Consider the following 72,089-nt stretch of genomic DNA (forward strand, 5'->3'; position numbering starts at 1 on the left):
GATGAGCTTCAAGAGGTAGTCACCTGAAATGGTCTTCCAACAGTCTTGAAGGAGTTCCCAGAGATGCTTAGCACTTGTTGGCCCTTTTGCCTTCACTCTGCGGTCCAGCTCACCCCAAACCATCTCGATTGGGTTCAGGTCCGGTGACTGTGGAGGCCAGGTCATCTGGCGCAGCACCCCATCACTCTCCTTCATGGTCAAATAGCCCTTACACAGCTTGGAGGTGTGTTTGGGATCATTGTCCTGTAGAAAAATAAATGATGATCCAACTAAACGCAAACCAGATGAAATAGCATGCCGCTGCAAGATGCTGTGGTAGCCATGCTGGTTCAGTATGCCTTCAATTTTGAATAAATCCCCAACAGTGTCACCAGCAAAGCACCCCCACACCATCACACCTCCTCCTCCATGCTTCACGGTGGGAACCAGGCATGTAGAGTCCATCCGTTCATTTTTTCTGCATCGCACAAAGACACGGTGGTTGGAACCAAAGATCTCAAATTTGGACTCAGACCAAAGCACAGATTTCCACTGGTCTAATGTTCATTCCTTGTGTTCTTTAGCCCAAACAAGTCTCTTCTGCTTGTTGCCTGTCCTTAGCAGTGGTTTCCTAGCAGATATTCTACCATGAAGGTCTAATTCACACAGTCTCCTCTTAACAGTTGTTCTAGAGATGTGTCTGCTGCTAGAACTCTGTGTGGCATTGACCTGGTCTCTAACCTGAGCTGCTGTTAACCTGCGATTTCTGAGGCTGGTGACTCGGATGAACTTATCCTCCGCAGCAGAGGTGACTCTTGGTCTTCCTTTCCTGGGGCGGTCCGCATGTGAGCCAGTTTCTTTGTAGCGCTTAATGGTTTTTGTGACTGTACTTGGGGACACTTTCAAAGTTTTCCCAATTTTTCAGACTGACTGACCTTCATTTCTTAAAGTAATGATGGCCACTCGTTTTTCTTTACTTAGCTGCTTTTTTCTTGCCATAATACAAATTCTAACAGTCTATTCAGTAGGACTATCAGCTGTGTATCCACCTGACTTCTCCACAACGCAACTGATGGTCCCAACCCCATTTTTAAGGCAAGAAATCCCACTTATTAAACCTGACAGGGCACACCTGTGAAGTGAAAACCATTTCAGGTGACTACCTCTTGAAGCTCATCAAGAGAATGCCAAGAGTGTGCAAAGCAGCAATCAAAGCAAAAGGTGGCTACTTTGAAGAACCTAGAATATGACATATTTTCAGTTGTTTCACACCTTTTTGTTATGTATATAATTCCACATGTGTTAATTCATAGTTTTGATGCCTTCAGTGTGAATCTACAATTTTCATAGTCATGAAAATAAAGAAAACTCTTTGAATGAGAAGGTGTGTCCAAACTTTTAGTCTGTACTGTACATACAGTCTGGTCCATAAATATTGGGACAGTTCTAACATTTTTGGCTCTATACACCACCACAATGGATTTGAAATGAAACAAACAAGATGTGCTTTAACTGCAGACTGTCAGCTTTAAATTGAGGGTATTTACCTCCAAATCAGGTGAACGGTGTAGGAATTACAACAGTTTGCATGTGTGCCTCCCACTTGTTAAGGGACCAAAAGTAATGGGACAGAATAATAATCATAAATCAAACTTTCACTTTTTAATACTTGGTTGCAAATCCTTTGCAGTCAATTACAGCCTGAAGTCTGGAACGAATAGACATCACCAGACGCTGGGTTTCATCCCTGGTGATGCTCTGCCAGGCATCTACTGCAACTGTCTTCAGTTCCGGCTTGTTCTTGGGGCATTTTCCCTTCAGTTTTGTCTTCAGCAAGTGAAATGCATGCTCAATTGGATTCAGGTCAGCTGATTGACTTGGTCATTGCATAACATTCCACTTCTTTCCCTTAAAGGGAACCTGTCGCCAGTTTTATGGTGTCCTAACTAAGGGCAACATAAATAAGTGACTGATTTGCTTAGCAAAATGCTGGGTCACTTTCTTTAATTGACCCAGTCAATCTGCCAACATCTTGTATTGAAAAGCTCCAGCTGATAATGATGAGTCCTGAATATTCATGAGCTCCTGACTCTTCCCACCTACCTGCTGCTGATTGACAGTTATTTTCCCTTATGAATCAGCAGCAGGTGGGCAGGGGAGTGGCTATAGCTCTGAATTAAAAAAAACGATGGACTCAATGACATCACGCTGAACTCAAATTAGCTCATTAGCATGCGGCATGTGGCATCTTTGTGTGTATATTATGAAGTAACCATCTGTCACACAAGTAAGTGAATACATCTAAGGCACTTTTTAGTAGTTAATGATTGTATATAATTAGTTAGATTATAATCAAATATCCACATGACAGGTTCCCTTTAAAAAAAACTCTTTGGTTGCTTTTGCAGTATGCTTTGGGTCCTTGTCCATCTGCACTGTGAAGCGCCGTCCAATGAGTTCTGAAGCATTTGGCTGAATATGAGCAGATAATATTGCCCGAAATAATTCAGAATTCATCCCTCTGTTTTTGTCACATCATCAATAAATACAAGAGAACCAGTTCCATTGGCAGCCATACATGCCCACGCCAGTGGCGTGCCCAGGGTGTTTGCCACCCGGGGCGGGTCATTTCTCTGGCACCCTCCCCCCCAATACTTGACCACATACTACTTCCAGGGACATCTCCGGTCATGTAGCAGTGCCCCCACACAATAGTGTCCCCCACATTGCCCATATAATTTTCCCTCCACATAGTAATCCCTCCCATAATAATTTGCGCCCACAGTATCCCACCCCCCCACGTCCTACTGTGTGCACCCCCATCATGTCCCCCAAAGTTGGCACATAAAAGAAAAGAAAAAAAAACCTAAAAGCTACTGGCACAGGCGCGCGCGATGACATCACGCGCACCTGCGCCAGGATTTCACTACCGCATAGGCTTCAGGCATACTAGGCCTGAAGCCTATGGCGGTGATCGGCGGCGGGGCAGGGAACTATGCGCTCCGCTCCCTGCCTTGCCGCAGTATGTGGGTGTCAGCGCTTCAGCAATGAGCGCTTCCACGGGCACGCCACTGGCCCACGCCATGACACTATCACCACCATGCTTCACTGATGAGGTGGTATGCTTAGGATCATGAGCAGTTATTTTCCTTCTCCATGCTCTTCTCTTCCCATCACTCTGGTACAACTTGATCTTGGTCTCATCTGTCCATAGGACAGGGAAGACAATTAGCATATATGAATGTATGTGATCTGCAGAAATGGATTCATACCCAAATCTGTTGAGAGTACCTTCCCCATGGATGAGTGGGCCCAGAGAATTACACAAAAACATTCCCCAGATCATAACACTGTGTTCCGCAGTTTCTATATCGCTTATTCACAATGGTGCCATTTGTCCACTCATGATACACTTTCACCACAGCAGCAGGAGAACAGTTCACAAACTGCGCAGTTTCAGGAATACTGCCACCCTTGTCCTGAAAACCAATCATCCCTTTCTGCAGCTCTGATAAATTGCCCCTTTTACCTATGACTATCGTATTGTCAACTCGTTCACCCTGCCAATACCCCCTTTCCAAATAAGACACAACACAAAAGGTGGATTTTATTGGCCACAGCAGCCATTTTATTAACATAAATATTAAATAACCCCGTACCCAAAGCCTTCCCATCTGAAGGTCTGCCTCCAGAACCTAAACCCAACCTAAAGCCTGTTACCAATCACAGGGGGAGTCCTTGGAGCCCCGCAAATCTTACGGGTAACTGCTCCGCCCCTCCTTTCAAATTACCTCTAGCCGTTAAACGCCAGCTCAGAGGCAGAATAGGTAACCCTGGGCAACAACGAGGGCAGATACCCGCCATACGCTACTCCATAAACCAATCCCTGGGGAGTCCAGAGCCTCCGCCCTGCTCGGCCAAATAAAACTCCACCCTCTTCATAGCCACACAACCCCCACCTGCACGAACACCCCGTTACTTTTCGGAATCCTGCAGCCCAAGGGTGGGTGGCGGCTGCTCGCTTCTCTGTCTCCCCAAAATGGTACCTTTTCCTGCCCCTATATAACACCTAAACCCCCTCCCCTAAAACGCCACCCCTTCCTGCCCCCCTATTAACCCTATGCTTGCCTACCCTCACTATTACTCCCTCTAAACGTAGTCATGCCTGGCCTTGCCCCAGGCTTTCAGCCCCAGGTCCGGCCAGCACTTGACAGCAATGAGGGATATGAGTGCAGACAGCCTATCACACACCGTATATACCCACCAAGCCAGCTCACAACACTTGAGTTCCTTCATAAGCTACGTCTGTTCACATCAAAACTAGGAAGTCATCATAATAATGTGACTTGACTGTGTAGTTAACCAAGTTATTAGAGCTGGTACAGATGGTGACGGTTTCATTGAGGTTTAGTTGGCAATATTGAACCTACTTTTTATCATAGAGGTCAAAGTTCCTTCGATAATCTGTCTTATTTTCCATGCTGACTGTTAAATTGGAGTTCTAGCTTGATCATCTGGCCATTACTATATTTATTCTTCTGTTTATTGCTATTTGAAGACTGTCTGTGAAGTTCCCTAACTCTGGAGAGTACACTAGAAAAAAAGTACCTTTTCCTAGTATTATTTTTATAAAAACAAAAAAAAACTGCTGTGCTAGTCTAGATGCATCTTCCTCAAATGTATTTTAACTTGTACAGTTATGTTTTAGACATTTATATTGTCCATCATGGCAGTTGGACTGTGGAGTGTAATTAGTCACAGGACTATTGAATGTGTTGCACTCAAATTTTCAGTCAAATATGTAAATCCAAAAAGTATATTGGTAAATCACTAATACATACCTCTCAACTTTTGAAAAGCCCAAGCAGGGACAATAGTAGTGGCACCCATAGCACATTGAAGCAAATTTTTACTCTAAGTCACACCTCCAACTCCGCCCAATGCCAATTGATACATGCTTAATCTGGCCCAGTCCTTTTTATGACCCCTTAGTGACTCCACACAGTAGTTATGCCACTTTAGTACCCCAACACAGTAGTTATGCCCCCTTAGTACCCCAATACAGTAATTATGCCCCCTTAGTACCCCAATACAGTAATTATGCTCCTTTAGTGTTCCCAGACAGTAACGATACCCCCTTAGTGTCTCCACACAGTAATTATGCCCCTTAGTACCCCCACACAGTAGTTATGCTCCTTCAGTGCCCCTACACAGCAGTCACGCCCCCCTTAGTGCCCCCAAACAGTAGGAATGCCCACTTAATGCCCCACACAATAGAATGCTCTCTTAGTTCCCAGTTACATTAAGGGCTCATTCACATAACCGTATGTTTGTGTCCGCATCCACTCCAAAAATTTTCAGACCCATTCGTACTTCCGTTCTGTGGCCCTGCAAAAAAGATGGGAAATGTCCTATTCTTGCCCACAATTGTGGAGGAGAAAAGGCATTTCTATCAAAGAGCTGGCTGTTCTGTTCCGCAAAATGTGGAAAGCACATTGATGGTTTCTATGTTTTGCGGATCAGCAATTTGCGGACCACAAAAATGGATACAGTCATCTGAATGAGCCCTAAGAATGCCCTGTTACTGCCTTCCCCAGTAAGTACCCCCACACAATAAGATGCCCTCTTATAAAAGTGCCCACACATTATCATTCCCATTTAGTACCCCCCTTACAATATTGTTGCTCCTCTATTGTTAATGGAATAAAACAAGTTATACTCACCTAGTCTCATTTCCCTGATTAAGGGAGCACATCATGCTGTCCCCAGCAGCAGGTGTGATGCAGCGAAGTGTCCTGCCTGCTGAGCAGGAGGGAGCACAGGCCGGGGGATGGTGGAGCAGGGAGCTGATGGTTTCCTGCTTCACCACTGCACTGAACTGTATGTGCGTCCTCTAGTAAATATAACCTGTAATGTTATTACTAGTGTTGAGCAAGCATGCTCGGCCGAACTGCTGTTCGGCTCGAGCATCGCTATGCTCGGCAGATCCAAGTGCTCGGCCAAATACTTTGGGTGCTGGGAAACCCGGGCATCAAACCAGGCAAATTCGCAATTAGAATATTCGTGATCTACATTAGGATGATATCTGACACTGGGAAAGCTGGGTAATAACTCAGTGTAGATCGTGAATATTCTAATCGCAAATTTTTATTGTGAATTTTCAATGCAAAAGGCTACACTAATAAGCTTGTCATAAGACTCATAGTCTAATATTCTTGTCAGAAGACTATGAAACCAATAGATGGTGCTATTGAGTTATGAACAGCACCATCTATTAGTTTCATAGACTTCAGACAAAACTATTAGTCTACTCTTGTCATAAGACTGAGTCAAACTCAATAGCGCCATCTTTTGGCTTTCATAGTCTTATGACAGCTGAAAAACAAGGCAGATTCTGCTTATTTGCATGTCTTTCCCATATGCCCATGTTTATGCAAATGAGTTTTTACATGATAAAATTGTATAGAAAGGTTATTGAATATTATGTTAGGACAATCAGAAAACTTTTTATCGCCTTAATGATATTGATCTAGATGTGCGGGTCCACCCAAGCCATCCAACAGATGCAAAATAACTTTGAGGTTTACTGGTTCTCAGTCAGATGAGAGCTGGTTTGGAATATCTCATAGTACACAAGGCTGCCATTGTAAGGCATGCTGGCTGTTATCTGTCTCATGGATAGATTGATAGCTTGCACATACCTGGCTTTTGGCATATAGCCTTTGTGTGGTTGTCTATTGTATGTTGTACATAATATGAGTCTAAGATGCATCCAGCTATCCTCTTAATGCTGTTTCCAAACCATTTTGATGGGTTTCCATCAATTTCTAACCTTTTTTTATGAACCAGACTCCGAGCAGGGGGTGCCTGGGGTTCTCCCATTGACTTCCATTGTGCTCGGGTGCTCGATAGAACACATGAGCATACCGATGTGTTTGGCCAGAGCACACGAGCACTTTGGTGCTCGCTCAACACTAGTTATTACACTCCAGAAATACCTCCAGCGCTTTGTGAGTTCACCATCACCACCTCCTCAGGCATAGAGTTTCATATTCTCACTGCTCTTACAGTAAATATTCCTCTTCTATGTTGATGGAGAAACCTTCTTTACTCTAGTCGTAGAGGATGTCCCCCTGTCACGGTCACAGTGCTCCAAGGACCACAGGATAGCTGCCAAAATCCGGGACTGTCCCACTGGGTCTGGGATGGTTGTGAGGTGTGCTAATATGTCAGGTGAAAGGCAAGTTATACAGGGTAGGCCACAAAAAAAATGCACCCCTATTTCCCCTTTTGTGGTTTGTACAGGATAATGCTTATCAGGCCCTCATTCATTTAAAGTTCCTTACAGTGAAACTGTCTTTATTGCCCACAACAACCAGAGTTAATTTAAGAAATGGTGTCCTTCCCTGCCAGAAAAACATGCTGTATTCGATTCAACAAAGAACTGTGATAGTGGAGGCCTACGTACACACAGGCTCAGTCACAGAAGCACGCCACTGTTGTGCTAATATATATCATGTTTTTATACACCCGTTATTGTTGCGCACAGCCAGGTGGGGTACAATGTGGGCAAATCTACATTTGGGGCACAATGTGGTCATATTTACAGCAGGGGCATAATGTAAGCATATCTACTGGGCGGGCACAGTGTGGCCATAACGACTGTGTGGGCACAATGTAGACATAACTTCTGTGTGGGGGTACGCATGCTATTGTCCCTCAGATTTTCAGCAGTTGGGAGGTATGTAATAACTTTCTCTACATGATAAATGCCATTTGCTGAGGTGAGACAACCCCTTTAAGGGATGGGTTTCAGTTAAGTTTATCCAATCAGTTGTTGGCAGTAAGTGAATTGTCAGGAGTATTATCTGACATTTTTTGGGAGTTAATAATACATGTATTTATTGGGTGCCTAGACAGCCAGCTAGTGTTAATGCCGTTTATGATTTTTGTAGCTATTAAATCGAACCAGTGAACCTGGCTACTCGCATTGCATTATAGACAAGCTTCTTCTATCCATTTCTTGGTTAAAAGAAATGTGGCAATTTGATGTAGCAGTGAACATTAGGGAGCACTCCAACATCCATCTGTTTCAGGCACATCTAGTTATGCCCTGCATGTCACACATAGTAGCATGGACTAGAAAATAAAAGATTTACGATATGTGACTACATCACAAAAGAGGAAATATTAGGTGAATTTAATTTAACCCCTTAAGGACTCAGACCTATTTCACCTTAAGGACTTGGCCATTTTTTGCAAATCTGACCAGTGTCACCTTAAGTGCTCATAACTTTAAAACACTTTGACTTATCCAGGCCATTCTGAGATTGTTTTTTCGTCACATATTGTACTTCATGACACTGGTAAAATGAAGTAAAAAAAAGTAATTTTTCTGCATAAAAAAAAAAACCTAATTTACCAAAAATTTGCAAATTTCAGTTTCTCTACTTCTGTAATACATAGTAATACCCCCAAAAATTGTGATGACTTTCCATTCCCCATATGTCTACTTTATGTTTGAATTATTTTAGGAATGATATTTTATTTTTTGGGGATGTTACAAGGCTTAGAAGTTTAGAAGCAAATCTAGAAATTTCAGAAATTTACAAAAACCCAATTTTTAGGGACCACTACAGGTCTGAAGTCACTTTGCGAGGCTTACATAATAGAAACCGCCCAAAAATGACCCCATTCTATAAACTACACCCCTCAAGGTATTCAAAACTGATTTTACAAACTTTGTTAACCCCTTAGGTGTTGCACAAGTTATTGGCAAATGGGGATGAAATTTGAGAATTTCATTTTTTTGCCTAATTTTCCATTTTAACCAATTTTTTCCACTAACAAACAAGACTGTATCTTTATTGCCCTGACTCTGCCGTTTACAGAAACACCCCATATGTGGCCGTAAACTACTGTACGGCCACACAGCGGGGCATAGAGTGAAAGGTGCACCGTATGGTTTTTGGAAGCCAGATTTTGCTGGACTGGTTTTTTGACACCATGTCCCATTTGAAGCCCCCTGATGCACCCCTAGAGTAGAAACTCCATAAAAGTGACCCCATCTAAGAAAGTACACCCCTCAAGGTATTAAAAACTGATTTTACAAACTTTGTTAACCCTTTAGGTGTTGCACAAGATTTAATGGAAAATAGAGATACAATTTCAAAATTTCACTTTTTTGGCAGATTTTCCATTTTAATATTTTTTTTTTCCAGTTACAAAGCAAGGGTTAACAGCCAAACAAAACTCATTATTTATGGCCCTAATTCTGTAGTTTACAGAAACACCCCATATGTGGTCGTAAACCGCTGTACGGGCACACGGCAGGGCGCAGAAGGAAAGGAATGCTATACGGTTTTTGAAGGCAGATTTTGCTGGACTGGTTTTTTTGACACCATGTCCCATTTGAAGCCCCCCTGATGCACCCCTAGAGTAGAAACTCCAAAAAAGTGACCCCATTTTAGAAACTACGGGATAGGGTGGCAGTTTTGTTGGTACTAGTTTAGGGTACATATGATTTTCGGTTGCTCTATATTACACTTTTAGTGCGGCAAGGTAACGTTTTAATTTTTATTTTTTATTTTTTTATTTACAACATTCATCTGACAGGTTAGATCATGTGGTAATTTTATAGAGCAGGTTGTCATGGACGCGGCGATACCTAATACATAAATAAAAAAAATTGTATACGTAAGTTTTATACAATGACTTCATTTTTAAAACCAAAAAAAATGTTTTAGTGTCTCCATAGTCTAAGAGCCATAGTTTTTTTTTCAGTTTGAATGATTATCTTAAGTAGGGTCTCATTTTTTGCGGGATGAGATGACGGTTTGATTGACACTATTGTGGGGTGCATATGACTTTTATATCGCTTGCTATTACACTTTTTTACGGTGGTATTACACTTTTTTACGGTGGTCACCTGAGGAGTTAGGTCATGTGATATTTTTATAGAGCCGGTCCATACGGACGCGGCGATACATAATATGCATACTTTATTTTTATTTATGCAAGTTTTACACAATGATTTCATTTTTGAAATCATTGTGTATGTTTCCATAGTCTAAGAACCATAGTTTTTTCTGTTTTTCGGCGATTATCTTGGGTAGGGTACGATTTTTGCAGGATGAGATGACGGTTTGATTGGTACTATTTTGGCGTACATGCGACTTTTTTGATCACTTGTATTACCTTTTTTGGGAAGTAAGGTGGGCAAAATTTCAATTTTCTCATCGTTTTTATTTTTTTATGGCGTTCACTGTGCGGGGAAAGTAACATGATCGTTTTATAGATCAGGTCGTTATGGACGCGGCGATACCTAATATGTGTAGTGTATTTTATTTTTTACATTTTTATTCAGTGATAAATGTTTTTTTTTTTTATTAACTTTTTTTTATTTATTTTTTACCTAGACCCACTTGGTTCTTGAAGATCCAGTGGGTCTGATGTCTGTATAATACAGTACACCATATAGGGTTCTGTACTGTATTTTACTTACACTGAACAGATCTATGCTTTAAGGGGAAGGGTGAGCACGGGGCTGCCGGGGGGCTCTCTCCCTCTCCATCGGGGGGCTGCAAAGGCACAGCAGCCCCCCAATGGGAGAGGGAGGGAGCTCCCTGACCGATGACAGTTAACCTTTTCCATACAGCGGTCCGTACGGACCGCGGTATGGAAAGGGTTAAACGGCTGACATCTGCACAGATGTCAGCCGTTTATACCAGGGTGTCAGCAATGTGCTGGCACCCTGGTATACCCACTAGACGCCAACAAATTTTCAAGCGGAGGCGGGAGGGGGATCCCGCACCGCCTGCGACACCTCCCCCTGCACCACCCACCCACATAAATCATGCAGGGGGGGGGTGCAAATCGGCATTTTGGGCATTTTAAAGTTTCTGATCCCCGCGGTCCCAACTGCAGAAATCGCCGCAAACCGCAGGTCTGAATTGACCTGCGGTTTGCGGCGATTGCCGATACGGGGGGGGTCACATTGTGGCATTGTGACAGGATGCCGGCTGAATGATTTCAGCCGCCATCCCGTTGTGATTAACCCCCGCGGCGCCGGAAAATCTATTTAAAGTTAGGACGTACCGGTACGTCCTGAGTCCTTAACGACTCGGAAATAGGGCGTACCTGTACGACCTACGTCCTTAAGGGATTAAAGGGCATCTGTCAGCAGATTTGTAGCTATGAAACTGGCTGACTTGTTACATGTGCGCTTGACAGCTGAAGGCATCTGTGTTGGTCCCATGTTCATATCTGTCCGCAGTGCTGAGAAAAATTATGTTTTACATTTTTAATATATGCAAATGAGCCTCTAGGAGCAACGGTTAACACTGAATATCTGTAGCCTAGCAAGGCCGGGACAAAGGGTTGGTGAGGGTTCCATAAGGACGGAGGGGGTGCAATCATGGCTGCATCTGTTCAGCCTCATAGGCCACCAGGCCTGATGCAGAGGTTGCACTAACACCTGTGGAAGCACCATAAACACTTGTACAGGCAGTTTTACTCTCTGAAAAAAGACCCATGCGTATTCTTACGCACAGTGTTTCTCTAGTGAGGAGAGTCAGTAAGGTCTGCCAGAACCCTCCATTCTAGTCTGAGGTGTACAAGGCTCCACCCTTTTCCTGAGAAGCTCTGCCGCTCACTGTTACATACCAGGAGCAGCTCCATAGTAAACTTATGGTTACAGGACCTGTGGTGCTGTCACAGTCATATTTACAAAGATCACAGCAGATAAATAGGATATTCTTTGTTTCTCTTTTTATTTTTTTGTTTCAAAAATAAAGTATAATAACATACTGGCAGTACGTGTGTAAACGTTTTCGGCTATGCAAAGCCTTCCTCAGACACTGTGCCGCAGTGTGATGTGGATATGATGGTGAAGAGAGGGTAATGGTTGTGCCAATGGAAATGGAGCTATGCTCCAAATACACCAAATTGGTGTACCCTCAGGATAAGTCATCAATATCAGATTATTTGGGGTTCGACACCGGACATCCCAATGATCAGCTGTTTAAGGCAGCCGCCAGCACAGTGGATTGAGCTGGAAGCAGAAGGCACCTTTCACTGTGTAGCGGTCATGCCGGGTACTGCACCTCAGCTCCCAGAGTAGACAGAGCCTTCCATCCACTGTATAGTGTCCAATGCCGGAGGTTGATCGAAACAGCTGATCGATGGCGGTGCCAAGATCGGATATTGATGACTAGAGAGGAGCAAACTTTGGATCCGATCATCAGATTAGAGATTCAGGTCTGAATAAATTTTATCCAAATCAAACGTGTCCCAATAGCCCGGAAAAGTTGTGTTTGACACTCTGTGCTCTCCTAGGACTGTATCCAAACCCTTTTAGGCTTCTTAAAGCTGAAGCCAGAATAGTAACGCCAAAGTGACAGTGACATATATGGCTGTGGGTAAAAGCATGGTAGCCGGTGGTAACCAACAGTCTGTATAAAACTCACTGCACTGTAAGAGTTTTATTTTTTAAGTTTTTTTGTTTTGCAAATTAGTTTGATTTGCAGCAATTCAATTCACTGGTCTCTTGATGACCTCTCCCGAGGAGAGGTCATCAATATCTAAGTCCTATAAAACCCCTATGAAGGGTTGCCCCATCTGGACATTATGGTATAGACACATATTGGACCACATCTAGGACCCACTCCTATCACAAGAATGGGGCCCTATTGTGCACTGCTGAGAATGGAGAGGAAGTCTTGCAATATGGAATGTAGAGCATATTAGCAACGCTGCCAAAGTCACATGCCATGAAGTGTGAAGGAGCTTTGCAGATGAGTGTATTATATTTGTGTGTTTTTTTCTAATCATATAAAGTTTTTTTTAGGGGTTTAAAAACCTATGTAATATTCATTGGGTTACATACATTCATTTACCTCATATGTATAGGTCATAAATGTGTTTGGTTCAATAACCACTTTAACTTCCAAAACACAACAGGGAATACATAAAGCACATGAACACATCATATAGTATTGCAAAAATATTCAAAAGAGAACTTAAAACTGCTGTGCAATCACCACTATTACTGTTTAGGAAAAAGCTGTTTCGTTCTAGGAAAAAAACAGTACAGCTAAGTTTAGAAACCAGGGTTCCCTTTAGTTAACCAGTTGCCTACCGCCGCAAGACTTTACAAGACGTGGCGGTAGGCTGTTAAGTGAAATCCCACTTATAAAAGCATTGGGTTACCTTACAATCTGCTAGTGCGCAACTACTACCATAGGCAAGACCAAAGAGCTGTCAAAAGACACCAGAGACAAAATTGTGGACCTCCACAAGCCTGGAAATTGCAATTGCCAAGCAGCTTGGTGAAAATAGATCAACTGTTGGAGCAATTGTTAGAAAATGGAAGAGGCTAAAGACGACTGTCAGTCTCCCTCGGGATGGGGCTCCATGCAAGATCTCACCTCGTGGGGTATCACTGATGATAAGAAAGGTGAGAAATCAGCCTAGAACTACAAGGGAGGAGATGGTCAATGACATGGAGAGCTGGGAGCACAGTTTCAAAGGTCACTGTCGGTAGAACACTACGCCGTCATGGATTCAAATCATGCATTGCACTGAAGGTTCCCCTGCTCAAGTCAACACATGTCCAGGCCCATCTGAAGTTTGCCAATGACCATCTGGATGATCCAAAGGAGGCATGGGAGATAGTCATGTGGTCAGATGAGAACAAAGTAGAACTTTTTGGTCTAAACTTCACTCGTCGTGTTTGGAGGAAAAAGAAGGAGTTGCATCCTAAGAGCACCATACCTACTGTGAAGCATGGGGGTGATAACATCATGCTTTGTGGGTGCTTTTCTGCAAAGGGGACAGGAACTGCATTAAGGAGAGAATGAATGGGGCCATTTATTGTGAGATTTTGAGCAACAACCTCCTTTCCTCGGTCAGAGCATTGAAGATGGGTCGTGGCTGGGTCTTTAAACATGACTACGAGCTGAAGCACACAGCCAGGATAACCAAGGAGTGGCTCCGTAAGAAGCCTATCAAGGTTCTGGAGTGGCCTAGCCAGTCTCCAGACCTAAATCAAATACAACATCTTTGGAGGGAGCTGAAACTCTGTGTTGCTCAGCGACAGCCCCGAAACCTGACAGATCAGGAGGAGATCTGTGTGGAGGAGTGGGCCAAAATCCCTGTTGCAGTGTGCGCAAACCTAGTCAAGAACTACAGGAAACGTTTGACCTCTGTGATTGCAAACAAAGGCTTCTGTACCAAATATTAACACTGATTTTCTCAGGTGTTCAAATACTTATGTTCAGCAGTGCAAGACAAATACATTCTTTAAAAATCATACAATGTGATTTCCTGATTTTTTATTTATTCTGTCTCAGAGTGGGAATGCACCTACAACAGTGAATTTTAGACCCCTCCATGATTTCTAAGTGGGAGAACTTGCAAAATCGCAGGGTGTTCATATACTTCTGTTCCTCGCCCATTCACAAGAAAGGTAGTAGGGAGGAATCAATAGTGGGGAAATTAATGGAAACCATACTTAGGCCTCTTTCACACTACAGTATGTCCATTTCAGTGTTTTGCGGTCCGTTTTTCACGGATCCGTTGTTCCGTTTTTTTGCTTCCGTTGTGGTTCCGTTTCGTTGTTCCGTTCTTCCGTATGGCATATACAGTAATTACATAGAAAGGATTGGGCTGGGCATAACATTTTCAATAGATGGTTCAGACAAAACGGAACGGAAACGGAAGACATACGGATGCATTTCCGTATGTGTTCCGTTTTTTTGCGGACCCATTGACTTGAATGGAGCCACGGACCGTGATTTGCGGGCAATAATAGGACATGTTCTATCCTTCAACGGAACGGAAAAACGGAAATACGGAAATGGAATGCATACGGAACACATTCCGTTTTTTTTGCGGAACCATTGAAATGAATGGTTCCGTATACGGAACGCAAAAAACGGACCGCAAAACGGAAAAAAAAACTGTAGTGTGAAAGAGGCCTTAAGGAGAGGATTGTTGAACATCTAAAATACCATGGATTAAAAGATGGATGAAAAACAGCATGGGTTTACTTCAGGGAGATCATGTCAAATGGCAGAGGTGCAGTAGACATCGTTATCTAGACTTTAGTAAGGCTTTTGATACTGTCCCACATAGAAGGTTTATCAATAAAGTCCAGTCTTTGTGCTTGGACTCCCATATTGTTGAATGGATTAGGCAGTGGCTGAGGGACAGGCAACAAGGGGTTGTAGTCAATGGAGTATATTCAGACCATGGTCTTGTTACCAGTGAGGTACCTCAGGGATCCTGATGACACAAAGATTTGTAACAGGGTTGATGTTCCTGGAGGGATACACCAAATGAAAAAGAATTTAGGAAAACTAGAGGAATGGTCAAAAATCTGGCAACTAAAATTTAAAGGGATTATGTCATGAGATTTTAGCCCTATAAGCTAAACATATGCCCATGTCCGTACTAATAACATGAATCCTAAACTGGCCTTATTAAACCTGCTTGTGGCTCTATTAGCCCAAAAAAACAGATTTTTTATAACCTGTCAAACACCTACCTAAGGTCCGTTAATACAGGGTGCCCAGCCGTCTGGTGCCCAGCGCCACCTTCCCAGTCTTAACCGCCTCCCTCCCTGACTACAGAGCCCACTCACTCACCTCAGCGCCGGATCTGGCAGAGGGATGGGAGGATTGCAGAGAAAAACTACTACAAGAGGACATAGTTTTAAATTAGAGGGGCAAAGGTTTAAAAGTAATATCAGGTAGTATTATTTTACTGAGAGAATAGTGGATGCATGGAATAGCCTTCCTGCAGAAGTGGTAGCTGCAAATACAGTAAATACAGCAAATACAGGAGGCTAATCTATTTATTTTATTAACTTTTCCCCATAACAGTGACATCCACAGTACTCCACCCCTCTAAATAATACCTCCACAGTGCCCTGTGCATCTTAACAATACCCTCCACAACATCCGCCCCTTTAACAGTTAACTCCACTGCAAGACACCCCTTTAACAGTAACCTCCACAGCACCCCACCCCTTTAGCCATGACCTCCACAGCATCCCACCCCTTAACAGTGTCCTCCAAAGCACCCTGCCACCTTAACAGTGACCTTCACAGCGTCCTATCCCCCTTAACAATTACCTCAACAGTGACCTCCACAGAAACCTGCCTCCTTAACTGTGACCTTCACAGTGCCAGCCCCTTAACACTAACCTCCATAGCGGACTGTCCTCTTAACAGTGACCTATAACAGTGAATAAAATGGCTGAGTTCCTAAGGAAATCTGGTGTAAAACTATGTGTATACCAAGACTGAAGGCCCTGCAAGATTCTATTGGCTAATAAGGGTCATGTGATTATGTGTATAGCATGTAGGATACAACCTCCCAACTTTTGAAAAGAGGGAAAAGGGAGACTGTGTGGCACTGCAGCAATTTTTTTCCGCACTAAGCCATGCCTCTAACTCTGCCTAAAACATAACTAAATACCTAATCTCACCCAGTCTAAATCCCCCCACAGAGTAATTATTCCCCCTTCATGCCAGAACACAGTATTTATACCCACATTGTGCCCCCTTCACAGATTATGCTGAGATATGTGCCCCCTCACAGTAATATGCCCGCCCAGTTATATGCACTGATATATGCCCAGGATTGTGACCCCTCACAGTAACGATGCCCAGATATGCGCCCCCTCACAGTAATATGCCCAGGATGGTGCCTCCTTCACAGAAAGTAAAAAGATAGATAAATAAATTCCACATACTCACCTCGTTCCCCAGTGGCTGCTCTGGCTCGAGAGATGACATACATACTAATTATATATATATATATATATATATATCCAGAAAAAGGACGGCACTCCAGCAGAATAAAAGTGAAAAACTTATTTTAATCGACCGTACGGTGCAACGTTTCGGCTCAACTGAGCCTTTCTCAAGCCTTGGGCTTGAGAAAGGCTCAGTTGAGCCGAAACGTTGCACCGTACGGTCGATTAAAAGAAGTTTTTCACTTTTATTCTGCTGGAGTGCCGTCCTTTTTCTGGATATATTGGTTGGGGTGAGAGGTCGATTCCCCAGGATCGTGCACCCGTTTTTCCTAGTGCAGCCAGTGCCGCCATTTTTCCCTTTGTATATATATATATATATATATATATATAGTGACAATGCGTCTTGCAAGCTCACCTTTCCTAGGGTGAAGGTAGGGGAATAGTCAGTCTATTACGCACAAGGAGGACTCAGGAGACAGAAGTGCGTTTAAACTGACGTCCTACCAGTTTTATTTCCACAGGTTGCATAAAACAAAATCATGAAAACCACACCTAGCCTTGTCTTTTCACGATAGGCTGACAAATTCATTTTTTGACCACTCTAGAGGGTAGCCTGTTGCGCTCATGCTGACATCTAGTGGCCAAAGTGAAAACTGCAATATTTTAGAACATTCTACATTTTGAAAATAAAAATAAAAACTTGCTTTATAATTATAGTTGGTTTCATTTTAGTAAGTATTTTGCTTCAGGGTCAGTTTCTATGAGGAGGTAAGTTCTAGACTTGACAGCGGCGAGTCAATGGATGTCGTATATCTGGACTTCTCCAAAGCATTTTTGCAGATGACACTAAACTGTGTAAAGTAATTAACACTGAAGAGGACAGTATACTCATAGGCGTGCGCAGCCTATTGCATTAGGGTGTGCACCCTAAAGCACAAACACACGCCTAGCGCGCGTGTCTATGTATGTATATATATACACACACACACAAATACACTAAGGGGTATCAGGGTACATTATTATACAGGGGTAATATAACTAAGGGCTATCAGAGTAAATTATACAGGAGTAATATAACTGAGGAGGGCTATCAGGGACATTATACAGGGGTAATATAACTTATATTATATCAGTTATATTACCCCTTAATCATGTCGCCTGATATAGCCCTCCTCAGTTATATTACCCCTGTATAATAATGTACCCCTAATACCCCTTAGTTTTACCCCCTGTATAATTTACCCTGATCCTTCAGTTATATTACCCCCTGTAATTTACCCTGATACCCCTCAGTTATACGGTATCATATAACTGAGGGGTATCAGGGTACATTATACAGAGGTGTAATTGAGGAGGGGTAGCAAGCAGCAGGAAACATACAGGGCAGAGTTCCAGTGGCGTAGCGTGGGTTGCCAGCACCCGGGGCAAGCCAAGTATTGCCCCCCCCCCCCAACCTGTGAACACGCCCCTTTTTACAAATAATGCAGTACATGTCACCTACAGTCCTATGAAACACCACAGATAACACAGTGATAACTGAGTACAGATAATGTAGCAGATGTCACCTGCAGTCCTATGTAATACCACAGATAACACAGTGGTAACTCTGTGAGTACAGATAATGTAGTAGATGGGTGTGAGGCCCCAGAATTCAGAACACGTACAGTGTGACCTGAAGTCGGGGGGCAGGCTTCGGCAGTGTGGGCCAAATCCTATAGCCACCCCCCCCTAAACAGATATGTGGATGGGCATTACATATAATGGTACACACTATACAGTAGAGTACAGCAGCACATACCTGTTACATCCAGTGACATCTCCTGTCATGTAGACCTTCCTCAACGTCTTCATTCGAACATAAGACCGCCATGATACCTTCTTTCAGCCGCGACTCTGCAGAGTTTCACAGAAAATGGTTAGATTCCTCACTTTACTATCATCCTCAAATAACAGACCTCCCCTCCACCCGCAGTGCCCAGAAGTATAATGCCCTCTGTGTAATTATTAGGGGTGCACCGAAATTCCGGCGGCCGAAAATATCGGCCGAAAATGGGCCTAATCCATTTCGGCCGATATTGGTACATATCGGCAGAAAATATGGTTGGTTATATACGTTCAGGCGGCCGGCCGGCGGCGCCCCTCATGCTGTGCCTCCTAAACGCTTGCCGCTCTAAAGAATCTCCGGCTCAGTGCTGCGCAGCCTGCTGTGTCTGCTCTGTGCTACTGCTGTTGTTAGTGTAGCGTGGCCGAGCTCTGTTCGTTCCGCGGTACAGGAGCTTTTGTTTCCTGTACCCGGCCGGACTGACAGGAAGTGCTCACTTAGTGTGCACTTCCTTTCAGTCCGGCCGGGTACAAGAAACAAATGCTCCTGTACCGCGGACCGAACAGAGCTCGGCCACGCTACACAGGCTACACTAGAGGTGACAAGGGAGGGGGAGGGGGGGGTGTAAAATGAGAGTGACAAGGGAGGGGGGTAGAATGAGAGTGACAAGGGAGGGGGGGTAGAATGAGAGTGACAAGGGAGGGGGGGAGTAGAATGAGAGTGACAAGGGAGGGGGTAGAATGAGAGTGACAAGGGAGGGGGTAGAATGAGAGTGACAAGGGAGGGGGGGTAGAATAAGAGTGACAAGGGAGGGGGGGGAAATGAGAGTGACAAGGGAGGGAGGGGGGGAAGAGAGTGACAAAGGAGGGAGGGGGAGAGTGACATTTTTTTTTAAATAACCACTTTGGGTGGCATTGTGTGTATAATATCTATGTATCTGTTTAACTTTATATTTTAATTCACTTTCCTTTTTTTTTACTTAAAAAAAATATTTTAAAAGTATTTGGGCAAAAAGGCAGTTTCGGTTTTCGGTCAAGGGCATCCTGAATTTTCGGTTTCGGACCAGAATTTTCATTTCGGTGCACCCCTAGTAATTATAATATATACTGGCCCCTCTGTGTTATTATTATTCTTAAAGGGAACCTGTCCCCAGGATTTTGTGCATAGAGCTGGGGACATGGGCTGCTAGATGGCCACTAGCACATCCGCAATACCCAGTCCCCAGAGCTCTCTGCGCTTTTATTGTGTTAAAGAACAGTTTTGATCCGTATGCAAATGACCTGATATGAGTCCTGTATCCGGAGATGAGTCAAGCGGAAAGGAGCCCAGCACCGCCCCGCGTCCTCCGAATCTCCTCCTTGCTGGCTGACGTCACAGAGCTGGAGCGCCGAAATCGCGTGATGCGCGAGCTAGCGCATGCGCAGTTTTGGCATCATTTTCATTCCCTGTACTGGCATCAGCACAGGGAACGAACTACGCATGCGCTAGCTCGCGCATCGCGAGATTTCGGCGCTCCAGCTCTGTGACGTCAGCCAGCAAGGAAGAGATTCGGAGGACGCGGGGCGGTGCTGGGCTCCTTTCCGCTTGACTCATCTCCGGATACAGGACTCGTATCCGGTCATTTGCATATGGATCAAAACAGTTTTTTAACACAATAAAAGTGCAGAGAGCTCTGGGGACTGGGTATTGCGGATGTGCTAGTGGCCATCTAGCAGCCCATGTCCCCAGCTCTATGCACAAAATCCTGGGGACAGGTTCCCTTTAATATTATAATGGCCCCCTCTGTATTAGGCTCCATTCACACGTCCGCAAAATGTGTCTGCATCCATTCCGCAATTGTGTGGAATGGGTGCGGGCCCATGCATTCTCTATGGGGACGGAATGGATGCAGAAAGCACACAGTGTGCTCTTCGCATCCGCATTTCCGGAGCGGCCTGCCGAACTTCCGGTCCGTGGCTCTGGAAAAAATAGAACATGTGCTATTCTTGTCCGCAGCTGTGGACAAAAATAGGCTGTTCTATGGGGGTGCCGGCCGGGTGTATTGCGGATCCGCAAAACACTACGGACGTGTGAATGGCCCGAATAGTAATAATTATGGCGCTCTTTAGCCCCTCCAGCATACAGTCCCATGTAAAATACATCACTCCTTGCCTTCAGCCCCTCCAACATACAGTCCCATGTAAATAATATCACCCTTCCTCTCTTCGCTGCCTGCCTTGAGCTCCTTCAGCATACAGTCCCATATAAAATACATCACGCCCCGCCTTCAGCCCCTCCAAAATACAGTCCCATGTAAAATACAAACCTCCCCCGGCCTTCAGCCCTTCCAGCATACAGTCCCCATGTAAAATAATATCACCCCTCCTGCCTTCAGCCCTTCCAGCATACAGTCCCCATGTAAAATAATATCACCTCTCCCTCCAGCATACAGTCCCCATGTAAAATAATATCACCTCTCCTGCCTTCAGCCCCTCCAGCATACAGTCCCATGTAAAATACATCACTCTCTCTGCCTTTAGCCCCTCCAGCATACAGTCCCATGTAAAATACATCACTCTCTCTGCCTTTAGCCTCTCCAGCATACAGTCCCATGTAAATAATATCACTTCAGCCCCCTCTCTTCAGACCCCTCTAACAGTCTCCAGTGTACAATGATTATTCCTCCTCCCTTCAGCCCCTGCAAAAAGCCCCCCAAGTCCATATAACAGTCACTCTTCTCCTCCACAGACTTACCTATGGCTTCTGCTCCTCTCCAATATCCTGAGGCCCCGCCCCCTGTATGACGAGACTCCGCCTCTTTCCCGACATCATACCTCCCTAGAGCAAATCCATTCTAGCGCTCTACTGTCTCATAGGCTTCAGACCACTAGTGAAGGATCGCATCAGGAGTTGGCAGATGGCAGTGCAGCGAGGAGGTGATGATTAGGGTGTGCCCAGGCACCCCCGGCACACCTATGAGTATACTACTACAGAGGGATCTGGATAGACTGGAGGCTTGGGCAGAGAAGTGGCAGATGAGGTTTAACACTGAAGAGGACAGTATACTGCTGCAGATGGATCTGGCTATGTTGGAGGTTTGGGCAAATAAGTGGCAGATGAGGTTTAACACTCACAAATGTAAGGTTATGCACATGGGAAGGAATAATGCAAGTCACCAGTACATACTAAATGGTAAAACACTGGGTAAGGCCTCTTGCACAGGAACTTTTTTTTCTTCCGTTTCCGTTCCGTTTTATGTGTTCCGTATACGAACCATATACGGAACCATTTATTTCAATGGATAAGTAAAAAAAAAACGGGAGGTCCTCCGTATACCTTCCATTTACGTTCTGTTCAAAGATAGAATATGTCCTATTATTGTCCGCATAATGGACAAGATAGTACTGTTCTATCAGGGGCCAGCTGTTCCGTAAAAAACGGAATGCACACGGACTTCATCTGGATTTTTAGCGGATCCGTTTTTTGCCGACCGCAAAATACTTAAAAAGCCATCCGTTCGTGTGCAAGAGGCCTAACACTGACATGGAAAAGGACTTAGGAATTTTGGTGAACAGCAAACTAAGGCCTCTTGCACACGAAAGTACTTTCTTTCTATGTACTTTGGGTTTTTTGCGGACCGTATGCGGAACCATTCAATTTAATGGATCCGCCCAAAAAACGGAAGTTACTCCATGTGCATTCCGTTTCCGTATGTCCGTATTTCCCTTCCACAAAAAACAGAACATGTCCTATTAGTGTCCGCATTAGGGACAAGGACAGTACTGTTCTATGAAAGGCCAGCTATTCCGTTCTGCAAAATACGGAATGCACATAGATGCCCGTGATGAGAACATAGTCCTGCCACTTTACAAATCGCTAGTCAGACCACACATGGAGTACTGTGTACAGTTCTGTGCTCCTGTGCACAAGGCAGACATAGCAGAGCTGGAGAGGGTCCAGAGGAGGGCAACTAAAGTAATAACTGGAATGGGGCAACTACAGTACCCTGAAAGATTATCAACATTAGGGTTATTCACTTTAAAAAAAACACGACTGAGGGGAGATCTAATTAATATGTATAAATATATCAGGGGTCAGTACAGAGATCTATCCTATCATCTATTCATTCCCAGGACTGTGACGAGGGGACATCCTCTGCGTCTGGAGGAAAGAAGGTTTGTACACAAACATAGAAGAGGATTCTTTACGGTAAGAGCGGTGAGACTATGGAACTCTCTGCCTGGGGAGGTGGTGATGGACCATGTGATGAGCGCAGTGACTTCACCAAATGTCACCAAAAGAACGAAGACGAGCCGGACTGCACAAACAAGTGGATGAGGTGAGCATTCTGTATTAAGAATGGTATCATTTTCCCTTCTATCCATGTTATAAGGGAAAATAATAAAATCTGCAGAACACCGAACCCAAACCCGAACTTCAGTGAAGAAGTCCGGGTTTGTGTACCAAACATGATGATTTTTCTTATGCGCGTGCAAAACACATTAAAACACTATGCACTCGTGCAGAAAAATTGCGCATTTTACCGCAACACACTCGCAACGCCCGTGTGAAAGAGGCCTTACCCTAAGTTCACACCTGAGCGTTTTACAGCGCGTTCAAACGCGCTGTAAAACGCTCAACACATGAAAAGCAATGCTTCCCTATGGGAATGGTTCTCACCTGGGCGTTTTACAGCGCATACGATCGCGCTGTAAAACGCCCGACGCTCAAACAAGTACTTGAGCTTCTTTGGGGCGTTTTGACGTGCGTTTGTGGCCATAGGACATTGCAGTCAATGACACAAACGCGCGTCAAACGCGCGTTTACTATTACAAAAAACGCGCGTCAAAAACGCGCGTTTGTGAAACGCTCAGGTGTGAAAGCAGGGTTAAAGTGAGGAAAATTGGCTTCTACCTCACAGTTTTTTTTGCCTTCCTCTGGATCAACTTGCAGGATGACAGGCCGAACTGGATGGACAGATGTCTTTTTGCAGCTTTATTAACGTCGGAAAACATAATAAATTCTAAACAAACCATACAAGTGTGAACTAGGCCTCATGCACATGACCGTATGTATTATGTAGTCTGCAAATTGCGAATCTGCAAAATAAAGATACCGTCTGTGTTGCATCTGTATTTTTTGCAGACCCATAGACTTCAATGTGTCCATGACCTGCATTTTGCGGCCAAGTATAGGACATATTCTACTTTTTTTCGGAACGGACATATGGATACGGTGCTACATAGTTGCCAACTGTCCCGGATTTGCCTGGACTGTCCCTTATTTTCAGAGACAGTCCTGGCAAATACGCGCTGAAACAATCCAAAAGTGGGCAGGGCTAACGCAAACCCGCTTGCAAGTGGGTGTTCCCGGGCACGTTTGGAGCTGTTCTTATATGCCCCAATTTTTCCAACTCAAAGTATGAAAGCAGACCACGGTGAAGTCAGCGGGTATGCAAAATGTCATAATAAGTACGGTAGATGGACAGAGCAGCATGAGAGCTGGTGCTTGCGCTGTATTTGACCCTTTGTCTGCCAGGCAGTTGTTTACAGATGTAAAGTGTCACTATTGCAAGTGACTGGTAAATTATAAGCCCACAGGATCCAATGCACAATAGCTGCTGGCACAAAAAGGGTCTTTTGCTCACTTGACATCTCAGAAGCACAATGTAATAATGACCCATCCCGCCCGGTACTTCTCTATCGTGACAATGAGGAGGACTGGCAGCAGGGGGAGCTGGAGAGTTTTCTGGCTGTGTCCCGCTACATAGGGCGCTATCAAGGCTTCTAATCATGTGACGATCACATGACCTTGCCTTGTGTCGCGTGACAGTGACGTCATCAGGAGCTCTCTGCAGGTTCCCTGAAGGCTTATCGGCCATGTTTGATCCTGGCTTGATAAATAAAGCTGCAGCGTGTACTTCTATGTCTGGTCCCGCTGTGTTGCTGGTGCTTATATAATAAACTGGTGAAGCTCGTGCAGGAGCGGGCAGGGTGTGAATGTCAGGCAGGCCGCAGACTATCTGTGCGCGCGCGTCTTCCTGGTCATATGACAGAGCCGTGTGGTGAGGAAGGAGCAGCGAGCACTGCACGGGGCTCGGTATTGGCATGGGTCGCTGCGTTCAGACCAAGCCGCAGCGGGCTGTAGCGGTCCTGCTGTGGACGGGGCTGTTAGTGTGCGGCACCGCTGGAGAGCGGCAGTGGCCGGTGCCGTACAGGTACGTGACCCCTTCATCACCTTATGCCTCTGTCATCACAGACAGCAGCTCTGTTTTGGAGAACTTTTAACCCCTTAAAGGAAACCTGTTACTAGATTTGGGGGACACAAGTATACCTGGTGCAGCTCATAGGCCCCTTATTGTCAGTGTCTGTTCTCCTGTCTGATGTTGAAGCTGTTATAATCCGCTGGATATTCTACAATCCCAGTGGTTGTTTGCTTTGCGATGCCGCAGACCTGCTTGTGGCTTAGCGCCATTCGAAAGGACACCGGCGGCCGCGTCTGTTCGGACAGCATGCCAAGAAGGTCACTGCGGTCCGGCCCATGTACTGCAGTTCTGCCTCCACCTGAGAACAGTGCTAGGCAGACACCACACAACCGCCTACCAAATTTTGCCGCAGTGCCCACCACAATTTTCCATCCTGCAAAGTCCATCAAAAACGTGATGTGAACTCGGCGTTATAGAGTTACCCCAAAACTCTGCTAGACTCCAGCTGCATAAGGACATGATGATCATATAGTGGCCCCGAACCAAGTGATTGATTTCTTTTAAAGGGGTTGCTTGTCAAGGGTCTGACCGCTGATCAGGGTCGGACTGGGAACTTAAAGGAAAAAAAAACTAAAAGTGGCCTCATGTTGTAGGAGAGTCCAAATTGACAGAAGGCTGGGCAACACAAATCGGCGGGGCCAGCAGTGCCGTAGTGCCGCACGGTTGGCCAGGTGCTTAAGCATCAGATCATTATGTACCTGGACAGCGGCCGTGAGGAGGACTCTGGCGGCCCCCTGGGAAATTTCCCTGTAGGGTCTATGGCGTGTCCACACCTGCCACATGAGAACAGGGACCCATGCTCTCCATTCAGCTACTGCTGATGACCCCACAGAGCTGAATGGATCGGCAGCCCCCATGCATGACCGCCACTCCAGGGGAAGCGCAGGGTTCAAACTTCCACTGGTCAGACACTTATCCCCCTATCCAATTTCACAGGCACAAATCTGCTAGACAACCCCTTTAAGGATTCAGAGGTTTTTTTTATTATTCTGTTGACATTTCCATCTAAAGGCTTGTTTTTTGTGGGACATCAATTGAACCTATTACCTTCAGGGTAAGGGCCTCCTCACTCCAAGGCCAGGACTCTTTGGCAATAAATAACTAACGCACGTGCGTCTCCTATATCCTAATGTGAGCACATGAAACAAAAGGTATACGCATGATTTCATGTGACCACAATACATTTCTGACTTTCACGGAGCTCTGTTAACCCCTCCCAGACCCTTCCATTATTTTTTTGTGTATTGGTTTTTTATTCTCTATTTTCCCAGAGCCATAACTTATTTATTTTTCCATTCACATAGCCATATGAAGGCTTGTGTGTTTGTTTTTTTTTTTTTTGCCGGACATGTTTTTTTCTTATGGCACCATTAGTGGATGTAGTGGGAAGCTGGGGACAAAAAATAAATTTTAGGTGCTTCGCCATATGTGAAGTCACAGTGCGATTAAACATTTTGTACAGGTCTTTACAAAGAAAGCAGCGTTCAACTCGTCTTCCGTCAGACGTATACTAGGGATCGACCGATATTGATTTTTTTTTTTAGGGCCGATACCAATAATTTGTGAACTTTCAGGCCGATAGCCGATAATTTATACAGATATTCAGGGAATTTTCATTTTTATGTGTATTATTATTATTATTTTTTTGTGTAAATCTATCTTTTTCATTTTATACTTAATATTTAGGTGTTTAATTTTTTTTACTAACTTTTAGCCCCCTTAGGGACTAGAACCCTTGTCCTATTCACCCTGATAGAGCTCTATCAGGGTGAATAGGAGCTCACACTGTCCCTGCTGCTCTGTGCTTTGTGCACATGGCAGCCAGGGCTTCAATAGCATCCTGGCTGCCATGGTAACCGATCGGAGCCACCAATGTCTAATACTGGGCTTGGAGGGGCGCACCAATGAAGATCAATCTCTCATTTATTCATATACAGGAGGCGGGAGCTGGCTGCAGAATCACATAGCCGGCTCCTGACCTCTATGAGCAGTAGCTGCGATCCGTGGCACCTGAGGGGTTAACTACCGCAGATCGCAGCTACAGCTCATAGAGGTCGGGAGCCAGCTATGTGATACTGCAGCCAGCTCCCGCCTCCTGTATATGAATAAATGAGAGATTAATCTTCATTGGTGGCGCAGTGGCCACTTTAAACAGGTAAAATATATAGAGTTCGGACCGCGCTTCTGATCCAGGTCAGTAAATAAGTTCTTATTCTTTCTTCCTTTACCAAGAGAGCCGAGGGCTGCAAATATCCTTTGGATGGATATCCTGCAACTAATAAGGATTATAATAGTGTGAGTCCGTATGAAAAAGTAACCTGCACTGCACAGATTATACTCACACAACGTTGTAAAAGACAAGGCGTGAATACGGTCCCTCCGTAGCAAGTTGTTCCTGTTCTATCAGAACAGCCACGTTCTCATGCAATCCAGCAGGATCCCCACACGGACTCAGATAAGGTATACCTCAGACGAATCCACAGTTATTTTCTTCAGATTCCTAGACATTTTTTTGTTGAGTTCTCTGGGAGAGCCTGGAAGCCTCTGCAGCAGCTTTTCTTGCCTCAAACTCTTCTCTTTTTAGTACCTCACCACTTCCCCTGTAGCCCAGCTCCACCAGCTGACGGGCTAGTTCTTCATCCTCCAGATAGAAAAGCCACTGCCCCTCCCCTTCTCTTGTCCCCTGTCCTTTCATTGGCGGCAGCAGCAGCACAGGGGGAGGAGACGCTGCTTCCTTCTCCCCGGTGCTGCTTAGGGGAACACGGAGAGCGCTGTCAGCAGCGCGATCTGTGTTCCCCATACGCTATTGGAATATCGGCAAAATAGATACCGATGGCGGTCAAAATCCTCAATATCTGCCGATAATATCGGTAAAACCAATATTAGCGCGGACAAGAATAGGACATGTTATATTTTTTTAGCCATGGCACGGACGCGGGCAGCCCTAACTACACTTTCTTCTTTTTGAACCTCAAAAAAGGAAAAATTGGCAAAAAACAGACGTAAAAAAAAAAAAGCGCAAAGAATAATCCCCAGGTGCTGATCAGGCACATATGCACTGAACAGCACTTGCCGGTCACAGCTCCCACGCAGAAAAAGTGGTTCAGAGCTGTAAAATTGTAAAAAAAAAAAAAAAGACCAAATGGCGTCCATAAAAAAAGAACAGGGTAGGGGCGACGGGAAGGGACTGGTATGGAGGGTGGTTTAGGGATCTGGAACAGCTGCAAATAATAAAAAATAAAAAAAATTATCAGTGCAGCAATTCCAGATGTTCTTCCTTCAGCAAAAAAAATAATTTGAAATCTGTGTCGATGCACCACAAGTCCCAGCAAGCCAACAAGCAGCACAGAACCTATGCATGCAGTCACCAGCTAGAATGGCTGCATGCAGACTAGGGTTGTTGCGGGTATCGAAATTTCGATACTCAATCAATACTTTTGTCCCGGTATTGACACGATACCGGGATTTCCATTTTTTCGATACTGGGCTGCACTGCTGCACAGTCTAGTATCTCTGAACATGAGCGCACTGCTCTCAGCGCGCTCATGTTCCCTCAGCAGCACAGGGGAGAAGGAAGCAATGTCTCCCTCCCCCTGTGCTGCCGCCAATGAATGGAGAGAGGGGCAGGCGCACTGCGCCACCAATGATAGGACTTTTCCTACACAGAGCGGCACCCAGCGATGTCCCAGCACTTACTATTATTCCTGGGCGCCGCTCCATTCGCCCGCTGTGCCCCATTACCGTCTTTTCTCCTGCTCCATATGCTAATTACTATCGGAGCGATGGGGAGGAGACATCAGCTTCTCTAGTGGGCGTTTCTTCTCCTTGGCTGTAGAGCTGTCCAATTGCAGCGCAGGGAGAAGGAACGCCCACTAGAGAAGCTGATGTCTCCTTCCCATTACTCCGATAGTAATTAGCATATGAAGCCGGAGAGGAGACAGTAATGGGGCACAGCGGGCGAATGGAGCGGCGCCCAGGAATAATGGTAAGTGCTGGGACATCGCTGGGCGCTGCTCTGTGTAGCCTAATACTTAAAGTCTGGACCCACGCCTTTAACACATAATAATACAGGAGGCGGGTGCCGGCAGCAGAATCGCATTGCCGGCACCCTGCCCCTCCAGGGAGCTGCAATCAGCGTCAGTTAACCCCTCAGGTGCGGCACCTGAGGGGTTAACTGCCGCTGATCTGCTGCCAATACCTGCCTCTTGTAATAAGGGGTAATTATCATTGGTGGCGCAGTGTGCCCCCCACCCCATTAAAATCATTGGTGGCACAATGCACCCTCCCTTCTCAACCCCCCAGTATTAAAATCATTGGTGGCAGTGGCCACAGGGTCCTCTCCCCTCCCCCTCATTTGTGGTGCAGTGGCAGCTTCTGATCGGAGCCCCAGCAGTGTAATCCTGGGGCTCCTATCAGTTACCATGGCAGCCAGGACGCTACTGAAGCCCTGGCTGCCATGGTAACATCCCTGATGCTGTGTGCACAGAGCAGCAGGGAGAGTGTGAAGTCCTATTCACCCAGGATGAATAGGACAAGGGATGAAAAAAATCCCAGGTTCTGGCCCCTAAGGGGGGAAATAGTTATTAACCCCTTAGGGACACAGCCTTTTTACACCTTAGGACCAGGCCATTTTTTGCAAATCTGACCAGTGTCACTTTAAGTGATGATAACTTTAAAACGCTTTGACTTATCCAGGCCATTCTGAGATTGTTTTTTCGTCACATATTGTACTTCATGACACTGGTAAAAAAAAGTTCAAAAAAATATTTTTTTTTGCATTCAAAAAATGTCAAATTTACCAAAAATTGGGAAAAATTAGCAAATTTCAAAGTTTCAGTTTCTCTACTTCTGTAATACATAGTAATACCCCTAAAAATTGTGATGACTTTACATTCCCCATATGTCTACTTCATGTTTGAATTATTTTAGGAATGATATTTTATTTTTTGGGGATGTTACAAGGCTTAGAAGTTTAGAAGCAAATCTTGAAATTTTTCAGAAATTTACAAAAACCCAATTTTTAGGGACCACTACAGCTCTGAAGTCACTTTGCGAGGCTTACATAATAGAAACCACCCAAAAATGACCCCATTCTATAAACTACACCCCTCAAGGTATTCAAAACTGATTTTACAAACTTTGTTAACCCTTTAGGTGTTGCACAAGATTTAATGGAAAATAGAGATACAATTTCAAAATTTCACTTTTTTGGCAGATTTTCCATTTTAATATTTTTTTTCCAGTTACAAAGCAAGGGTTAACAGCCAAACAAAACTCATTATTTATGGCCCTGATTCTGTAGTTTACAGAAACACCTCATATGTGGTCATAAACTGCTGTACGGGCACACGGCAGGGCGCAGAAGGAAAGGAATGCCATACGGTTTTTGGAAGGCAGATTTTGCTGGACTGTTTTTTTTTTACACCATGTCCCATTTGAAGCCCCCTTGATGCACCCCTAGAGTAGAAACTCCAAAACAGTGACCCCATTTTAGAAACTACGGGATAGGGTGGCAGTTTTGTTGGTACAAGTTTAGGGTACATATGATTTTTGGTTGCTCTATATTACACTTTTTGTGCGGCAAGGTAACAAGAAATTGCTTTTTTGGCACCTTTTTTTTTTTTATATTTACACCATTCATCTGACAGGTTAGATCATGTGGTAATTTTATAGAGAAGGTTGTCACGGACGCGGTGATACCCAATATGTATACAATTTTTTTTATTTATGTACGTTTTACACAATAATTTCATTTTTAAAACAAAAAAAATGTTTTAGTGTCTCCATAGTCTAAGAGCCCAAGTTTTTTCAATTTTTGGGCGATTATCTTAAGTAGGGTCTCATTTTTTGTGGGATGAGATGACGGTTTGATTGGCACTATTTTGGGGTGCACATGACTTTTTGATTGCTTGCTATTACACTTTTTGTGACGGAAGATGACAAAAAATGGCATTTTTTACACCATTTTTATTTTTTTACGGTGGTCATCTGAGGGGTTAGGTCATGTGATATTTTTATAGAGCCGGTCAATACGGACGCGGCGATACCTAATATGTATACTTTTTTTTATTTATGTAAGTTTTACACAATGATTTAATTTTTGAAACAAAAGAAATCATGTTTTAGTGTTTCCATAGTCTAAGAGCCATAACTTTTTCAGTTTTTGGGCGATTATCTTGGGTAGGGTATGATTTTTGCGGGATGAGATAACGGTTTGATTGTTACAATTTTGGCGTAGATGCGACTTTTTTGATCACTTTTATTACCTTTTCTGGGAAGTAAGGTGGGCAAAATTCCAATTTCATCATAGTTTTTAATTTTTATGGCGTTCACCGTTCGGGTAAAGTAACATTACCGTTTTATAGATCAGGTCGTTACGGACGCGGCGATACCAAACATGTGTAGGGAATTTTATTTTTTTCATTTTTAATCAGTGATAAATGTGTTTTTTGATTTTTACTTTTTCACTTTTTTCACTTTTTTTTTTGACCCAGACCCACTTGGTTCTTGAAGATCCAGTGGGTCTGATGTCTGCATAATACAGTACAATATATATTGTACTGTACTGTATTTTACTTACACTTTGTCTGAACAGATCTATGCTTTCAGCACAGATCTGTTCAGAACCATGGACAGCAGGACGCCTGAGAAGGCGTCCTGTTGCCATGGGAACCTTCCCCGTCTGCTCAGTAGTGTTCAGAACTGCGCAGACGGGGAAGGGTAAGGACGGGGCTTGGGGGGCTGCCTGGAAGCTCTCTCCCTCTCCATTCGGGGGACTGCAAAGGCACAGCAGCCCCCTGATGGGAGAGGGAGGGAGCTCCCTGAGCTGTTAACCTTTTCCATACAGCGGTCCGTACGGACCGCTGTATGGAAAGGGTTAAACGGCTGACATCGCATCACCGATGTCAGCCGTTTATACCAGGGTGCCAGCAATGTGCTGGCACCCTGGTATACCCACTAGACGCCAACGATTACGCAATGGGAGGCGGGCGGGGGATCGCGATCCCGCCTACCGCACCGCCCGCCTCCCGCACCGCCCGCAACCCTCCCCCTGCACCTCCCACCGTGCTCAAATAACTCAGGGGTGCAGGGGGGAGGGATACTGGAAAAAATTTTGAATCCTAAAGTTTCTGATCCCCGCGGTCAGGGACCGCGGGGATCAGAAACTGCAGAAATCGCAGCAAACCGCAGGTCTGAATTGACCTGCGGTTTGCCGCGATCGCTGACATGGGGGGGGTCACGGGACCCCCCCGCGCATTTAGCCTAGGTGCCTGCTCAATGATTTGAGCAGGCACCGGGTTCCGATCACTGCCAGCCGCACGGCAGTGATCGAAAATGCACAGGGCGTACATGTACGCCCTGTGTCCTTAAGTACCAGGGCACAAGGGCGTACCTGTACGCCCTGTGTCCTTAAGGGGTTAAATAAAAAGTGTAAAAAAAAAACCACCAAAATATTAAAGAGGACCTTTCACCAGAATTAAACTTCTAAAGTAACTATACAGGCATGTAGAGCGGCGCCCAAGGACCCCCCTGCACTTACTGTTATACCTGGGCGCCGCTCCGTTCTCCCGTAATTGCCTCCGGTATCTTCATAGTTAGGCTCCACCCAGGGGAACCTGCTGTCGTCTCATTCTCCCATGCTGTAGCGCTGGCCAATCGCAGCGCTCAGCTCATAGCCTGAGAGAGAAAAAAGCCTCTCAGGCTATGAGCTGAGCGCTGTGATTGGCCAGCGCTACAGCCTGGGAGAAGGAGGCGCTGGGTGGAGCCTAACTGTAAAGATACCAGAGGCAATTACAGGAGAACGGAGCGGCGCCCAGGTATAACAGCAGGGGTCGAGTGGAGGGGGAACGCATGGGAACGGCGTTCCTGCACTTTTTTCATGGCAGGAACGCCGTTCCCTTTCAGCCTCAAGCCAGGAGAACACGGCTGAATCAGATTCACAGGGGGAGACGGAGCGCACTGTGCAGGGCAGGTTAAGGGAGGAGGGGCGGCTTCAGTTGAGAGGAAGCTGTCTGTGCGATGCCGCTGCCTGCGACTCCTCTCATGGCGCCCCGCCCCCTAATGACATCATCTCCTTCACTAGATCATTTAGAATGTCTTTTAGAAAAGTTTGTCCTGGGATTCGAACTCACGACCTCTACACATCAGAGGAAGGCATTTACCCTCACAGCCATGAAAGCCGTCTAGGTAAATGCTTAAAAAAAAAAAAAAAATATAAGACTTCTAATTATACCTAGTGTACTGATATCTAGTGTACAACCATACACATGACAGCTGCCCACTGTGTATGGATGTAGCAGAGCTGGGTGTGTTGGGGCAGCTGTCATGTGTATGGTTGTACACTAGGTATCAGTACACTAGGTACTAGGTATAAGTAGAAGTCTTAGTTTTTTTTTTTTTTAAGCAACTACCTCAACAGCTTTTATGGCTGTGAGGGTAAATGCCTTGCCTCTGATGTGTAGAGGTCATGAGTTCGAATCCCAGGACAAACTTTTCTAAAAGTGTTTTTTTTTTTTTATAAGACTTCTACTGATACCTAGTTTACTGATACCAAGTGTACAACCATACACATGACAGCTGCCCACTGTGTATGGATGTAGCAGAGCTGGGTGTGTTGGGGCAGCTGTCATGTGTATGGTTGTACACTAGGTATCAGTACACTAGGTATAAGTAGAAGTCTTAGGTTTTTTTTTTAAGCAACTACCTCAACAGCTTTTATGGCTGTGAGGGTAAATGCCTTGCCTGTAATGTGTAGAGGTCATGAGTTCGAATCCCAGGACAAACTAAGAGTGTTTTTTTTCTTTTTCTGATACTTCTACTGATACCTTGTGTACTGATACCTAGTGTACAACCATACACATGACAGCTGCCCCAACACACCCAGCTCTGCTACATCCATACACAGTGGGCAAAGTTACCTACAGTAGAAGTCTTATATATATTTTTTTTTAAGTAGCAAGCTAGACAGCTTTCATAGCTGTGAGGGCATATGCCTTGCTTCTGCTGTGTAGAGGTCATGAGATCGAATCCCAGGACAAACTTTTCTAAAAGTGCTATTTTTTTAATTTATTTTTTAGTCCGCAGCGACACAAATTACAGCATGCTAGATTTTCTGTGCTTTTTTATTTTTTGGAGGGGGGGGGGGGGGTTGCAGTGGATCTTGGGTGAGTTCCCACACTTTTTTTCCCAGGACTTGACCCCTGTATAACAGTAAGTGCAGGGGGGTCCCTGGGCGCCGCTCTACATGCCTGTATAGTTACTTTAGAAGTTTTAATTCTGGTGAAAGGTCCTCTTTAAGTATGAATCACCCCCTTTCCCAATTTCGCATATAAAATGTATAAACATATTACATATCGCCACATCAGAAAAGTCGAGACTTAAAATATAAAAAAAATCTATGCGCTGAACGCCGGAACAGAAAAAATTAATAAAAACTGCGCTATTTGCCATTTTTTTTAATGCGGAATGCACGTGGCTTTTTTGGTTTATTTTTTCGCGTGGTATTGAGTATCGCAATACTTTTTTATGGTATTTAAACCAAATAAAAAATTTGGTATCGCAACAACTCTAATGCAGACAGGTTCAGCCCTTTCCTGTGCAGCTATAGCGCTGCCATTGGCTGGAGCATTGTTCCAGCCAATCGCAGCACTGGCAGTGGATGCCAAACACTGGTGTCCCCTGCCTCACCTCAGAGGAAACAGGTGCTGACCGATTCAGCACCGGTCACCTCCCCCTGACCCCCCCCCCCCTCCCCCCTTCCCGACCCACCCTGCAGCTCCATACTGCTTCGGCGCTGCGATGTGCTGGTCTTCATTGACTGGCCAATTGCAGCGGTTGGAGCTTCAGGGGGGCGGTGCTGCACCATCCTGCTCTTACCTGTCATGGATGCCTGCCGGTAAGAGCAGCAATGGTTCCCCGATTCCCTCCCAGCATCTGGCAGACCTTGTGCTGTCGCTAGCCCTTAAGTCACATCCAGCTGTGACGTACATGTACGGCAAGGGTCCTTAAGGGGTTAAAACTACTTGCTGTTTTGCTGCATGTCACACTACCACTATGAGTACTTGCAACCTTACTACTGTTTCAGTTTAACAATGATTATTGATATTTTTTTTTCTTTTTTTTTTCCTGCTCTCCAGTGGTTCTATGGAAAATGAATGGCGCAGCCTTGTGCATGCTTGGCTTGTCACTCCAGTTATATAAATTTATAATAACTATTAGATCTGTGGGGTTCCTACCACAGAGACCCCCTCTATCACAAGAACTGGGGCCCTGTATCATGTTGAGTCCCCTGTAATGGACAGAGTGGCTGGTTGGAAGTGTGTGCTGCTGCTCCGGGAGATTTCTGTGGGAGTACCAGAGGAAGCCCCCCAGCCATTACAGCAGGAACCCAGCTTCAGTCAGTGTTGGGCTATAACTTTTCTTAGGAAAAACAGCTCAAATACAGCTTTGTCAACAGAAAAAGAAAGTTATAGCTTTAGAAACTTCTCAGTGGAAGAATTACTTGGCTCTAAAGGCCTAAATAGACCACTTCTTAAAGGGTTTTTCCAGGCTCCTGATATAGATGACCTATAGGATAGGTTATCAATATCTGATCAGTGGATGTCTGGCATCCCTCCCCCATTCATTTGTATCCTGCAGCCTCTGGTGGTGGGTTTAGCGCTTTGAATGGAGCTGGAAGCACAGCTTCATTCAAAGTGTAGTGGCCATGCCGGGTTACTGCAGCTCATCTATCCACTGGATAGATCATCAGCATCTGATCGGCAGGGGTCCGACACCCAGGACCCCTGCTGATCAGCTGTTTGAGAAGGTAGCGGCAGTAGCACCGCGGTCTTCTCGCTGTTTACCACTGACGTCACGACTAGTATCACTGGCCTAGGCGCAGCTAAGATACATTCAAGTGAACAGAGCTTAGCTGCGCCCAGGCCAGTGATACTAGTCGTGACGTCACTGGGCCCGAGGGAACCGAGAAAAGGCCGCAGCGCTCCTGGAGCGCCGCTGCCTTCTCAAACAGCTGATCGGCTGGGGTCTCAGTTGTCGGACCCCCACCGATCAGATGCTGATGATCTATCCAGAGGATAGATCATCATTTTAAAAGAACTGCAGAACCCCTTTAAAGAGGACCTTTCACCAAAAAATGCAATACAGTCTGAAAGCACCATGTTATAGAGCAGATTGATGTATATTTTTGTGAGAAAAGATTTAGTAAAACCTGTAATTTCTACATTTACATCTCTGCTTTTTCTACCATCTGTTAACAGCGTCAGTACAGGAGGGACTGTAGGATGATAGCTGTAGGCTGTCTAGGCATGCTGGGAGTTGTGCAACAGCTGGAGAGCCACAGGTTGGCCATTCCTGATATATAGTTTAATGGGAAAATATTTAGTATAGCTTATATTTTATACATGTGAATTCCTAATCATTCTGGGCTTTGCGGTCAAGGAGGCGGTCCTATCAGTGATTGACAGCTATCTGTGTATACAGTGTCAAAGAGAGCAGGCTGTCAATCACTGATAGGACCGCCTCCCTGACGTCAAAGCTCAGAATGAGCAGGGATTAAAATAAATAAAATACATGTTATACTGAATCTATTCCCATAAAACTATATATCAATCTGCTCAGCTCCTCCTGCTCTATAACATGCTGCCTGCAGCTCAGACACCATATTCAATGTGACAGGTTCCCTTTAAATGGGAGCTGACTTGCAGTATCAAAGTTCTGGAGGCTGCAGGGAACTGCCGCTCAGTTGGGTTGTGAGGCCCTCCTTCATTCAGGTAATGATGACCTATCCTGAGATGTAGGTCATCAGTGTCAGCAGCCCAGAAAACTCCTTTACCCTGGTTTCACACATGAGCGTTCCGAAAGGAGCGCTCTGTATGCGCGCTTGTACGGGCGTTTACAAGCGCGCATACAGAGACAGGCATGCACACATTGTCGCGCGTTCCCGAAAGTCTATTGTACGGGAACGCGCGACAAACGCTCAAAAAAAGGGTCAGGTACTTGTTTGAGCGTCGGGCGTTTTACAGCGCGATCGTACGCGCTGTAAAACGCCCAGGTGAGAACCATGCCGATAGGGAAGCATTGGTTTCTCCTTGTTGTGCGTTTTACAGCGCATAGGAACGCGCTGTAAAACGCTCAAGTGTGAACCCAGGGTTAAGGTTTTATGAAAAGGCTTTGCTCAGCTGCAGTGTGTATTATAGTGAGTTGCCCCAGCTGCTGCAGAACATGATAGTATACATCTCGAATGCTGAAGACCTCCTTTTTGCAAGGGATCATAAAGGTGTTTCATAGCAAGCAACCAATTGTGGAAATTAAGCTTCTACTCGGTGAGATCTTTTTTTTTTAAAGGAATAATGTACTCCCTACTAGAATTTATTGCAAACATTAGGAGTCACCTCAAAGTGACCCATGACGTGTGTGAAGACCCTCAGTCTGAGGCCTTTTGTTTTAATGGGACTGTAAAGCTCCTTGTAATCTTGTTATAATATCCAGGGGGCGTTATCCTGTCCACTGTTTTTGAGAATGTACAGTTAGAGACTGTATAGAGTAGATTTCTTTTGTTTTTATTTCCAGGCGTTTTGACCATCGGCCAATGTCTGATCCATACTGTCAAGCCCAATACACGTTTTGCCCTACTGGGTATGCAGATGGATTTATTCCCCTTATGAAGAATGAAGATGTCATCGAGGTTTTCCGACTACAGGCACCTGTGTGGGAATTCAAATATGGCGATATGCTTGGACACTTTGTATGTATGATTTTATAGTAGTGTTATTATTATTATGTATTTGAAAGTGCTATTAATTCCATGGTGCTATACATTAAAGGGGTTGTCTCAACTCAGACAATGGGGGAATGGGGGCATATCGCTAGGACCTACCGCTGGGACCCGCCCCTATATCAGGAACAAAGCCCCACAAAGTGGTGGCTGGAGGACTACGGTCCGGCCACCACCAATCGCTCTCCCCATGAAAGTGAATGGAAGCGCACCACGTATGACTGACCACTGATCCCATTCACTTCTATTGGCGGCCACATAGAAAGTGAATGGGGGGCGGCTGCGCATGCACAGTGCGCCCTCCACCACTTTCGGGGCTCCTTTCTTGATATAGGTGCACAATTGAAAGAATAAAAATTACAGAAGCTTGTCATTTTCAAGTAATCTTGACATCATTATAGCAAGTAAAGAACTAAAGCCACCTAACATGATAGGAAAAGGAAGGGGTGCCACCGTCTCCTGGGCGGGCTTAATCAGTTTGGTTTGCCAGCACATAGAGAATGGGTTAGAGTGGCCAAATATTAATAGAGAGCGATGTATGACGCACGTTAGAAATAAAAGTGTGAGTTTGACCGGATGTGAGAGCTAAGAAACAGAGGGTGCAGGGCAGGAGTCATAGAGAAGTCCCCTGTGTCGGGACCAAGGTGACCATATACGAGAGAAAGCTAGATGTGACCTCGATTCCCAGTAAAACATTTCTTCAAATCTGGAGATCTAGTCCATCTCGTTTAGCCAATGTAGAGTTGAGGGAACATCTCTAGACTTCCAATGCAATGGGTTTAGAAGCCTAGCAGCTGCTAGCATGTGGTTAGAAAGCTGTATAGTTTTCCCATTTACATCTGAGGGCTACAGCGAGAGCAGAGCTTTAGACTTTGCTGGTGGTCTTAAAGATGTATTGCCAAAAATAATTGATTGTCTCGCAGTCCCACCAGATGTGTAGGAAAGGGTCCTTCATGCTCTCACATCGCCAGCAATTTGCATCTGTTGTGTCATACATTTGACTCAACTTAAGTGGTGTTAAATACCACATGGAGAGGATTTTGTAAGAATTCTCTTGCATCTTCACACATCTAGAAATATGTTTGTGATTGTGTAAAAGTGATATAAGGGAGGGTGAGAATTTGGTTTGTAATTCTCTTTCCCACTCTCTGATGAAGTAAGGAATGGACAGGTTCTCTAAAGGGACGGAATGTTTGTTTATGGTAGAGATTAACTTGGATGGGGGTTTTGCTTGGACACAAAGCCACTCGAACCAGGAAAGGGGTCATTGCTCTACACTTGAAAATTAGATAAAGGCGAATATCTTCGCAGAAGTATTTGTACTGTTTATCTTCTAAGAAGGAATGATTAATAGATCTGGTATTTAAGAAGCCGAAAGAAAGGTGCCCTCCCGGTCCAGCTGCTTTCTTGAATGAGAGGTGGACTTTTCCTTACCTAAATTCAGCTGAGGAAAAACAGTGTCTGAGTGTTACTAATGGGGAGGGCAATTTGGAGCATAGATCAGTAATGTGACTGTGCTTCCAAACCTTCATTGTAGCGGTAGGTAGTGTCCCAAATGAAGATGGCTGCGATATATTAGGAGATTGTGTGAGTATTGGGTGTCTTAGGGGTATTTTGATTAGACCCTCTTCCAGATGAACCTAATCCTTGTGACTGGGGCATCTGAGCCAGTCTATGATCCTGCTTAAATGAATTGCCCGATAAGTCTTATGTATTGAAGGGAATCCGTTCCCACATTTGTGAGGGGGGGAATTGGAGAATTTTGCGTGATATAAGAGTCTCATATGTAGATGGACCAAATTCTCTCGAACTGATGGAATACCTTCTTTGGTAGAGAGATTGGAAGGACCTCGAGGAGGTAGCTTTTGGTATGATCTATGAGAGGAATGCAGGTGACATGGGGTGTATAATGGATAGTAAAGATGTAAGTAGAGGTTTGTACAGCTGATTTACTTTTGCCAATATTTTAATCCATAGGAATTTTATAACGTTGTCAGGCCATTCAAAGGAGGAGTTGTTTTTTATTTGTTGTATACGTTCAGGGGCAATTTGTAAGCTTGTGATTTGCTGAAATTTCACTAAACATCTTCAAAAGTGAGTCTAATTTTGAGACCGCTATTTCAGGGTTTGAGATTAGTAAGAGGAGGTCGTCAGCGTAGGCTTCTATTTTGTATTCCCTATCTCAGTGGACCAAGCCCTGGATATCTTTATTTTGATGTATGGACCGTAACAGGGTCTCCATGGCATTAATAAACATGGGGGAAGATAGCAAACCTGTTCCGTTGTTTATTAGATCTTTTTCGGTGAGGGTGCCATTGATTTTAATATATGCATTGGGGTTTTTGTACATAGTCATGCTGGCTTGAATGAAGTGTACCAGGATGCCGAATTTTGGCTAGGGTGTTTTCCATGTATGGTCAGGAGACCCTGTCAAAGGCCTTCTCTGCGTCCGTTCCTAATAATAATAATAATAATAGCCAATGATATTTCTGGGAGAAAGAGCGTTAATTATTTTATAGACGTTGTCCCTACCTTCTCTACCTTAGACAAACCCCGTCTGGTCTGGGTGAATAAAATTTGGGAGTAAAGCCTGTAATCTAAGTGCAAGGATTTTTGCACATAGTTTCACATATATTTTGCATATAGTTTTTAATCAAATGTGATATCGATACAGGCAGGATTAGAATGACAGATAAGCAGATAACTGCAGTATAGTGATCTGTACAGACCAAGAAGTGGCGCCTATTAGCCTTAGTGGCCAGTGCGAAAACTTTCGGTAGAGAAGGGGAAAAGCTGCTTGACATCTGGAAGTTATCCCTTTATTATTACTGCAGTACAATTCCATGAACCTGATATTAATTGGACCCGACGATTGATGGATTATTGACGACTCTTAGAACAATGTATGAAAATTATTTGTAATGGTAGGGAGCCTTGAAGAAAGCAAAATGCTAATGCACAATTTGCAGCTATCTGTTTTTTTTTGTTTTATCACTGAAGCTCCCTAAGTGGTTATCTCTTCTCAGTTTACCACTTGTGAAATCTATGATACACCGCCTGTCCAAAAAAAAGTCGCCACCTGGATTTACCTAAGCAAATAGTTATGAGCCTCCTATTGGATAATTACTGCATGGGTGATTATCTTTCAGCTGGCAACAAGTTATTTAACCCCAACTGGTGCAATGAGTTGCTTCTCATTTCTTAAACATCCATGTCGAAAGACACATCTCGTGGTCGCGGAAAAGATGTTAGTCTGTTTGAGAAGGGTCAAATCATTGGCATGCATCAAGCAGAGAAAACATCTAAGGAGATTGCAGAAACTACTCAAATTGGGTTAAGAACTGTTCAACGCATTATTAAAAACTGGAAGGATAGTGGGGACCCATCATATTCAAAGAAATGTGGCGGGAAAAAAATCCTGAATGATCGTGATCGGCGATTACTTAAACGTTTGGTTATAATCAAATCGAAGAAAAACAGTAGAACTCAGGGCTATGTTTAATAGTGAAAGTAAGAGCATTTCCACACGCATAATGCGAAGGGAACTCAAGGGATTGGGACTGAACAGCTGTGTAGCCAAAAGAAAACCACTAATCAGTGAGGCAAACCAGAACAAAAGGCTTCAATTTGCTAGGGAGCATAAAGGTTGGACTCTGGAGCAATGGAAGAAGGTGATGTGGTCTGAGTCCAGATTTACCCTGTTCCAGAGTGATGGGCACATCAGGGTAAGAAGAGAGGCAGATGAAGTGATGCACCCATCATGCCTAGTGCCTACTGTACAAGCCTGTGGGGGCATTGCTATGATCTGGGGTTGCTGCAGTTGGTCAGATCTAGGTTCAGCAACAGTATGTGCTCCAAGAATGAGGTCAGCTGACTTCCTGAACATACTGAATGACCAGGTTATTCCATCAATTGATTTGTTCTTCTCTGATGGCACGGGTATATTCCAAGGTGACAATGCCAGGATTCATCGGGCTCAAATTGTGAAAGAGTCGTTCAGGGAGCATGAGACATCATTTTCCATACATGGATTGGCCACCACAGCGTCCAGACCTTAACCCCATTGAGAATCTCTTATTTAATTATTTTGGTGGCTGTTTTAGAAATTCGCTTGCAACAGTGGCGACTTCTTTTTGACAGGCAGTGTATATTGCAGCATGCTGTGTGTTGGCTTATCGGATCCTGGTACAGCTGCTTCCAACTCCACACTGCTCATCTTCATTGTGCCTGGACTCAATGGCACAAGAGGACATTCAAAACACTCTGCTTGGACTCTGTACCCTAGCGTGTACACCAGATACACTTCCCAGTGTATTCACCAGTGCATCCATAGACTACTATTATTCAAAGACTACTTTTTAGCGTACATTTGTCTGGTAATTGATGGCGTACCTTTTTTTTCCTAACTGTATTAGAAACTATAGTCCTGACTCCTTATGACTAGATCCAAAGACGACTGCATAATATACATTTTTCTTACAGTGGAAGTCAGTGGCTTAGTTCACACATACATGTCGAGCACAGTGTGAACACAGCCTAAGTCATCTTTGGTAATGTTTGTCATTTGGCAATACTGGAATGCATTTTTTGCAGCTTGGTATGTCTTGCGTGCCATGGATTCTTTATAGGCCTCATGCACACAGACGTTGTTTTGGTCCGCATCCGAGCCGCAGTTTTTGCAGCTCGGATGCGGACCCATTCACTTCAATGGGGCCACAAAAGATGCGGACAGCACTCTGTGTGCTGTCCGCATCCGTTGCTCCGTTCCGTAGCCCCGCAAAAAAAATAGAACATGTTCTATTCTTGTCCGTTTTGCGGACAAGAATAGACATTTCTACAATGGGCCGCCCATTCCGCAAATTGCGGAAGGCACACGGGCAGCTTCTGTTTTTTGCGGACCACAAAAAATGGAACGTTCGTGTGCATGAGGCCACAGCCAGATGAGACCCTGGTGAAGGGGTCAGTGTTTTAAAAGACTGAGGTGGTTTTTAGGGTCATATGTCCGTAATAAAGATTGTCCATGTTGCACCTAAAACACAGGGATGATTTTATTACAGTGATGTCCATGTAGGACCCAGATCTGACGACCATCTGTACCATGTGTCTCCAGACCAAAGTAGTGCATGCCCTACATAAAAATGGAGATGTGAATAGCACCTTGTAATTCTATAGGTCCATGTGCGCCACATATACTAGTACTAAGTTCTAATGAAACATTTCTTTTTTTTTTTTTTTCTTGCAGAAAATAATGCATGACGCCATTGGTTTCCGAAGCACATTAACTGGAAAGAATTACACAGCGGAATGGTATGAACTCTTCCAGCTGGGTAACTGCACCTTCCCGCATCTCAGGCCTGGCATGTCGCAGCCATTCTGGTGCAATCAGGGAGCAGCATGTTTCTTTGAAGGAATCGATGATCAGCACTGGAAAAGTAACGGTACTTTAGCATCAGTAGCAACAATATCAGGTAATGGAGGAGGAAGGTTCACTGTAACATGGAGTTAAGGGCTTAATAGGACTGGCATATTTATATGATCATGATTTTTACAGTCCTCCATATAATTAGTGTTGTAAAATCCAGAATGGTTGTCGTAAAGGGCATGCATGGCATGATTTCTTTTAAGGCTCCACTCAAGCCATCCACATCAGATCCACTAACAATCCACATTTTTCTTTCTTTATTTTACATATTCCGCAGCGCCTTACAGACGTTATCACTTACTGTCCCCAGTCTTAATTCACCATCAAAATCGAGCCAGAATTTATGTTTTTTTTTGTTTATCCTGCTTTCTAAAAGAAAAATTTGCAAAAGGCCATAAAAAAATGGTATATGCCTGAAAATAGTAACATTGATAAACTAATTTAATCCCACAAAAAATAAACCGTAAACGTATGGCTTCAAAATATGGAGACACAAAGACATTTTTAAAACATTTTGTTGTGCAAAAGAAGTAACGTAAACAAACCTATAAATATTTGGTATATTTTGCCATAATCATATCAGCTCGCAGAATAAAGGTAATGTTATTTATGCTGCGAAGTGAATGGCTCAAAATAAAGAGCAAAAAAGAGGAACAGCAGAATTTGTTTTTCCATTCCTCCAAGAAAGAGTTAATAAATGTTAATGTTATATGTACCCCAAAATGGTGTAGTTTAAAATTACACCTCATGCTGCAATAATAAAGTCCCCACTCACTAATAAAAAAATAAAAAAGTTAAGTCTGTTGGAATCAGACAATGAGAAATAATAATAAATACTTTGACCTTAAAGGGTTTATCTGGCCTATCAGCCAACAATCCCTATGGTCCTAATGTGTGCCCCTTAAAAAAAAACACCTGTCCGTGGTCCTGCTGTGCCCACATTGCTGCTTTCAGCACTTGTGGTGTTGTTCCCAGCTACTTCCACCCCCAAGAAATGGCTTGGTCCTGTGACTGCTGCATCCAGTCATAGGCCTCAGCAGTCATTTCTGCTTGAATAATACACCTCTGCTGAGATGAATCACTCAAGCAGATGTAACTGACTGCTGAGGCCAGTGGTTGACCTCTTTGGTCACAGATCCAAGCCACTTCCTCCACTTCCTGATCTTGGAGGGACTAGAAACAGACAAGAACGGGGGGACCTTGGACAAGTGAGTCCATATATTATTTGTTTGAATTCAAAATATCGCGCCTGCGCCGTACCTGTCTTCAATCGGCGCAGGCGCACTGAGAGGCGGCCGCTCCATCCTCAATGCGCCTGCGCCGGGTGTAGATGTGACGTCATCGGCGCAGGCGCATTGAGGATGGAGCGGCCGAGCGAGCGGCCGCCTCTCAGTGCGCCTGCGCCGACTGAACACCGTTACGGCGCAGGCGCGAGATCTTGATAGCAGACAGGGCCAGCAGAGGACGATCCCGTTCCCTGGCCCTGTCAATCAACATGCGGAGGGGGCGTCTTTAGGATCGGAGGATGCGGCTGCTACCAGCAAGTAGCCGCTCTACTTGCTGGTAGCAGGGTAATTTGCATATTTTACAATTACGTTTTTAACAAATTCTACTGAACCGAAATGATTATTTAGCTTATGTATGCAGAAATCGCAGTATAGGGATTATAAGTAAACAAAGCAAAAAGAAAAAAACGTTTAGTGGGGTGACAGAAGCCCTTTAAGGGGTTAAAAAAAACTATTATTATTTACTTTTTTGTTTCCTTTTAGGCTCCATTTTTAATCAGTTGGCAAAATGGATACGAGAGGATAACCACACTGGCATTTATTATGAGACCTGGACTGTGCAGGGATCTTTGGAACGAAACTCATCTGTGTGGTTTGATTCCTATGACTGCAGCAAATTTGTGCTCCGAACTTACGAAAAGCTTTTTCAGCTTGGTGCCACGTTTAAGAGAAATATACCAACAAACTACACTCGCCTTTTCTTGTTCAGTGGAGAACCTGTGTATCTAGGGAATGAAAGCTCAATCTTTGGTCCACAGGGAAATAAGTCATTGGCTTCCAATATTCAAAAATTCTACTTCCCTTACAGATCCCATCAATCCTTTGCACAACTTCTCCTGAGTATTCTAGATATATATGGGAAGGTCATTTTAAACAAGACATTTTATCTGTATTATAACTTTGAATACTGGTATTTACCAATGAAGCCTCCTTATGTGAAGATAACGTATGAGGAAATTCCCCTACCCTCCAGATAACGTGCTGACAAGCTTGTACCTTCAGAAATTGCATAGCTTCAGTAATGTGGACTGAACTTTATTCATGCCACCTTAGCTCTTACTGCAGTAAGTTGATCTCTATAAAGAACACAATGAAAATGATATATCCGAACTACCACCAGAAAAAAGTGGAGGAGCTGCCATTTTTATGCCCTATTTTCAAACGGGTCTCTAAACAAGAAAAAAAATATTAGAGTTTCTGCATATTTCCTCCCTGGAGCCACCTGAGTGGAAGACCATAAAAGGGCCATGTAACAATAGAGAGGCGGTGTATGGTACATATACAAACCTCCTGTGACCAGCTTAGGAGTAGCTACATCTACCAACTGGTCTTCACCCAGACAGTAAGTCAAGTGGTTGCTACGTAAGTTTAAGAGACTTTGTCTCCCTCCCTGATATGTCCTTGCTTCACTCCATTTTCTGCTCCTGCGCAGCTTAGCATGAAATTACTGGGATTGCCGCCCAGTCGATGAGGCAGGTCATCTCTACAGGCAGGGATTGACTGAATGGCATTAATCGCTATTTCCTGCCATGTGGAGGCAGGGGCTGGAAGGGGAGTGCAGTGACCCCAGAAGCCATCAGAACAGAAGCAGCGGGGTATCAGTGAGGTGAGTAGGGCCTCTTTCAGATGAGTGAGTCCCACGCATCTGACTCGCAATGCAAGTATGCGGCAGCTCCCTGCACTGACCGGGTCGCATAGCATTATATTGATTTATGATGCTATGTAACCCTTAGGCCCCTTGCAGACTAGCGTTCCTACCGCAGCAAGTCCGCAACGCAGCTCCTGGCCTGAACTCCCAGCGCTGCCGGGGGTCACATAGCATTATATTGATCTATGATGCTATGTAACCCTTACAGATTTGGAATGTATTGGATAACACTGGCATAATGCTGCCAGTGTTATCCAATACATTCCAGAACTGTAAGGGTTACATAGCATCATAAATCAATATAATTCTATGCGACCCGGCCAGTGCTGGGAGGTCAGGACGGGAGCTGCCGCATACTCGCAGTGCGAGTCAGATGTGTGGAACTCGCTCGTCTGACAGGGGCCTATACGTTCTGTAATTTTTTTTACAGCACATGCAGTCCATGGGACCTCTTTTTTTGCACTGCATTACCATTTTAATGGAACTTCTCCCAATAACCACTGAGTAGAGACGGGTGAATCAGTCTTTTCATTAAATAGAGTTCTTCAGCAGAAGGGTTGTTCCTCGCTGATGAAGAAGTTCCCCCTTGCCTTTTGATTGACAGGGCCAGACATCTTGCCCAATCCTGACAATCTCACGTTGGTACCGCCGCTCCCCTGAGTAGCCGAACAAGTGCAGAGATTCTGCTTTTGATGCCGAAGCAGCAACTGTGCATGTGCCGCTATACTTTTCGGTAGCGGTGCATAAACAGTAGCTGCTCCAGTACTGGTGGCTGACGCAAGATTGTCAGGGCCAGGTGAGATGTCCACCCTTGTCATTCAGTTGGCAAGGGGGGCTTTTTCAGCAGTAGGGACAGCCCCTCACTGAAGAACTCTAAGTAATCCAACATTCTAGGAATGCCATCATAGGAAGTTGAAATTACCCTCAGCTATTTTTCTGTCTGCATCCTATCATAGTCCACATAAAAATGCAAAGGGCATCGGTGGGGGACTTGGGAAAGCCCTGCTGTATTCCCGGATAGCCTCACAGCAAATTCTGTGAATAATATTATGTTGAAAAATTGCTAGCTAAGCTTGTTTCCATATTTATCAATGTATTTTTCAACTAAGAAATTATTTTAAATATTAAAATGTTTTCTGAAGATAAGGTTTCCTTGTGCATAAATCAGATTTTAACAGGTAGGATCTCTGAAAATATACTTTGCGCTGGTAGCTCTAGGTGGCAGTGTTCTTCACGCTCTGTTTTTGATCTAACATAGTAACATAGTATATAAGGCCAAAAAAAGACATTTGCCCATCCAGTTAGGCCTGTCATCCTGCAAGTTGGAGGAAGGCAAAAAAAAAACTGAGGTAGAAGCCAATTTTCCCCACTTTAGAGGAATAAAAAATTCCTTCCTGACTCCAATTAGGCAATCAGAATAACTCCCTGGATCAACGACCCCTCTCTAGTAGCTATAGCCTGTAATATTATTACACTCCAGAAATACATCCAGACCCCTCTTGAATTCCTTTATTGTACTCACCATCACCACCTCCTCAGGTAGAGAGTTCCATAGTCGCACTGCTCTTACCGTAAAGAATCCTCTTCTATGTTTGTGTACAAACCTTCTTTCCTCCAGACGTAGAGTTTATTTTCCTCAGTGAATATTTAGAGAAAAAAATATTTAACAGCTTTGCATTCTCCTCGTCGCTCTCTGCGACTCCCCCCTCATTACTCTTTAAAGGGCCGACACCTTCAGATTTATACTTTTTAACATTTATATAATTGAAGAACATTTTAGGGTTAGTTTTACTCTCTTAGGCAATTAATCTCTCGGTCTCTAGTTTGGCCACTTTTATTTATTTTTTACATGTTCTATTTTTTTCCTGTTTTTTCCTGTTTTTCAGTGCTTCCGTGCTACCCTCCTGTTTTAGTGATGTATATACTTTCTTTTTGTCATTTATTGCTTTACAGTTCTATTTATCCACATTGGTTTCTTTTTGTTCCCTAACCTTTTATTCCCATACGGTATGTACCTCTCACAATTAGATTTTATGACGCTTGTAAAGATATCCCATTTTGTGGCTGTATTTTTATTTTTGAGGACTTTGTCCCAGTTAGGCTACTTTCACACTAGCGTTCGTCGGTCCGCTCGTGAGCTCCGTTTGAAGGGGCTCACGAGCGGACCCGAACGCAGCCGTCCAGCCCTGATGCAGTCTGAATGGAGTGGATCCGCTCAGACTGCATCAGTCTGGCGGCGTTCAGCCTCCGCTCCGCTCGCCTCCGCACGGACAGGCGGACAGCTGAACGCTGCTTGCAGCGTTCAGGCTGTCCGCCTGGCCGTGCGGAGGCGTGCGGATCCGTGCGGATCCGTCCAGACTTACAATGTAAGTCAATAAGGACGGATCCGTTTGAAGATGCCACAATGTGGCTCAATCTTCAAGCGGATCCGTCCCCCATTGACTTTACATTGAAAGTCTGGACGGATCCGTCCGAGGCTATTTTCACACTTAGCTTTTTTTTTGCCATTTTAATGCAGACGGATCCGTTCTGAACGGAGCCTCCGTCTGCATTATTATGAGCGGATCCGTTCAGAACGGATCCGCCCGAACGCTAGTGTGAAAGTAGCCTTAGTTAGGCCTATGGCCTCTCTTAGTTGGCTAAATTTAGCTTTTTTGAAGTTTGGTATTTTGTTCCTCCCTGTAGAAACACTCTTTTAAATGATAATTGGAAGGTTATTACTTTATGGTCACTATTTCCCAGGTGTCCCCCAACCTGCACGTCTGTTGTTCTGTCAGGCCTATTGGTTAATACGAAGTCCAGTATGGCCGTCCCTCTAGTCGGGTCCTGAACCAGTTGGGAGAGGTACCGTAATTGTCTTTTGGTTATTGCCAGGAACCTGTTTCCTTTTATGCGATGTACAGCTTTTAGTGTCCCAGTCTATATCTGGGTAGTTGAAGTCCCCCATAATAACCACCTCATTATGATTTGCCGCCTTATCTATCTCGTTTAGTAGTAGATTTTCTGTGGACTCTGGTATATTAGGTGGTTTATAGTAAACTCCTATTAGTAATTTATTCTTTTTTTTAGCTCCATGTATCTACCCACAGTGACTCCACATGTTCATGTCCCTCACTTATATATTTCCGGAATGTGGGCTTTAGACAGGACTTTACATAAAGGCATACCCCCTCCCCCCCCCCCTCCCCTTGAGGTGCAGCCCATCCCTACGATAGTCTGTAGCCGACCCAGTTCTTCAGGAACCCAAACCTCTCCTTCCTACACCAGTTCTTGAGCCACTTGTTAAGCAGTGAAACAAAGGTAAACTCCACCTTGTAAAATCACATACAGATGATTCTTGCTTGTTGGAGAGCCTTGGAATTGGACACCCAGATGTGATTTAAAGAGGGCGGGTCACCTCTCCTGACATGTCAGTTTTAGTAACTATGTGCATTCTACGTGCAACAATTCTGGAGCATCTATTGTTAAGACTATGGGGGTCACTTATTAAGACCGACATTTTAGACGCTGGTCTAAAATTAGGCTAGGTCTACACGACGACAATAAGGGTGTACTAATCTGAAATCCTGACCTACTTTTCACTTCACTTCTAAAAGTCTGCTTAAACTAATAACGCACAAAGAATTAAATGTTACCATGTTTTTATGGAACACCCCATGTAAACATTAACAGTGTAGGTGGAAAAAGTATGTGAACCCTTGGATTGTGGAAAAAGTATGTGAGCCCTTGGATTTAATAACTAGTTGAACCTCCTTTGGCAGCAATAACTTCAACCAAACGTTCCTGTAGTTGCAGATCAGATGTGCACAATGGTCAGGAGTAATTCTTGACCATTCCTCTTTACAGAACAGTTCAGCAATATTCTTGGGATGTCTGGTGTGAATCGCTTTCTTGAGGTCATGCCACAGCATCTCAATCGGGTTGAGGTCAGGACTCTGACTGGGCCACCCCAGAAGGCGTATTTTCTTCTGTTTTAAGCCATTCTGTTGTTGATTTACTTCTATGCTTTGGGTTGTTGTACTGTTGCAACACCCATCTTCTGTTGAGCTTCAGCTGGTGGACAGATGGCCTTAAGTTCTCCTGCAAAATGTCTTGATAAAATTGGGAATTAATTTTTCCTTCGATAATGGCAATCCGTCCAGGCCCTTAGGCAGCAAAGCAGCCCCAAACCATGATGCCCCCACCACTATACTTCACAGTTGGGATGAGGTTTTGATGTTGGTGTGCTGTGCCTCTTTTTCTCCACACACAGTGTTGTGTGTTTCTTCCAAAAACTCAACTTTGGTTTCATCTGTCGACAGAATATTTTGCCAGTACTGCTGTGGAACATCCGGGTGCTCTTGTGCAAACTGTAAACGTGCAGCAATGTTTTTTTTGGACAGCAGTGGCTTCCTCTGTGGTATCCTCCCATGAAATCCATTCTTCTTTAGTGTTTTACGTATTGTAGATTCGCTAACAGGGATGTTAGCATATGCCAGAGACTTTTGTATGTCTTTAGCTGACACTCCAGTATTCTTCTTCACCTCATTGAGCAGTCTGCGCTGTGCTCTTGCAGTCATCTTTACAGGACGGACACTCTTAGGGAGAGTAGCAGCAGTGCTGAACTTTCTCCATTTATAGACAATTTTTCTTACTGTGGACTGATGAACAGCAAGGCTTTTGGAGATACTTTTATAAACCTTTCCAGCTTTATGCAAGTCAACAATTCTTAATCGTAGGTCTTCTGAGAGCTCTTTTGTGCGAGGCATCATTCACATCAGGCAATGCCTCTTGTGAAAAGCAAACCCAGAACTGATGTGTGTGTGTGTTTTTTAGGGCAGGGCAGCTGTAACCAACACCTCCAATCTCATTGATTGGACTGCAGTTAGCTGACACCTCACTCCAATTAGCTCTTGGAGATGTCATTAGTCTAGGGGTTCACATACATTTTCCACCTGCATTGTGAATGTTTACATGGTGTTGATATGGATAATTTGGTTGAACTTTGCGCATCAAATCTCTGATGCACTAAAAGGTGCACTTCAGTATTAAAGTACAGCACAAACAATTCCGTAGCTATTATTCAGTTCTTTCTGTATAAGGGATGAAGTACTTCTCTAGCCCAGGAAGAGTCAGACACAATACTGGTTCAAGCTGGAGTCCATGTAAAAAGCCCCCCAATTGGCTCCAGACTCCTTCTTTATTAAGGCAATAGAACGACGCCCAGTAGGAGACGGCTTTACAATTTCTTCCAGTCAGCCCAGAAAGTACAGGTACAAAGGACAGGGCATCAACGTGGCTGGACAGTGCAATGCACACACCCCATCCCTGTATAAGGAAGGATGAGTCATGTCCATTGTCTGATCAGCCAGATGGCCGCCCATCCCCCATCACTGTCAGCATGGATCCTATTCAATACTGCTCAAAGTGACCAATATCTAATGAAGATCATTCTACTGGTTCTTATAGATTTGGGACTATCAGCAGAACATTGCTACGGCTATTGTCCGTATACGGTACGAGTATACAGACAAGGCAGATATGCATGTCTTAAAAGCAGATATGTATCCACAAAGGGATAGCGAAGCCGCAGCAGATGTATAACATGTATCTCTCGTTATGCGGACTTCACTTCTCTAATGTGTATAGACATTTGAAGGGAAGAAGCCTAGTGCATTGCACTTAGTGCTCACAAACCGGCAAACGTCCCTCTACACACTGAGAACACGTCTCCAAGCCCATGAGAAGGTTTTCATACTGATGGTTTTACCGCTTGTCCCAATTCAACCCAAGTACCCTCTGCTGGAGTGTTCCTCGGTTAAATCCGACACAGGGAGACAGATGACAATCTATAAAACACACACACACGCGCACACACACACACACACACACACACTAGGATAAAATGTCCACATAATTCCATATACTAAAATTTCCACAACAGTGTGTTCAATAAAAACATGGTAACATTTAATTCTTTGTGTATTATTAGTTTAAGCAGACTGTGGTTGTCTATTGTGACTTAGATGAAGATCAGATCACATTTTATGACCAATTTGTGCAGAAATCCATATCATTCCATAGGGTTCACCTATATTTTCTTGCAACTGTATACCTGGCGGTTTCCTTCAGTCCTTGCCTATGCAATTGGTTTCTACAGAACTGCTAAGTCTCTCTAGCTTGCTGGGGCCTGTAAATGTGCTATTATCTGTTTGTCTGTCTGATTTCTGGTTCCTGACCTGTGCATGTGTCGCCTGCCCTAACCTTTTAGATTGCTTAATTGATTCACACAAACTCTGCCAGCCCTGAACTCTGCCTGTTTCCTGACTATATGTATTGCCTGTTCCCTCAGTGCCATGCACCCATGTCTCTGATCCCTGGGGGTCAGCAGCCAATCAAATTGGCACTATTCCAAGAGGTAGTGGCCAGGTGTCTCCCCTGCAGCAACGTCCAACTATATGGGGGTTAAAAGGTGAATACCAGGGGAAAGCCTTAGGTCTAGCCCAAAGTCAAACTGGTTCGGTGGACAGTGGATCCACATTCACTGTCTGTAAGCCTTTGTTGCTGGTGGGATCACTGGTATGAACAATACAACCAACAACATAGAGTAAACCGAAAGATCAGGTAGCCAGTTTAGAAGAGGAGGAAAACACACTGGAATGGCAGATGATTGGCCACAGCCTAAATTTTCCAACAGGATGGATCATATTTTGGCCCATATCAGCTAACTTTTTATCTCTTTTGTATATATGAGCAGCTTAGCAATTGTGTGTCCGCTATACAGGACCAGTTGGTTGATCAAATTCTGATCAAAGCGTCCCATTCTTATTTCAAGACTTTGTCACTCTATTTTATTAACCCATTCTCCGTTGTAGTTATACCTCACTGATTTCCTGCCAGTGAAGACAAAAGACCAAATAAAATCTTCATGGAAACTGAATTTTTTATTGATCTTAAAACAGGAGACCCATCAAATAAAGTATAGAAAGTAAAACAGAATTCTGGTCATGTATTACCATGTACTTTATATTTGTATTCCTTATAATTTTGCTGGTTTCTACTGTTCGTGTAAAGAAATAATCCATTAGTGGGTCTACATATGTTAGCCCCTATATCCACCATGTTTGGCTATACAGTTGGCATTGTACATCTGGAAATGAAAAAATAAAATCTCCAGGTACATACTGCCAAATACCTGTAGGCTTCTATAGGAGACGGCTACATGGTGACATGTGTCGTGCAACAGAAAATGGTATGGTTATATGGCGACATTTCATATAATGCAACAAGCTGCGACTTGCGACTGACATTCGCAAAAAAAAAAAAAATTCGACTTAGATGGCTTTTTTGCGGCTGTGACATTGCGGCATACTGCCATTAAAATACATTACATGAAATATCGCACGAAACATGGCGCCATCCAGCCATACCCTAAGTGAAGCATTCAATAACACTTTGTAAGACAACATTTTAAATACGTTCACGTGTGGTAGCCTGATCTAGCAGGCTGTTGTGGCAGAGAACAGTCTGCTGGAGTTCACCGTTATTGACGTTCACCGCCGGACCCCATACACTATTGGAATCTGGCTACATGATGGCATGAGTGGTGGGTTTCGGCAGGACAAAAAAAACGTCTATGCACTCCAGCAGGCTACCGCACATGTGAATGTCGCCTTAGTGATTATTGAGTATTGTCGATCAGTTATACAACTATATTACTATGTAAACTGGATGTGTACAATTTTATTAATCATCTCCCTTTAACAGATTCCATTCACTGCCGGACAGAGATGTTTGCTGGGAATTTCTTTCTTGGTTATCAGTATTATCGTCCTACATAGGAAAGTTGAAATAAGTATTCATATTCTTGCAGTGGAAAGAAGATCCACTCAACCACTCTCATCTTCTGCAAAACATAAAATAACATATCTGTTTAATTTATCTACATAAATTGATCAATAAGTTGCTTTATATGCATTTTTCTAATGTGTTGTCATGAGCAGAATCCCCCCGTTTCAACAGATTTAAATTTAAAAATGTTGACTTCTTCTTACTTGGACCTGTCGATCAAGAAGGAGAAGGAGGGGCTGGCAGAGGAAGCAGGAGGAACAAGAGTGCACATAGTGCACCCCCCCCTCCCTCATTACAGCACAGGGGTTGTCCCACGAAAAAATATTCTGCAGTTTTCAAACCAGCACCTGGATCTGAATATTTTTGTAACTGCATTTAATAAAAAATTTAGTATAGCCCCTGAGTTATTCATTAAAATAAAAATTTCTATAATGCCACCTGCTATTCGTTCTTTTTCTTATTTTTCTATGCACTTTGCTGAGGTGGACGCACGTGCTTAGGGTCCATCCTTCAGCTGCCTCCTGAGCTGTGATAGGGAGAGAACTGCAGCAGAAATGGCACGCCCCTGAGCTGCCATCTTGAAACAAATCTAGCTGAGCAATTGGGGAGATCTCTGGATCCACGTGAGATACAGGGATGGTTCTAGCTTTGTTACAAAGAGATTGCCATGTACTACACTGAGCAAAAATGTAAATGCAACACTTTCGGTACTGCTCCCATTTTCCATGAGCTGAACTCAAAGATCTGAAACATTTTCTACATACATAAAAGACCCATTACTCTCAAATATTGTTCACAAATCTGTCTAAATCTGTGTTAGTGAGCACTTCTCCTTGTTAGTGGATCCGTTTGCATTACCATGAACAAAAAAAAAAATACCATTTTTTTTTTTTGTTCACGATAATGCAAACGGATCCGTTTTTACTTTACACTGAAAGTCAATGGGAGGCGGATTCGTTTTCAATATTGTGTCAGTGAAAACTGATCCATCCCCATTGACTTACATTGTAAGTCAGGACGGATCCGTTTGTCTCCGCAAGCAGCGTTTTGGTGTCCACCTCCAGAGCGGAATGTAGGCTGAACGGAGGCAAACTGATGCATTCTGAACGGATCCTTATCCATTCAGAATGCATTGGGGCTGAACTGATCCGTTTTGGGCCGCTTGTGAGAGCCCTGAACGGATCTCGCAAGCGGACCCAGAAACGCCAGTGTGAAAGTGGCCTTAAATATACAGTTCATTTATTTCAGTAATGCAAAAGGTGAAACTAACATGTGAGATAGACTCATTACATGCAAAGTGAGATATTCCAAGCTTTTATTTGTTATAATTTGGATGATTACGGCTTATAGCGTATGAAACCCCAAAGTCACAATCTCAGGTACCCTTTGCTCAGGGGGTATGGATTAATTAGCTGACTAGAGTGTGACACTCTGAGCCTAGAATATTGAGCCTTTTCACAAAATTCTAATTTTAAGCTGCATTAATGCAACTCCTTTTAAGTTGCTTTACTGAAATAAATGGACTTTTGCACGATATTCTAATTTTTCGAGTTTCACCTGTATGTGTGGAGTGAAGTGCAACCTAAGAAACTGCGACTAATGAAAGACTTACCTTTGTTCTGGATCTTGAAATCCTCAGGCAGCAAATTATCCTGCCTGTTTCCAAGTGTAAAGGCGAGGAAGGAAAGAATGACAGCATCCATTATAGCTATGATAGCTAGGATGTAGGCCCACCGCACAGTGCAGGCTCCCAGCGAGTATTTATCCGTCTTATCACCACACATACGCTTCACTTCTGCAGAGTCCCACCCATCTGGGTAAATTAGGCATCCAATCATCAAGCCTGCACCTGCAAGGTAAAAAAATAAAAAGTACTAAGGTTTTGACGTGCTTTGAGATAACTACGAGAACAAAACAAAAAAGTACAAAAACAGCACAAGATCTTACTCATAAAGGATGTAGACAGTAAGTACTGTACTGGAGTTATATCATGCAACATCATTTGAAAAGTAATAGTTCTCATGTAATACCTGCAGCCAACTGCATCCACGCACAGATTTTGTACACTGTGGCCGAATTGCAGAAAAAGAAAAGACTGAAGCACAGCATGGAACCCACCACCAGGAACATGGAGACTCCAACAAAAAACATGGCAGTCTTGAAGGCTCCTGAAGGTATGCTTTCAAAGTCCAAGGCACTTCCTTTGCAGATTAATTCTGATGTCAGTGCATTTCCTATGCAGTAGCTGAACAGGCCAAAATAACCTGCTTGTGGGGTGTTTAAACTATCCCCAATCCAGTAAGGTTGGATGAAAACTTCCACCATGATGATAGAGAAGCATATGGTAAACACTGCCCACAACACCCCGACTGCACGTGCGTTGCGTACATAGTTGGTATGGTATATTTTTGCTGCTTCTTTTGCTGGCAGCAGCTGAACCATTTTGATTCAATGTGGGTATAATGCTTTTCAAAAGTAAAACCTGTAAAGGCAGAAAAGCAACAAAACCATGATGAAGATCATTTACAGTAAATACACAAATTATTTTCAGAGCACTTCACTCAAGCGTTTCTCTATCACATAACGTCTTCTATCTTAGTGCGGTTCATGCTAGTAGCTAGGACCTTGGCCTACTCAAAAATGTCCAGTTTCAGAAGAAAGCCAGACAACACGGCATCTGCCTGCAATAAAGAAGTGATCGTTACTTACCTATCAGATCCTGAACAGCCGCTCTTATTTTCCTGCTCAGGATCTGTTTACTTAGCAACAAGGGTGATGTCACGACAACACATGATCATGAGCCAATCACTATCATCTTCAGTGCACTATTGAGGCCAGTGATTGGCTGCAGCAGTCACATCTTGTCGACGTGTCATCACTGCTGCAACCAGGTAAACAGATCCTGGCCGGAACACCTGCGGTGGCTGCAAATGATCTGCTGGGTAAGTAATGATCACTTATTTATTGCAGACAGATCCTCTGTGTTGTTCAGTTTCCTTCTTCAACAGGGTCATTTTCACACATTTGTCAAATGAAAAACCCTAATTATGAAAGATGAATAAATCATATTATCTAATATATAAAGCTGAGTGTATGTGTGGGTGTATGTATATCCGCTAAAGGAATCCGCACAGTCACATTAACAATCACGAAATTTGGCACATAGGTACATCAGGTGTCCGGGAAGGTTTTAGACCAGGTCGCAGCCCTCTAGGACGTACTGTTCCTGAGATATTCCTTAAAAAAATGCATCAGCCAATAGAAGCTCACAGGCCATTAGCCTCCACATACACAGTTTTACTCCAGGTTTCCATAACAAGCCAGCCATTTTTCTTCACTGGTGTAGGTGAGCTTTAAAGGAAATTTGTCAACAGGATAATCGCTATTGAAGTAAAGCCATGGCCTAATAGCACTTAGTACCTTATTTCAAGATGTGCCTTTCAAGGTGCCCAGAGGGGCGTCACTCTTGCAGGAAGGAGCCCTGCCACAATGTGTCCACCCTTAAAAGACTAACTTAAAATCCCTCCCTCAGGTCCCGATAAGCCACGCCGCTGATCCGGTTAGCCGACAGGGATTGAAAAAAATTAAGGTAAAAATCAATTTCTGTCAGCTGCAGGGGTGGGAGAGACATTGACTCTCTCCCTGCAGCTCACACTCAGACAGCACAGTGCTGCTGTCTGAGAGTGAGCTGTTCAAAAGGACACGCCCCCTCCCATTCTTCAGCCAACAGAGATTGAAAAAAATGAAGTTAAAAATCAACTTCTAGGTCCCTGATTAGACATGCCCCCGATTTAGTTAGGCCATGCCCCCCTCCCACTCCATCAGCCGACAGGAATTGAAAAAATGAAGTTAAAAATCAACTTCTGTCCGCTACAGTGGTGGGAAGGACGGTGACTTTCTTCCTGCAGCTCACACTCAGACAGCACAGTGCTGCTGTCTGAGAGTGAGCTGTTCAAAAGGACATCCTTGTGTCCGTCCAGGCCCTGCACCAGACTGAGGACAGGGAGTCGGAAAGCCTGACTGTCCGGCCTAAAACTGGACCTCTGGCCACCCTAACGGCAGGCTGCTGTGGAGGCTCACAGTAAAGGGGAAGATCTGCTATGGAGGTCAGTGTTAAGGGGCAGGCTGCTGTGGAGGTCACAGTTAAGGGGAAGGTCCGCTATGGAGGTCAGTGTTAAGGGGCAGATTGCTGTAAAGGCCACTGTTAAGGGGGCGGGCTCCTGTGGAGGTCACTGTCAAGTAGCATTTAGAAACAGACAAACATATAGCGCTGCACACTCTCATACATAGCATGCAGCAACGTAGCCTGCGGTATGGTCGTCTTAGTGCCGCAGGCTATGTGACTGCACGCTATGTATGAGAGCGTGCAGTGCTATATGTTTGTCTGTTTGTTTCTAAATGCTACACTGCGCTCCTGATGACAAAGTTGCATAACACTGCAACTAAGAAACACATCGAGCAGAATAGGGTTAGATATCTCAAGTGATATAAAAACCAATATCCTCATGATAGGAATTATAATCACACTGTAGCCAGCCTATATGAGTAGGTACACCTAGGGTAGCAGTTCAGGGCTCAGTGATAGTGTGGAAGCCCTGCTGATGAGTAGTGTGTTGGGGCACCATGTGTGGGGGTTGAAGTAAGCGTTTATCGCCGGATATACAACCTGCCGCCCTGCTGACACACAATCTGCTCCCAGTGTGTGTACACAGTCCTAGTAATTGGTCTGAGAACATAACACAATTCTCAGACCTAGTGCTATTGTGATCTAGGACGGCTCATAGTTTTAACACTTACAGTCAGGTGCATAAATATTGGGACATCGACACAATTTTAACATTTTTGGTTCTATACACCACCACAATGGATTTAGAAATTAAACTAACAATATGTGCTTTAACTGCAGACTGTCGGCTTTAATTTGAGGGTATTTACATCCAAATTCAAATCAGGTGAACAGTGTAGGAATTACAACAGTATGTGCCTCCCACTTGGTTGCAAATCCTTTGCAGTCAATTACAGCCTGAAGTCTGGAACGCATAGACATCACCAGACGCTGTGTTTTATCCCTGGTGATGCTCTGCCAGGCCTCTACTGCAACTGTCTTCAGTTCCTGCTTGTTCTTGGGGCAGTTTCCCTTCAGTTTTGTCTTCAGCAAGTGAAATGCATGTTCAATCGGATTCAGTTCAGGTGATTGACTTGGCTATTGCATAACATTCCACTTCTTTCTCTTAAAAAACTCTTTGGTTGCTTTTGCAGTATGCTTTGGGTCATTGTCCATCTGCACTGTGAAGCGCCATCCAATGAATTCTGAAGCATTTGGCTGAATATGAGCAGATAATATTGCCCAAAACACTTCAGAATTCATCCTGCTGCTTTTGTCAGCAGTCACATCATCAATAAATACAAGAGAACCAGTTTCATTGGCAGCCATACATGCCCATGCCATGACACTACCACCACCATGCTTCACTGATGAGGTGGTATGCTTAAGATCATGAGCAGTTCCTTTCCTACTCCATACTCTTCTCTTCCCATCACTCTGGTACAAGTTGATCTTGGTCTCATCTGTCCATAGGATGATGTTCCAAAACTGTGAAGGCTTTTTTAGATGTCGTTTGGCAAACTCTAATCTGGCCTTCCTGTTTTTGAGGCTCACCAATGGTTTACATCTTGTGGTGAACCCTCTGTATTCACTCTGGTGAGGTCTTGAATGTTGACTTTGACACACATACACCTACCTCCTGGAGAGTGTTCTTGATCTGGCCAACTGTTGTGAAGGCTGTTTTCTTCACCAGGGAAAGAATTCTTCGGTCATCCACCACAGTTGTTTTCAGTGGTCTTCCGGGTCTTTTGGTGTTGCTGAGCTCACCGATGCATTCCTTCTTTTTAAGAATGTTCCAAACAGTTGTTTTGGCCACGCCTAATGTTTTTGCTATCTCTCTGATGGGTTTGTTTTGTTTTTTTTAGCCTAATGATGGCTTGCTTCACTGATTGTGACAGCTCTTTGGATCTCATCTTGAGAGTTGACAGCAACAGATTCCAAATGCAAATAGCACACTTGAAATGAACTCTTGACCTTTCATCTGCTCATTGTAATTGGGATAATGAGGGAATAACACACACCTGGCCATGGAACAGCTGAGAAGCCAATTGTCCCATTACTTTTGGTTCCTTAACAAGTGGGAGGCACATATGCAAACTGTTGTAATTCCTACACCGTTCACCTGATTTGGATGTAAATACCCTCAAATTAAAGCTGACGGTACTGCAGCTAAAGCACATCTTGTTTGTTTCATTTCAAATCCATTTTGGTGGTGTATAGAGCCAAAAATTTTACATTTGTGTCGATGTCCCAATATTTATGGACCTGACTGTATATACGTGAGTTGATTTGCCCACATTTTAATGTTATAAAAGTTATATTTTAGTGACAGTCAATCTATTTGTTAAATGCCAGGTTCCAAATCATGTCTTGAAAGGGAACAATTGCCTCCTCAAAACATTGTCTTAGAGAAGAGGCACAGAGTGCCATGGCTCTGTAACAGACTTATTTACAGTTTTATACAGTAAAAGCTGCTTGCTTTGTCCTCCCTGAACACTTGGATCTGTCAGTGTACAGTCGTGGCCAAAAGTTTTGAGAATGACACAAATATTAGTTTTCACAAAGTTTGCTGCTAAACTGCTTTTAGATCTTTGTTTCAGTTGTTTCTGTGATGTAGTGAAATATAATTACACGCACGTCATACGTTTCAAAGGCTTTTATCGACAATTACATGACATTTATGCAAAGAGTCAGTATTTGCAGTGTTGGCCCTTCTTTTTCAGGACCTCTGCAATTCGACTGGGCATGCTCTCAATCTACTTCTGGGCCAATTCCTGACTGATAGCAACCTATTCTTTCATAATCACTTCTTGGAGTTTGTCAGAATTAGTGGGTTTTTGTTTCTCCACCTGCCTCTTGAGGATTGACCACAAGTTCTCAATGGGATTAAGATCTGGGGAGTTTCCAGGCCATGGACCCAAAATGTCAAAGTTTTGGTCCCCGAAACACTTAGTTATCACTTTTGCCTTATGGCACGGTGCTCCATCGTGCTGGAAAATGCATTGTTCTTCACTAAACTGTTGTATGATTGTTGGAAGAAGTTGCTGTTGGAGGGTGTTTTGGTACCATTCTTTATTCATGGCTGTGTTTTTGGGCAAAATTGTGAGTGAGCCCATTCCCTTGGATGAGAAGCAAAACCACACATAAATGGTCTCAGGATGCTTTACTGTTGGCATGACACAGGACTGATGGTAGCGCTCACCTTTTCTTCTCCGGACAAGCCTTTTTCCTGATGCCCTAAACAATCGGAAAGAGGTTTCATCGGAGAATATGACTTTGCCCCAGTCCTCAGCAGTCCATTCACCATATTCTCTGCAGAAGATCAATCTGTCCCTGGTGGGTTTTTTTTTTGAGAGAAGTGGCTTCTTTGCTGCCCTTCTTGACACTAGGCCATCTTCCAAAAGTATTCGCCTCACTGTGCGTGCAGATGCGCTCACACCTGCCTGCTGCCATTCCTGAGCAAGCTCTGCACTGGTGGCACTCCGATCCCGCAGCTGAATCCTCTTTAGGAGACGATCCTGGCGATTGCTGGACTTTCTTGGACGCCCTGAAGCCTTCTTAACAAGAATTGAACCTCTTTCCTTGAAGTTCTTGATGATCCTATAAATTGTTGATTGAGGTGCAATCTTAGTAACCACAATATCCTTGCCTGTGAAGCCATTTTTATGCAACGCAATGATGGCTGCACGCGTTTCTTTGCAGGTCACCATGGTTAACAATGGAAGAACAATGATTTCAAGCATCACCCTCCTTTTAACAGGTCAAGTCTGCTATTTTAACCCAATCAGCCTGACATAATGATCTCCAGCCTTGTGCTCGTCCACATTATCACCTGTGTTAACAAGACGATTACTGAAATGATCTCAGCAGGTCCTTTAATGACAGCAATGAAATGCAGTGGAAAGGTTTTTTTGGGATTAAGTTAATTTTCATGGCAAAGAAGGACTATGCAATTCATCTGATCACTCTTCATAACTATTCTGGAGTATATGCAAATTGCTATTATAAAAACTTAAGCAGCAACTTTTCTAATTTCCAATATTTATGTAATTCTCAAAACTTTTGGCCACGACTGTACAACCTCCTTCTGAAAAGGAAGCATGCAGGGAGAGCCCATCATGTCAGGACCAGTGGGCTATGAGATCGATGTCGCAAACATAATTGTGCTGCTGATCACCCAACGAATGAGCATTAGGTGGCACCCTAAATTATCATTAGTGGGTAGCACATCTCCCTAAGTAAACAGGGGTGTGCTGCCCACACACAATGAATCTGTATGAGCATGAATGATGGCAGTAGTGATCCCCATGTAGGGTTGTTCAATTTGTGAACTGATTGTAATTATTAATTAATAATCATCACATTCTGCTGTCAGAACTTACAATTAGATAGAGTTGTGGGGTGCAGGATGGTCATAACCCGTTGAAACAAGCAGTGTATAATGTCATGGTAAAAATTAATCCAGCCAGCATAGGAGGCAATATGGACAATCACAATACATTAGTAAGTGCCTTGTATTAACTTTCTCTACATGATAACTGCCATTTTCTGAAGTGAGACAACCTCTTTAACAAATTTTGTAGGACTTATGTATCAGTCACACGTCAGTGTTTTGGTCCGTGATTTCCATCAGTGATTGAGAGCCAAAACCAGGATTGAAGTCTTCACAGACATAAGGTATAATGGAAAGATCTGCACCTATTTTGTGTTTAGAGCCACACCTGTTTTTGGCTCACAATCACTGATGGAAATCACTGACCGAACACCGACTTGTTATTCAGGAACAATTTATCAGAAACAGTAAGAAAATACAGATTTTCTTCATGTTTCATGCTACATTTAACATAGTTTGTTTAATAAATAATATTTACCCCCAAAATAAATCCTCTGTTTCTCCTAATACATAGCAGTGTCACAGATGTGTTCATTGTGTAATGAATGGCATCATGCCTAAAACAAAATCCCTAGTTAACTCGGATGTGGACCCATTCACTTCAATGGGGCTGCAAAAGATGCTGACAGCATACCGTGTGCTATCTGCATCCGTATGTCTGTTCCATGGCACCTGCAGAAAAAGGATAGGACTGTTCGATAGAGGCCAGGACGTTCCATTCCACAAAATGCGGAACACGGCTGTGATTTGCAGACCGTAAAACAGGCTACGGTTGTGTGCATGAGCCCTTAGATGTAGCCTATGTTACACGGATGATAATCATCCAAGTACAGACATTTTTTAGTAATGGCACTAAAGTGGAACAAGGAGGGGTAGAAGAGGTGAAAATTGGTCGCTGAGGTTATTATTAGTTTGGTATCACATTTTTTAAAATGGCTAGATGCTTAACTAGCAGCACTGAGGGTTATAATTAATCTAACGATTAATGTTATATAACTGATCCCAGAAGATGGAACCTGATGGACCAGTGTCTTTTTTCAACCTATATAGCTATATATTATGCCTGATGGAGCATATTAATGTCTGGACGCCTGACGCCTAAGCAAAACCTGTTTATGTCAGGCGGAATGTATATTTAGGTACGTATTTTTATTTATCTTTTTGGTGCTGGGGTTAGATGCTTCTTCCTTTTATATATGCATTTAATTTTATTTTTACATTTAACTGTATTTTTTACTATGTGGGCACAGGTTAACAGGTGTCTGTCTGTCCATATATAAGGCTCACTAAAAACAGTGATCTAATGGTAACAGCCCATAGATCACTAATACCTGATCACATTGTCTCTGCAAGCCACCCCTCTGCACAGGGATCCAAGTGATGTCATCAATGATGTCATGGAGTTCCCTACTGACCACACAGGAACACACCTTTCAATATGAGCGTTGTGTTCAGAGGGTTTCTGTAACAAGGAATTTATTTCAGGTTCCTGTCACAGTACAGTGTAACAGCCAAGAGTGAACAGTGCCAGTAAACTCACTGTGTCAATTACCAGGCTGAAGGCACAAGGGCCTGTCAATTTATGTGCTACGGTCACCCCCAAATCTCTCGTAGGATCATAATGTAACATTTTGCTACGGGAAATATGAAAGTATTTTACATGCTATGTGCCACATGAAATATAAAAGTATTGTACTATGTGCCACATGAAATATAAAAGTATTTTCCATACTATGTGCTACATGAAATATAAAAGTATTTTACATACTATGTGCCACATGAAATATAAAAGTATTGTACTATGTGCTACATGAAATATAAAAGTATTGTACAATGTGCCACATGAAATATAAAAGTATTGTACTATGTGCTACATGAAATATAAAAGTATTTTCCATACTATGTGCTACATGAAATAAAAAAGTATTGTACTATGTGCCACCTGAAATATAAAAGTATTTTACATGCTATGTGCCACATGAAATATAGAAGTATTGTACTATATGCTACATGAAATATAAAAGGATTTTACATATTGTGCTACATGAAATATAAAAGTATTGTACTATGTGCCACATGAAATCAAAGTATTTTCCATACTATGTGCCACCTGAAATAAAAAAGTATTGTACTATGTGCCACATGAAATATAATAGTATTTTACATACTATGTGCTAAATGAAATATAAAAGTTCTTCACTATGTGCCACCCAAAATAAAAAAAAGTATTGTACTATTTGCAACATGAAATATAAAATTATTGTACTATGTGCCACATGAAATATAAACGTTCTGTACTGTTTGCCACATGAAATATAAAAGTATTGCATAACTTTACAAACATGCAACATGCTTATTTCTGGAATGAAAGGATACATACATACATACATACATACATGCATGACATTGAAGAAAGAATAGTAAAACTAACCTCAATGCATGTGGACAACCGAAGCTGCCATACGTTTGCCTAACCCAGCATTATGAAGATCAGAATTAGCGGCCCAGAAACCCAAAGGCACGTCAGACTGGGGCAAAAGGATGTGTCTGGTAACACTGAAACTTAAGAGGATGGGTTTACTGCTTGTGAGCTGTAATGTTATGCCCTCTGTATTATTCATGTCCAGGGGGTGTACTGTGTCATCTGTATGCTCTTTTAATCCTGGAGTGTCAGGTGAGACGTTGCATCCCCCATCATCCTGGTGCATTATGGGAATGTAGGTAATCTTCTTACTATTGATTCTCTGTGTTTAATATCATCCCAGACTACAGGATTAGTGCGCGTGTCAACAGCTACAACTGTAACGTGAAAAGTTGCCTTCTGGAGTTCAGCCATAAAACCAATTACCTTTACATTACACATAACATACATGACTTTGTGTGTGTGTGTGTGAAGTTCAATGTTAATTAGGTTACAGAGTAATGTGCCAAGTACTATAAGACTCCGTTCACAACCATGCCTTAAAGAGAATATGTCATAAAATGCCTCTCAATAAAACCAGCTGACATGGAAGATGTGGATCTAATGGTGTTAGTCCCATCTCGTTCTGAGAAAACAGCATTTTAAGGCCTCATGCACACAACCGTATTTTGTTTCTGTGTCTGTTACGTTTTTTTTTGCGGATAGGATGCGGACCCATTCATTTCAATGGATCTGCGAAAAATGCGGACAGCACACCATGTGCTATCAGCATCCATATGTCCGTTCTGTAGCCCCGCAAAAAAAAAAAAAATAGAACATGTCCTATTTTTGTCTGTTTTAGTCATTGCTACAATGGATCCGCAAAGAAAATAAATGGATGGGATACGGATGTTATCCGTTTTTATTTTTTGCGTATGCGCAATTCGCGGAGCGCAAAACACATATATTAAAAGTATTTATTAAACAAAATATCTAATTAAACATACATATAACTATGATATAATGTAGCAATATTCCAGGAACAATTGCAGTTCAGAAATATATGCAATATTGCTACGGGCCCAGCATCTTATATTATATATGGATCAATAAAATAAAAACAATTAAAAATGGTAGGAATCTGACAGATTTTAAATGAAAAAAATATAAAATATTGTATCCTACAGTCTGCTGTGAGGCAGTCAATAGTCAATGCAAAAGGTGCAATGTGCTGATATCTTCCTTTGTTGCTTTTATTATTTACTTAAAACTAACATTAAAGAGGACCTTTCACCAGAATAAAACTTCTAAAGTAACTATACAGGCATGTAGAGCGGCGCCCAGGGATCCCCCTGCACTTACTGTTATATAGTGGCGTCGCTAGAGGGGGCAATTGCCCCCCCTATGTTGTTCCTTGCCCCCCCAGGTGCCCCCCCGCTGATTCCCCCGAGTGAATACTAATGAGCGCTTCCATTATGGAAGCGCTCATTAGTACAGAAGGACCAGGAAGTGGTGAACGCTCTGTACTCACCACTTCCTGGTCCTCGGCTGTCGGCTGTGCAGGGCTGCGCACAGCGTGAGGTCGCTCTGTGACCTCACGCTGTGCGCGCCAGTTTAGAGCACAGTCGACTGAGGAGGGAGAAAATGGCAGGCGGCGTCCGTCCAGGAGCAGGAGAGGTAAGTGTTATTTTTATTTTATAAGTGGCTGCTGGGGGCTTTATGGGGGCTAATAGGAAGCATATGGGGCTAATAGGAGGCATATGGGGGCTAATAGGAGGCATATGGGGGCATTTGGAGGCATATGGGGGCATTTGGAGGCATATGGGGCTAATTGGAGGCATATTTGGGGGCTAATTGGAGGCATATGGGGGCATTTGGAGGCATATTTGGGGGCTAATTGGAGGCATATTTGGGGGCTAATAGGAGGCATATGGGGCTAATAGGAGGCATATGGGGGCTAATAGGCATATGGGGCTAATAGGAGGCATATGGGGGCTAATTGGAGGCATATGGGGGCTAATTGGCATATGGGGCTAATAGGAGGCATATGGGGGCTAATTGGAGGCATATGGGGGCTAATAGGCATATGGGGCTACAAGGAGGCATATGGGGGCTAATTGGAGGCATATGGGGGCTAATTGGCATATGGGGCTAATAGGAGGCATATGGGGGCTAATTGGAGGCATATGGGGGCTAATTGGAGGCATATGGGGCTAATTGGAGGCATATGGGGGCTAATTGGAGGCATATGGGGCTAATTGGAAGCATATGGGGGCTAATTGGAGGCATATGGGGTCTATGGGGCTAATTTGAGGCATATGGGGGCTAATAGGAGGCATATGGGGCTAATAGGAGGCATATGGGGGCTAATAGGCATATGGGGCTAATAGGAGGCATATGGGGGCTAATTGGAGGCATATGGGGGCTAATTGGCAAATGGGGCTAATAGGAGGCATATGGGGGCTAATTGGAGGCATATGGGGGCTAATTGGAGGCATATGGGGCTAATTGGAGGCATATGGGGGCTAATTGGAGGCATATGGGGCTAATTGGAAGCATATGGGGGCTAATTGGAGGCATATGGGGTCTATGGGGCTAATTGGAGGCATATGGGGTTAATTTGAGGCATATGGGGGCTAATAGGAGGCATATGGGGTCTATGGGGCTAATTGGAGGCATATGGGGTTAATTGGAGGCATATGGGGGCTAATTGGAGGCATATAGGGACTAATTGGAGGCATATAGGGGCTAATTGGGGGCATATAGGGGGCATATGGGGTCTAATAGGAGGCATATGGGGCTAATTGGAGGCATATGGGGCTAATTGGAGGCATATGGGGGCTAATTGGAGGCATATGGGGGCTAATTGGAGGCATATGGGGGCTAATAAGAGGCATAATGGGGGCTAATTAGAGGCATAATGTGGGCTAATGAGGCATAATGGGGGCTAATGGGGCTAATAAGAAGAATAATGGGGGCTAATGAGGCATAAGGGCTTATAATGGGGGCTAATGAGGCATAAGGGCTGATATGGGGGCTGATATGGGAGTGATGAGAGGCATAATGAGGGCTAATGAGAGGTATAATGTGTCATCCACAGATCCCCCATAACAGTGTGTCTTCCACAGATCCACCATAACAGTGCGCCTGCGCACTGACGGGAGACAGAAAGAAGGGGAAAGAATCCGTGGAAGCAAGCAGAGGACGGCACAGCAGACGGCTGAATAGCTTCTTTTGTAAGTAAATTGTTTTATTATAACTGTATCCCTGCAGACCGCAACTCTCTCGTATTTTGTAATCTTATTTATATATACTTATTTTGTTTTTGCCCCCCCATTTTTGACTGTGGTATCTTTGTGCCCCCCCTATATATTGTTCCTAGAGTCGCCACTGCTGTTATACCTGGGCGCCGCTCCGTTCTCCCGTAATTGCCTCCGGTTTCTTTACAGTTAGGCTCCACCCAGGGGAACCTGCCGTCGGCTCATTCTCCCAGGCTGCAGCGCTGGCCAATCACAGCGCTCAGCTCATAGCCTGAGAGGCTTTTTTCTCTCTCAGGCTATGAGCTGAGCGCTGTGATTGGCCAGCGCTACAGCCTGGGAGAAGGAGGCGCCGACAGGTTCCCCTGGGTGGAGCCTGACTGTAAAGATACCGGAGGCAATAACGGGAGAACGGAGCGGCGCCCAGGTATAACAGTAAGTGCAGGGGGGTCCCTGGGCGCCGCTTTACATGCCTGTATAGTTACTTTAGAAATTTTATTCTGGTGGTCCTCTTTAAATTCAAAAAGATGAGCCATGTTCTGTCAGCCAGTTCACCTGACAGGCCCTTATCTCGTTATAAACACTAATTATACCTCAGTTTTTATCTTACTGAGAAGGCTACTTTCACACTGGCGTTTTGGCTTTCCCTTTCTGAGATCCGTCTAGGGCTCTCACAAGCGGTCCAAAACGGATCCGTTTTGCCCTACTGCATTCAGAATGGAAAAGGATCCGCTCAGAATGCATCAGTTTGCCTCTGATCAGTCACCATTCCGCCTGGAAGGAGGACATCAAAATGCTGCCTGCAGCGTTTTTCTGTCCGCGATGTGGTGCGGAGCGCGCAATGCAAGTCAATGGGGACGGATCCGTTTTCTCTGACACACGTCATGGCTATAGAAGACATAATACAACTGGATCCATTCATGACGGATGCATGTGGTTGTATTATTGTAATGGAAGTCTTTTTGCAGATCCATGACGGATCTGCAAAAACCGCTAATGTGAAAGTAGCCTAAGAATGTGGCTTAAATAAGTGTTTATGATCTCTTAGTAAATTAGAGATAAGGGTTATGAGATGACCGGCACAAAGTAAATCCACACAGCCCAAAATTAGTAAGATGCAATCATTAAAAAAATGCCTTTGAAGGTGTACATAAGCCTTTAAGGCCTCCATAAGCCATGCATATATGGGAGCACACCTCTGTGATGTGTCATAGAAGGATTCTTTTCTTCCCCATTTTTTTATGAATAGAAATAAAAGTCTGTAAGTCTTTATATTACTTCGGGGCATACAGAGGTACAGTTTAACCCCAGAGACTTCTAGGAGTGCTCTATTTTTCCAGTCTACTTGAACCTTTTAGCAGCTATGGAGGCATTTCTGTATAGTACAGTACATTGGCAATCTACCACAAGAAGTACATAGAACTCAATGGAAAAGATTTATCAAAACTGGTGTAAAGGAAAATAGTCTTAGTTATCAATAGCAACCAATCAGATTCCACCTTTCATTTTCTGAAAAATGAAAGGTGGAATCTGTTTGGTTGTTATGGGCAACTAAGCCAGTTTTCCTTTACACCAGTAAAGAAGTTTGATAAATCTCCCGCAATGAGCTCACATTGTACCTCTCCAACTTTTCCACAAATGCCCTCTTCTAGGGAATCATGCAGACACAATATAGCAGTGTCTTGAGCACCTATCAGTTCAAAATACTAAACTGTGCAGGCTAGATGTGTAGTTATACAGGGTTTGTGTACATGGCATGGCTGTGGGCATGAGCTCTAAAAAGTCAGGACCGAGTGAAATTATTCAACAATCCTGGTCAGGCCTTATTCACATGACTGTACTTTTGCTGCACATCTGATCTGCATTTTTTGGGGATCAGGTGCGGACCCATTCATTTCAATAGGGCTGCAAAAAATGTCTATTCCACAGCCCCACAAAAAAGATAGAGCATGCCCTATTCTTGTTCGTTTTGCAGACACGAATAGGCATTGTAACAAAAAAAATGGACACAACACAGACTTGACAGGGATGACATCTGTATTTTATGAAGACTGTAAAATACATACGGTCGTGTGAATTCATCCTAAGGCCCCATTCACACATCCGTAATTTCGTTCCGCATTTTGCGGAACAGAATTGCGGACCCATTCATTTCTATGGGGCCGCACGATGTGCGTCCCAGCTCCGGAAATACGGACCCGCACTTCCAGGTCCGCATTTCCGTTCCCCCAAAAAAATAGAACATGTCCTATTCTTGTCTGCAATTGCGGACAAGATTAGGCATTTTCTATTATAGTGCCGGCGATGTGCGGTCCTCAAAATGCGGAATGCACACTGCCAAGTCTGTGTTTTGTGGATCCGCAAAACACGTTACCGACGTGTAAATGGAGCCTAACAAATCTTCAACGACGTCCACAAAGACACAATGTTAAAAAAACTGACTCAGATTAACTTTTTAGAAACTCCCTTAGTGCATCACTTTTGTACAAATTAAAGAAAACTATATTGCTAAATATTATCGACAAATATCATCTAGTACAAAAGGTCTAATAACACCTCCGTAGGGACATATAGCTTCATGATTTAACTGTCCAAGTAAGGCCTCATGCACCCCACCGTATCGCGGATCCACTAAATACTGATAGCGTCCGCGTGCCATCTAAATTATAGAGCGTCCTATTCTGGTCCGCAAAATGCAGTCCATGGACCCACTGAAGTCAGCGAGTCTGCAAAAGGATGCGCATGGCACACAGATGGTATTGGCATCATGTGGATCAGTGGTTTGCGGACCACAAAACGGATACAGTTGAGAGCATGTAGCCTAAGGCCTCTTTCACACTACCGTTTTTTTTTCCGTTTTGCGGTCCGTTTTTTTGCGGTCCGTATACGGAACCATTCATTTCAATGGTTCCGCAAAAAAAACTGAATGTGTTCCGTATGCATTCCGTTTCCGTATTTCCGTTTTTCCGTTCCGTTGAAAGATAGAACATGTCCTATTATTGCCCGCAAATCACGGTCCGTGGCTCAATTCAAGTCAATGGGTCCGCAAAAAAAAACGGAACACATACGGAAATGCATCCGTATGTCTTCCGTTTCCGTAACGTTTTTTCTGAACCATCTATTGAAAATGTTATGCCAAGCCCAATTTTTTCTATGTAATTACTGTATACTGTATATGCCATACGGAAAAACGGAACAGAACAATGGAACGGAAACGGAACCACAACGGAAGCAAAAAAACGGAACAACGGATCCGTGAAAAACGGACCGCAAAACACTGAAATGGACATACTGTAGTGTGAAAGAGGCCTAAAAGAGCATTCGTTTGTGACACAATGTATAGAAATGGAGAACATCTCCATAATAAAGTATACGCTTTTAACTAGAGAACTACATATACCAAACAAATGAATGCAAAATTAGTAAGAGGAAAAGGACACAATAAACCAAGCAGTAAAACTTTACACCAGCAGCAAATGCCATCAGATTGAAAGTGCCAGAAGAATGACTTGCACAGAGTGCCTAAGATCATAGCTGACCTCCTATTCTCACTATTAGGTATGTTCTAGTGACTGCCCTAATACAGTTTTATTGAATAAGGAAGGAGCGCTGGTAGAATGATACATTGCTAAACTCAGACTTTTTACAGGTACTTATTTTGAACTCCCCATTTCAAATGAGTTGTACCATGATTGATGTAAAAAAAAAAAGAAAATCAGACATAACATAGTATGTGACCCTGTCTTAGAACCAGCCCTGTACCCCACATGGATCCAGAGATCTCCCCATTCATTGCTCTTCTAGATTTCAGGCTGGCAGCTCAGGGGTTGTGTCCTCTTCTCAGGGGAAGTGTCCTTTCTGCTCAACTCTCCCCCTATCAGAGCTGAAGGAAGGGTGTGCACCTTCTACTGCAGCTCTTTCCCTGACACGGTCACAGCTTCTAACAGTAGATTTAGCTGGTGACCGTTAAAGGATGGAACTGAGCATGTGCAACCACCTCATATTGCTATACAGTTTAAACTCCAGGTGCGCCATTATAACGAAGCAGAGAAAATCTCACAACTGGAACATTTTTTAACAAAGGAAATTACAAAAGTAACTCGTTTTTCATGCTGAATTACTGTATCTTAAAATAACATTTAATGGTGGCACAACCCCTTTAACC

General features: G+C 43.8%; 2 protein-coding genes across 2 annotated transcripts; one reads left to right on the plus strand and one right to left on the minus strand.

Annotated features, from left to right (window-relative positions):
* Positions 1-24,550: 24,550 nt before the first annotated feature.
* Positions 24,551-46,153, plus strand: CLN5 (CLN5 intracellular trafficking protein). Its single transcript, XM_044285312.1, has 4 exons — positions 24,551-24,759; positions 37,378-37,552; positions 42,825-43,050; positions 44,774-46,153. The coding sequence occupies exons 1-4, from the start codon at positions 24,650-24,652 to the stop codon at positions 45,265-45,267; spliced, it is 1,005 nt and encodes a 334-aa protein (XP_044141247.1). The 5' UTR covers positions 24,551-24,649; the 3' UTR covers positions 45,268-46,153.
* Positions 46,154-51,575: 5,422 nt separating this feature from the next.
* LHFPL5 (LHFPL tetraspan subfamily member 5) lies at positions 51,576-56,210 on the minus strand. Its single transcript, XM_044286157.1, has 3 exons — positions 55,799-56,210; positions 55,381-55,617; positions 51,576-53,823 (listed from the first exon to the last, which is right to left on the minus strand). Exons 1-3 carry the CDS (start codon positions 56,208-56,210, stop codon positions 53,807-53,809), a joined length of 666 nt encoding a protein of 221 aa, XP_044142092.1. The 3' UTR covers positions 51,576-53,806.
* Positions 56,211-72,089: the final 15,879 nt, after the last annotated feature.

The sequence above is a fragment of the Bufo gargarizans genome, chromosome 3 (genome assembly GCF_014858855.1).
Source record: "Bufo gargarizans isolate SCDJY-AF-19 chromosome 3, ASM1485885v1, whole genome shotgun sequence".
NCBI lineage: Eukaryota > Metazoa > Chordata > Amphibia > Anura > Bufonidae > Bufo > Bufo gargarizans.

Coding starts and splice junctions, on each gene's coding strand:
- CLN5 (XM_044285312.1), top strand. CDS start 24,650: ATGGGTCGCTGCGTTCAGACCAAGCCGCAGCGGGCTGTAGCGGTCCTG. Junction 24,760..37,377: donor CAGTGGCCGGTGCCGTACAG/GTACGTGACCCC, acceptor TTTTATTTCCAG/GCGTTTTGACCATCGGCCAA. Junction 37,553..42,824: donor GCGATATGCTTGGACACTTT/GTATGTATGATT, acceptor TTTTTCTTGCAG/AAAATAATGCATGACGCCAT.
- LHFPL5 (XM_044286157.1), bottom strand. CDS start 56,210: ATGGTTCAGCTGCTGCCAGCAAAAGAAGCAGCAAAAATATACCATACC. Junction 55,618..55,798: donor GTGGATGCAGTTGGCTGCAG/GTATTACATGAG, acceptor TTTACCTTGCAG/GTGCAGGCTTGATGATTGGA.